Here is a 72089-nt window from a genome sequence, read left to right as displayed (position 1 = left end):
GTGATACACCATTTCTTTGGTATATTATGTCAGTGTTTCAATCCTATACAATACTTTGACACAGTCCTCCTCAGGATAGGTAGTATTCAGTAAATGACGATTACCATTCTATTACAAAACCACACAAAGAGAGTTAAATTACAGACCTCAGCTATGAAGAAATAACCTAAAAAGCACAATAAGAAATGTGTACAATATGCTCTAATAGTGGTGGATTAACTTCAGTGGTATATAGAGGATATACAAGTATACTGGTCACCAATGTTACCCACATTTCAAAGCATTTAAACTTTGGCCAAGAATGATGAGTAGTAATATTAATATAGCATAAGAGAGGTATATCCTTGCAAAAAGGCACCACTATTGAAGTGCTTTGTGCACACTGCATTCATTATACAAATCTGATAAACCATTAGGAATAAAAAGTGAAATGAAACTTTGCTAACTATTTCGGACTGGAAAGAAGAACCGAGTCCTATAAATAACCACATGACACAATTGTGTCATGTCAAATTATCAATGTAAGAGTTGGAGGGAATATCAACTGTTGTGGGCTATACACACAGCGATGACACATTTACAAGCCCCTATTGCCACCACAAAATCACTTTCAGTGACGTTGTGATGGTAATAGGGGCCTCGTCCCATTTACAAGGCAGCGAGGCTTAACGCTGCCTTGAGGCTCAACGCTGCCTTGTAAATTAGACACCCTTTCACGCTGTTTTTAGCGTGAAAGGGGAGGGTAATGGGTGTTACGGTGGGCGTTCCACAGCAACTCTCATTGATTTTGACAATGCCCCTATTTACCAGGGCACTAACAACCACAGGGGCAACCCACCGACCTGAACCAGGGGTAGTAAATGAATAATCCTAACAGCAGTTCAGGAGACAATTAACAAATAACAAACACTGAATAACTTATTGTAAATGAATTAACATTAGTAGTAAAAAAAGAGGGGAAAAAAGAGAAAAAGCAGATGAGAATAAAAGGGAGGGAGGAAACTAAGGGAGGATACATAAATCAATTCAAATACCACTAATGTGTAAAAAAATATATTTCACATTTATTATAAATATACACGCTCAGGAAAAGAATAGCTGGTTTACATAACAGTATATCACATAAAAGACCAGACAATGGCAAACAACAAGTAGATATGTTGAAACATGGGGGTACAACATATACTGAGATTATGTGTCCTCCTAGAGCTTTAAAAGCCACATCTGCGTTGACGGCATTTCAACCGCTAATCAATTGCGCGGTCATCATTAGGACCAGGTAAGTCACTGAGCATCATAACAGTCTTTCAAGGACTCTTTCCATAAAAACCGGAAATTCGAGGAATTCGGCAGAAGGTATAAAATTCAAACCATATTAAAAGCGGTATCAATTCCGCTCACACAAGGCTGGCTGAAACCATTTAAATAGGTGCCAGAAATAAAAAATTTGAATCCAATCTTCAATAATGGATTGTAGTGGCTTGGCAGGGGGATATGATACACCCTGCAATAGGCTATCAGTGTCCTGGTGTACTACCGAGTTGAAGCAGTGTCGGTAGTACACCAGGACACTGAAAGCCTATTGCAGGGTGTATCATATAAGACACTGCATTGATACATCATATAAGACACTGCATTGATATGCGCCTTCCCAACCAGGCCATTCAGCGTGAACGTCACCTAACGCCGACCATGGACAACATACTAGCCGATTTAAACGGATCCATTGGTTTTTGAAGTTTCATTTGAATGTGTGGTACCATCAGCTCGTGCTTGCAAAGGAGGGCCGATATATCACCACCTTCAGCACCCACCTCGGACTCAGGAGGTACGAGCGCCTAAATTTTCGCATATCATCTGCCGCCGAAATCTTTCGAAACACAATCAAAGAGATCTTGGTCGGATTACCAGGGGTGTTTAATGTGAGTGACAACATTCTCATTCACTCACAAACAGTGGAAGATCACTACAGACATTTGAAATGACTCCAGGACCACGGTGTCACCCTACACAAGGAGAAATGCTAGCTATTCCAACAGCAGGTAGAGTTCTTTGGGTACACGTTCACGCAGGTTAGAATACATGTCGACCCAAGGAAGTCGCAAGCCATCAAGAATGTGCCAGCACCCTTCACAGTAGCCGAAGTCCATAGTTTTCTAGGAATGGCTACATATTGTGGACGTTTCATTCCAGACCTCGCCACCCTTGCAGAGTCACTTCGCAACCTCATGAGGGCAGACGCCCGGTGGCAATGGGGCCCTGACGAGGAGTCAGCATTCATAGCAGTCAAGAGTGCCCTCCTCGATCTCACCATGCTGGTATACTTTAATCCCGCCAGATGGACTGAAATAAATGTGGATGCCAGCCCGGTAGGGCTAGGAGCTGTCCTCGCCCAAGAGCAAGAGCCCGGAAGATGGGCTGTCCTGGCATATGCCAGCAATGCCCTCACACTGACGGAAAAGCGGTATGCCCAAATCGAGAGGGAGGCCCTAGCCATCCGATGGGCGTGCCGGCATTTTCACTTGTATATATGTGGACACCCATTCAAAGTAGTCAAACATCCCCAACCCCTGGTACCACTATTCAAAGGATCTGCACCACACCCTCCACCCCGTATTGAGAGATGTGCCATCGGACTCCAACAGTACGAGATGGACATCACATATTGGCCAGGCACCAAGAACCCGGCTGACTTCCTGTCAAGACACCCTACCACACCAACAGACAGAGAGGAAGGTAAAGAAGAAGAACTCGCTGAACCCCATCTAGACATAATATCTGCGCTCACATGCCCGCAAGCCCTCACCCATGAGGAAGTAGTGGAGGCCGCCGAAACAGATGCCGTGATTGCCAAAGTCTGAACTGCTGTCCAAGGGGGCCATTGGCGCCAGTTCCTACAGTCAGACAATGCCTGGTTAGGCCCTGAGAGGGAAAGTCTAATACAAATGTGGAGAGTAAGAAACGAACTTAGTGTCACCCAGGGAGCCATCCTGCTTCGAGGGTCCCGCATCGTTATGCCGGCATCGCTCCAATCACGAGCGACACAGCTAGCCCACAGAGGACACCAAGGGATGGAAAAGAGGAAGACCTGCATGAGGGAGAAGGTCTGGTTTTCAGGGATGGATGCCCGAGTTGAAAAGACCGTCCAAAAGTGCCCATATTGCCAGGTAACGAGCTGCCCTGAGAGGCCTGCACTGATCCTCACCGAAGAATTCGGAGAAAGCCCCTGGGAGAAACTAAGCGCCGACTTCAGGAGCTTCCCCGACGGCTGTGTGACACTAACCCTTATCGACAGCTACTCAAAATAATCTCTGGTGGAAGATGTTAGCTCACCGGCTTTCTCACATGTGGGCCCTGCCCTGGACAAGATCTTTGCAATGTTCGGATGTCCCAATGAACTCAGAACTGACAATGGGCCCCCATTCCAAGGGCACGAGTTCCAGGAGTTCATGCAACATCATGGCATCCGACACAGACGCATCACACCGCAATGGCCCTCAGGCAAACGGCAAGGTAGAGCACTTTATGAGAACCATCAATAAGGCACTCCGCATCGCCATAGCTGAACAAAGGGATCCCGAACAACACCTCCAGAAATTCTTGAAGGAATACTGAAGCACCACCAAAGCTCCACATGCCACGCGCCCTGGGCGTTAATGTTTAATAGCAACCACCGGGATGGCCTCCCCACTGCCCCAGGATGGACACCACCTCCATTTGACAAGGATGACGCCCGCAGGAGACAGGCGAGATGCAATGACACCGTCAGCCAAGCCAGGAGAGCTGTGTCTCACCGACTGCATCGGGGGGACACCGTCATCATCAGAGACCGGCGGTTAGGAGGGAAGTTTCGAACTCGCTACGAACAGGGATATTGGACAGTGATTGACATAAAAGGAACCATAGTGACCATCTGCAAAGACGGGGAGACTGTGACCCACAATGTCTCATGGTTCAAGCAAGTGACCAACCCCGACCCCCCCCACCGAAACTGCCATCAACCCCGAAGAATCAAGCAGTAGCCCAGCTGAGCCCCCGGAGCCCGAAGGTCTGCATCAGGAGCCCTGCCACCACCGAGGGCTCTAGAAGCAGCTCAAGGACCTCCTGAGGTGGTCACCCACCCCAGGGTACCGACTCCTTAATCCAGCTCCAGCATGGCCAACCCAGGTATGCGCTGAATGGCAACCCCCAGCAGAGCACTCATCTGTTAGATACAGCACATTTCTGTCCTTCTCCCCAGTGCCGGTGCACAATAGGCTGCCGTGCGCCAATAAAGGCACCTTTGCACCATGGTGAGAGGTACCTGTGTTGCGGGGATGATCATTTTGTGCAGGAAGGGAAACCTTCCTGCACAAAAACCATCACAAGAGGATTTTTCCTCTTTCTATGTGTACAGTAGCACACAAAGATAGAGGAAAAACGAGGAGAAATAAAGATATTTCTCCTCGTTGTGCCTCCCTCAAGCCTCCCCTGGGAGGCGTACATTTTTGGCAGTGCCTCAGACTTCCAATTTCTCATAAATCTGGGGCAGTGTCATAAAGCCATGAATGTTGCTGGGAACTCTCCCAGCAACACCCATGGAACCGCCCGTTCATGCAGTTTTCTGTGTGAAAGGGGCACATATTAATAAGGCCATGAAAAGCCACGTCATGTGGCTTTACGTGGCCTTATAAATATGCCAGTTGCACAGTGTGCCAAAAAAGTGACATTTCTTTGGCGCAATAGTACTAGTAGAGCCTCATAAATGAAGCCCTTAATGCCTGCCACTCGATTGTTTCCAATGCCCTCTTCTTTCTTGCTCTTTCATAATCATGCTCATTCAGTGGTCATTTTACTTATAGGTCGTGAAGGTGGCAGTCAGTCACTCCTGTTTGTATCAGTCAACAAATCTATGCATGCTTAGACTTAAAGTTTCAATGTATGTACTCTAAATAGTTCTGCATCCTCAAATCTATGAATTGGATAAGCCTCCCTTGCGACAAGAGGCATTTTGACAGTTGTAAGCAATAAACAGTTAGTAAGAACCAAAGGGAATTTTTAAGACCAAGCTCCAATATGTTCCCTATACACTTATAACAACATGTATATCAGAGGGTCTATAGGAAGGTTTAACGCACAATATATCCTAAAAGGGTCCTCTAAGACAACCTCAACCTATGTGTGTCTGGCAAGGTTCATCCCCAAAGATGGTCAAAGACGGATGCCCATCAGTCACCACACGGAACCGCCCTTCATCATTTGGGATTCCGTCAAGACCACCACTGGTATAGCCAGTCAACTATCACGGTCGGGGGTCCAGATGTTGGAAAACAACTCCACCGCCGGTCAGTAAGGTCTAACAGTGGTCTTGCTACTCAAGTTCTGAGGATTTAAGTATCAAAATGGAGGGACTGATGTTGCAGTGCTCAAAAAAGTTATAAATTAAACAAATTAAGTGATCATAAAATAAGATGGGGGGGTTACTCATAACTTTATTCAGGTGTTACCCACCCTCCCAGAGTTAAAAAGTAGTCAGTGGCAGTCGCACAAATATATAGACTGTCTGAATGTTCTATGTGGTCGACATGTTTCAGCAATTTTCTGCCATGAAAACCGTGGCTGAGCGGAAACTCGTACTAGGCTTGGCAGGACCGCAGAAGTCTGCGAAACATATTGCGGCATCAGGACTGCTATGTTACAGCCAGGGAACAGCGGTTCCCTGGCAGTTTTGGCGGTCCCAGGTTTTCCCGACTGCCACCTTACTCATAATAAGTCCCTAAGGCACTCCTATCAGCCTTTAAAATGCAGCTCCGCGGGCCAGCCGCCGCAGGACTGCCCCCCTGATTATAACTTGTAATCTAGTGGGCGGTCCACGGTAGAGTTTGGTGGTGTGGGAGCGGGCGGTGGGGGCCCCCCTCTCCCACACCACCAAACTCATAATCAGGCCTGAGTCTAAAGTACATGTTCATTGTAGGAGCACACCCGGTCCGTACCCAGAGCCAGAGGACTTCAATGGTTGATTCTCTGTGAGCATGGGATCCTTCTCCTGCCAGCTGTTAGCACAGTGCACTCACACTCCAGGAAGCGAGAGATCAGTGAGTGCAGTGTATTCTTCCAACCGGGGCATTATTAATTTTATCAGCATGGCTTTATATTGCGTCCTAACACCTGGACAAACACTGACATGGTAAACACTGAAACTAGTTATTGGTTTATCATTTACAATGCATGTCTGTCCTTTTATTTTAAATTGTTGTGCATGTCTCAACAATGAAGGATGTTCCTGGAATGTTACAATTAAAGTTCTGTGTAACTTACTTTGAAAAACGTCATCATTAAGCAAAAGTGTTCTCGTGTGAGCAAAGCAGAATGGGTCCGAGAGAAACCACAGATAGTATTGATTTCACCTTATCAGGCCTTTAATATATATTAATGACACTTTTAAACGCACCTCTTCTATTATTGTTTACAATGTGTGCACATCCCCTTTAAGAGTGCCAGCGATTTATCTAGGGAAAGCAGCAAAATCCCTGTGTATACGATGGCTATCTGTGTGTGCCTCAGAAATGATTGCAACAGTATGTACAGCCTCATGTGCTGCAGCAGTTGCATTCTCACGACATCACTATTTTATACCTTATCACCAAAACCTTAACAGAAAGTCAGAGGGCACAATGTAAAGATTTGTGAAATACAGGGAATTTTACAGCTCATCCAAACAATGGTTAATGCAGAACAATAGAATGAAAGCAATCAAGGGACAGACAAAAACCCACTCTCTACTCCTCTTTTTGTAGTTTTTGAACAATTGATAACATGAACTCTGCCAAAAGCCACAGCTCTAAGTGGCCAGATATAAAAAAAAAGCTAGGGGGCTTACTTACAAGCCCCTTGCCCCACCATGCACCGCAAATGTGTCACTTTTTTGATGCAATGGTGCTTCATTTGCTCCATATTTACATGGATGCAGATACACCACTTCTGTTAACGCTCTGTTGGTTTTTACCTGCGTAGGAATAGGCTGCACCAAGTTAGATGTTAAATTATGCAAGGTTTGCGTTTTATCGGAAACGGCTACTGCAAAACTGCCGCAGTGGTATTCCACTTTCTATTTTTCCTGATTCGGGCCGCTGTGCTGCCAATGTGTCTCAATCCCTATGCCTGCTAAACCCAGGCATAGGGATGACGCATTGGCTGTGCCCAAGGCACCAGACCAGCTGTAGTGACTTGATTGCAATATACAATCAAGTCACGAGGTAAGTGGGCCACACAAGGTAGGTATGTGCACGTAATGTCACAATTTGTGACATTAGCTGCTGATGTCACACATACAAGGGGGCACTATGCCCACTTGTATGTATCACATCCAGAACCAATATGTTTGAGCGCAGGGTGACTTTGTCACCTTTGCACAATCCAACACATTGGTCTCCATTTAATAGGTGAAGTATCAGTGAAAACTGATGCATCACCTCTGTATTGCTGGAGTTCCATTAATTTTCCCACCAACCCTAGAAATGTGCCTAAAAACCATGTGCCATGGTGCGCCGTTGTGTAAATACTGCATATATATGGTGGCGCAAGGGTTTCTGCTGCAGGTGCAAGTAAACAGGTGCATTGCTGCTTTAACCCCACCATGCATCAGTTACTTGTAAATGAGACCCTAGGGGTATATGTATTTAAAATGTATGTGTGTTGTTCCAGTTTGAACCAGATTCGTCATTTCGAGGCAATTACTTCTTACAAAGTCCTTGCTACTGTCCATAGAGTTGAGAGAGCGCCATTTATAGTGAAATTTGTAGGGGTGCAGCATATGTACAAGTGGTCAGCACCCGCATATATATAGAGGCCTGTTAATCATAGTTAGATGCAAGATGTGAAAAGTGCTAAAGTGAATTGGTATCAGAATATGTGCAGAGCCAACGTTACAAAGTGCAATCCATGCCTGCTGACATATATAGATGCTTTAAAATGAAACCTTCTCCTAATGCAACGTGTGTTTAACAATGCAATAGAACTTGAGATCTGCTTTATCTGAAGCGTAACGAATTACATACATATATATATATATATATGTTTTGCTTAAAGTAGAAGATGCATTTATTGTTTAAGGTTGATGTCTAGTGAACTAAGAGAACAAGTTAATGTAAAACGTTGGGCCTATAACACAAGCAGAGGCCTAGTTAATGGAAGCAGTGCAGGCCTGTTGAGAAATGTCTTGTTTAAACATTGAGCTGTAGACAGGAGGGATAGATGTGACATTTAAGAAATGTTGCAATAATCATAGACTGCGAGTTATTTGCGTGTATTCCTTTGCAGGCGCCTCATCAAGCAGATAGTAGAGTAGAAGGGCCCATTGTGTGAGTATGTTAGGATTCTAGACTCAGACATGGAGGAGTAGACCAGGAATTTACAGAAGCAACTTGAAAGGATGAAGAGCCTGAGACCCAAGGACGGCTGAACGGACAAAGATGGATCCTCGCCATGTGGAATTTTACAGAACTTAACACCTTCTAGAGGGCGTACCTATAGGCGTGTCAACAACATTGTGGGGTTTTGTATTAGGGACAGTGCCCCGAGGGTGGAGGCAGAGCAGATGGCTGAGGGACTAGAGAGAGCGGTCGCATGGGCAAGGAGCTTAACAGCAGTGATGGAAATTTTAGTCTAAGAGAGAAGGTGGTGAACTTCTTAGGAAGTCTCCACGACTGACACCTTTGGTTAGGTTGGGCTATTGTTTGAGTAGGGATGTCATCTAGTCTAGAGTAGGGACAGATTAATCTGAATTGATGTCTTTTATCCTGATGAGCACCAGAACACAAGTTATAGCTATCCTGTTTAGTTTAATGGTTCTGGAATTGATTCTCGTTCTTTTCATTAGTCGATTGAGACTTTTCCGTAGGATTATGTTTGTACTAGTACCTGTTTATCTTCTGAACCTCTTGTTGAGGTGCCTGTATTTTCAGTTATTTTTGGTTATGTAGTAAACCCTTTAAATTCAGTCTTTAGTCAGTGGTTCTTTGGGGAAAGCAATTGGGTATTCTGAAATTGATTTATTTAGTTGTGACTAGATTGCCGAAAATTACTCTATGACAGGTAAAAAGGTTCAGTCGACCTGTGACGGGATTCTGGAGAATGGTAAGCCGACTCTAGAAGTTAAATCCCGCCTTTTCAGTTGGTAGCAGTGTAGGATGGTTACCTTCTAGAGAAAGGGTAATCTAGAAGTAGGTTGAGATTTCCCCGAGGCCCATAGAGAAGAACATGAAGAGTGTCCAGAGAGCCACGGACGGAGGATGGCGTTCCATGGAATCTGACGGAGAGTAACAGTGCGGCGGAAAGCAGCAGGTCGGAGGAGAGTGAGTATGAAAAGGGTCATGCGTTGCTAGATTGCGGTGTTATGTTGTGTCATTGTGTTGTAATGTCTTGCGGAGTTGAATGCCTGTAGTGTGAAAGGAGATCAGGTTGTGAGCGCGCGCAACCGGTGAAAATCTTAAGCTCAAGGAGAGTTTAAGTGGTTGGGGTGTATCGAACATCCAAAGTAATTGTCGACTGTTGTGAGAGGGGGTCATGAGGTACCATTGATCGCCCGAAGGACTGTGTGGGTAACGGACGCTGGTCGGAAGTTACCGGAGGTTAAAGAGGTGATTGTCCGTTCGCTCGCGGACAGGCATTCGCCGGGAAAGGTGACAATTACAGTTAGACTGTGGCCGTACAGTCAGGGAGGTGGTTGCTTGATCGGAGGTAATCATTTCTAGTGTATGATTGGGACGCATGCATGACCGACGAGACATCGGAGAAAGGAGGGGAACTGCTGCGAAACGGAGGCGAGTGACGTCAGAAGGAGCCGCGCTGTGATAGGGCGGTTGGTGTGAAGCCGCGCTGTGATAGGGCGGTTGGTGTGAAGCCGCGCTGTGATAGGGCGGTTAGTGTGAAGCAGCGCTGAGGTTGGTGGATTGTCATCAGGAAGTAAACAAGGGTTGTAAACAAGGAAACGTTGTGGGTTTCATCATGAAATGTTTTAAAGTATTGCGGAAATGTTTCAAAGGAGAAAACAAGATAGAACCTCGGGGCGGGGAGGAGGCTCCACCCGAGGATACTCCAGCTTATTACATGGCAACGAATGTTGGGTTGCATACCATATTGTGGCTTGATAATTGGTGTAAGATGACAGATGGAAATGAGGAATTGACCTTTCCTAAATATGGAACGTTTAGACTAGAAGTGTTATACCAGTTGAAAGCAATTATGGCTGCATTGCGACCTTTGCCCAGACCAACACAGTTTGACGCGCTCAATGCATGGATCAGGGCAGCCCACGACAGGAACAGAGACAGGAGACAGGAAAGAGTGAAGCGATCGCTAAGGGCGGTTCAGGAAGCGAGATGGGATGCCATGGAAAAGAGATGGAGGGTACAGACCATTACAGTAGATAAGTTGTATCCGTTACTGGAAAGTACAGGGGATGGGAAGAAAAAGAGTACAGAAGATGAAGACAGCGAGACAGATGACAGCCTGATAGAGAGGCTGTTGTCAGAAAGGCCACCCCCATACAATCCAGAGCTAGAGGGAACACAACAATCGAGAAAGCACTGGGAAGCCCCAACAGGGGAAGGCGGAGTTCCAATGGGGAACGGATGGGACACCTCAGGGGACAAGTTTACCCCAGATAAGGGAGAAAAGGCACCTCCACCCTCACCGGTAAATAGAGTAGTGAGAAGATTTACATTACAGAAGGTACGGGTGGAAGAGGGTGTCCATTCTCAGAAACTTCCAGACGCACTTACAGTACCGGTTACTATAGGTCCTATAGTATCAGTGTACAATCCAGAACAGACACATCATGAGAATTTACCCCAGATGGGGAGTGAGAGAAGTGCAAGTGATGGTAGAACTCATGTGGCAGATGGGTGGAAGACATTACCTCGACCTGTAGAACGGAGCACCCCATTGGTAACGTCGGCAGACCCTTCAGAAGACAGAGGGGGTTGGAGGGGATCGATGGATCTGAGAGGACCAAGGCCGAAGTCGATGAGGGAGTTGAGGCCAGATTTGAGAACCTGGGAAACAGTTGTGGATACCCAGAGCGATAGGTCGAGGAATGTGTTTGGGTCGGAGAACGAGGAGAATAGAATGGTCTCTCACTGTGCAGCTAGCGAAAGCAGACAAGAATGGGAACGAGAAGGTGTGGGAAGTAGGGGGACGTCCCACCACACCTCTGGAAACAGCAGACAGGAGTGGGACTGCGAGACCTGTGAGGGTAGAAGGATTCCCCCTAACACACCTGAAGAGAACAGGGGAGGGAGTCAGAACGGCAGCGGGAGGGACTCTAAGGAAACTTCTAGCCAAGGCACGTTGAGAGCGGCAATAAAGGCAAGAAGGTTACATGTGCTGAGACTAAAGTCAGAAGTAGAGGAGATTGTGGAAGGTACACTGCCACTAGAAAGGATTGAATTATACGAACCAGATGAGCTATTGTTTGTGGCAAAGGATGTCACTCGGAAGGCTAGGACTGCTCATGAGAAACTCTCAGAATTAGCGAACAAGTATGAGGTGGATTTGACAAAAACGAAAGCCCTACAAGGGGGCCATAGGTTACAGTACTCAGATCAAGACCTGGAAGAAAAGAGGGTGATCGGGTTAAAGACCCATATCAGGGAACTGATCATGGGAATCCGAACATGGTCCAACTTGGAGAGATGGGAGGAAAGGTGGTCAAAGAAAGTTAGGCGGAGTGTTATTGGGACACCCCCGGGAGGAGGGTTGATGCATGCTGAAGCGTACCCCTTGAGGGAGGTGGCCCATGGGGGATATGTACATGTACCCTGGAGCAGGGGAGACCTGGCTGCCTTTACTAACACTTTCCCAAAGTTGCGAGAGAGCCCAGTGGAATGGTACAAGCAGGTAGAGAGGTTCGTTAAAATCTCAAACGTGCTGTGGATTGATTTAAACACACTGTTTGACATTGTGGTTCCAAGTGATTTGTGGATAGCGTGCAAAGTCAGTGTCGAATGGCCCACAGCGGAGCCAGAGCGAGATAAAGCCACAAACGGGCCGTCACCTAGGGTAATGGCAAAGTACGAGCAGGCGGTCACGTGGCTGAAGACTAAAGTACCGCCACAGGACATAGACTGGGTAAAAATTGATCGGACTAGGGAGGAACCAAAAGAGACGGTGCATGAGTACTATGAGAGGCTATTGCTGATTTTTAAACAGTACAGTGGATTATTTGTGATGGATCCGAAGGATATGGGACAGTTTGTATCCAAGTTTGTGCTGGGATTGAGGCCTGATATCTGCCTCATAATACAGCAACATTTGATCTGTTGGCAAAACAAGCCTTTAGGCGAGATTTTGAGGTATGCAAGGTACTGCAGTGATGAGATAGATTCGAAAACGAAGAAGCTTAAGGACAAACTGATGCTAGTTCAGATGCAAGCAGGAGGACAGGGCCAATCAGGAAATGGCACCTTGGGAAGGAAGTCAGGGGGACAGAAAAGAGACAATGAGGAAGGTCCGAGACCTAGGATAGATATAGCGACCCTGAAAAAGACGACCAAGTGCCATCAGTGTCACGAGGTCGGGCATTGGAAACGCGAGTGCCCCCATAATCCGGACAACCAGGTGCAGGAGGAGGAGGAGGAGGAAGTCGAGGAAGTCGAAGCCCCTCCGAGGCGGAAGGTGACAGTGACTAAGCCCCAAATGACAAAAGGGGGGACATCGGCCCCTAGGGCTCCGGTTCCTCAACCACCTAAGATTTCAGTAGGGAACAAGGTTTACAAGCAGATGCCCTTCATAGTCGAGGGAGATGAGCATTATTACTTTGATCCAGTGTCAGGACGGTGCGTGAATGGGGAGGAAGACTGTACCCTTGGAGCGGTACTAGAGGTAGATCAGAGGGGACCCTTTGTAGAGGCTGACGTAGACGGACACCCCACCACCTTCCTGGTAGATACTGGAGCTTCCAGGTCTACTGTGCGGTCCGCAGTGGTCCCCAATTTGCCCCTTTCAGGACAGACTATTCAAGTGGTGGGGGTTGCAAACAGAAGAATGACAAATCCCCTGACAGAGCCAGTTCCGGTAAAGATCGGAAGTTTCAGAGATAGACATCAGTTTGTGGTGCGTGATTCTAGCCCCGTATGTCTGCTAGGAAGAGACCTTCTGTGTAAGCTGAATTGCACCATCTATTGTACCCCCAAGGGAGTAGAGTTGCAGACTAATGATGATGATGCCGATTTCAAGGTTGCAAATTCGCATGTGTTAATTGAACTGTACCCTGCCATAACTGTGGAAGAACTTCCCTGGGATTTGAGAGACTCAGTCGCACCGGAAGTGTGGGACTTTACGGGGGAAGAGATCGGACTGATTAAAGGAGTAGAGCCTGTTAGAATACAGATAAAGCAGAATGCTGACTTCCCTAGAACGCCACAGTACAAGCTGACCCCAGAGACACTTGAAGGTATAAAACCTGTGATTGAGTCCATGATTAGACAAGGGATCCTGAAGGAGGTTATGGGCAGCCCTTGTAACTCTCCGATAATGGGCTTGCAGAAGCCAAGAGGGAAGTATAGGATAGTACAGGATCTATGAAAAATTAACAACATAGTTGTCCCATGTTGTCCAGTGGTACCGAATCCAGCAGTAATACTGTTTCAGATACCGTTCCAAGCTGAGTGGTTTTCTGTGATTGATTTGTGTCAAGCTTTCTTTTCCATCTCACTGCATGAGGAAAGCCAATTTCTTTTTGCGTTCAAAATAGAGAGTCGCGTGTTAACATGGTGCCGTATCCCACAAGGGTATACAGAGAGCCCATCGATCTTTAATCAGTTGCTGAAAAGGAATTTGGAGAGTCTAGTACTGCCACAGAACTCAGTTCTCGTACAGTACATAGACGACCTCCTTGTTGCGTCAGACTCCGAAGACGCTTGCAGGATTGACACCATAGCCTTGTTGAACCATTTGGGAGAGAATGGGCACAAGGTATCACCTAGCAAGTTACAGTACTGCCTGCAAGAAGTGCAGTATCTGGGTCACAGAATAGAGCAGGGAAAGCGGAAAGTGTCACCAGACAGAATAGAAACGATCATGAGAATGACTGTGCCCTCGACCCAAAGAGAGGTTAGAATGTTCTTGGGCATGGTTGGCTACTGCCGACAATGGATTGCAAACTTTTCTCTGAAAGCAAAACCCTTGCAGAAACTGACGCACAAGGACGTAATAGATCCGGTACCATGGGACACAGACTGTATGATGGCTTTTCTCGAGCTGCGAGAGGACTTGTGTCGAGCTCCGGCTCTGGGAATGCCAGATTACCACAAATCATTTGCATTATTCTGCTGCGAAAGGGAAGGATGTGCTTTAGACGTTTTAGTGCAGGATCATGGAGGAGTCCGTAGACCAGTTGCCTACTTTTCGGCTACCTTAGACCCAGTAGCCGCAGCGTTGCCCGGATGTCTCAAATCCGTTGCTGCAACAGGTGTCAGCATTGAAAGATGTGAAAGCATTGTAATGGGATATCCACTGACAGTGCATGTACCTCATTCTGTGGAATTGTTGATGACCAGGACCAGGACGCAGCACTTAACCAACAACAGGCTCACACGCTACGAGCAGGTCATACTTGCTGCAGAGAATGTGACTCTCAGGAGGTGCTCTGTCTTGAATCCTGCTACCTTGTTGCCATTACCAAACGATATAGAAGATGATTGGGAAGACCATGATTGTCTTGATGTAACTGAACTGTGCACAAAGCCTAGGCCGGATATTGTTGATGTGCCATTGACCGACCCAGATGAAATTTACTTTGTCGACGGCTCATGCATAAGAGACAATACTGGTCAGTTGAGAGCAGCGTTTGCTGTTTGTACTATTTCTGGAATAATTGAAGCAGCCTGCCTGGAAGGAGTACACTCTGCACAGGTGGCTGAGATCATTGCGTTGACGCGTGCCTGTTTGGCAGCCAACGGAATTCGGATTACCATCTACACCGACAGCCAATATGGGTTTGGGGTGGTTCATGACTTCGGTCAGTTGTGGTCTCAGCGGGGTTACATGACGTCATCTGGCTCCCCAATCAGGAATGGCGAATTTGTCAGGTTATTGCTGGAGGCCTTGCAGGGTCCTGCAGCGATAGCAGTGGTTAAATGTACAGCAGACACCAAAGGCACAGACTTCGTGACTATGGGGAATCGCTATGCTTATGAAGTTGCACGTTACTGTGCAGAGCAGGGATATTCATATACTGAACAGACGATCGAGGGGCCAAAGGAGAGAACTGAGCTAAGCATGATGCTTGAAGTGGCAGATACCTGGGAAGAATTGAGAGACATGCAAGGACAGACGTCAGACTATGAGAAAAGGGTGTGGGAATCGGCTGGTTGTGTCAAGGGAGATCTGGACATGTGGATTTCAGCGTATGGAAGAGCTGTGTTGCCGAATGAGTTGGTGAGTGCGATGGCACGACAGATACATGGTCCTGTGCATCTGGGAAGGGATGCGATGTTGCGTGTGTTCAGACAGACATGGTACAATCCCAAATTTAGACAGGCTGCGGAAGCAGTATGTCAGAGATGCGTGACATGTCAACAGATAAATGTTGGGAAAAGAACACCAGTTACACTGAGTCACATTGGAAGGTCTGGCGGACCTTTTTACAGGATGCAAATAGATTTCATTGAAATGCCGAGGTGTAATAGCCTTAGGTATGTCTTGGTGATTGTGTGTGTGTTCTCTAGGTGGGTTGAGGCATACCCTACACGCAGGTGCGATACACTCACTGTGGCTAAACTATTGTTGAGGGAATTGGTGCCACGATTCGGGGTTCCGACCTCTCTGGAATCGGACCGAGGAAAACATTTTAATAGCGAAGTTGTGAAGATGCTTTGCTCGGCTCTGAACATTGATCAAAGACTGCATTGTAGCTACCGTCCAGAGGCTTCTGGCATAGTAGAGCAGATTAATGGGACCCTGAAGGCCCGAATGGCAAAAGTGTGCTCATCCACGTCCCTGAAATGGCCCGATGCACTGCCGTTGGTATTAATGAGTATGCGTAGTACCCCGGATAGGAGGACAGGGCTCTCACCTCACGAAATCCTGATGGGGAGGGCTATGAGACTGCCATCTATTCCTACAACTGCCTTGCTGAATATCACAGATGACCTGATTCTTGATTATTGCAGGGGACTATCTGATGTCATCCGTTCTGTGTCTCTTCAGGTGCAGGCTGCTGAAGTTCCGGCTACTAGCGACCTCTGTCACGACCTGTGTCCAGGAGATTGGGTTTACGTGAGAAAGCACGTGAGGAAGAGCTGCTTGGATGTACGCTGGAGAGGACCTTTCCAGGTGATACTCGTGACCACTACTGCTGTGAAGTGTGGCGGATTGCCGAATTGGGTCCATGCTTCTCACACCCGACGAGCTCCAGCACCTGAAGAAGGAACAGCTCCTCCCCTGGATGAGAACAATAGCGACGAAGAAGATCCAGAAGAGGGGACAAGTCAAGCTGTGGCGGTGCCGGTAGAAGTTGGGCACTCCCCTGATCAAGCTGTGTATGATCACGACGACAGTGACACTGAATCCGCCCCAGAAGAAGGAAGTGGCGGAGAAGGTGATCTGAGTGCAGAAGAGGCTGACCAGGAGGACGAACAGGGTGTGCAAACGAGAGGCCGGCGAGCAAGAAGTGCAGAAGCTCATTGGCCCGAAAGGCGGAGGCGAATGAATGTGAGATTGGCTTCCGAAAGAGAACTCGCCCCTGTGTCCGAAGAGTCCGATCTGGAAGGAGAAAACGAAGGAGCGGCGCAGAGTGGACCGAGAAGGTCAAGGAGGGTGCGAGTGCTGTGCCAAAGATATGCCACTCCAGAGTGGACCTATCCTTTCACAAATGTTAGGATTACCAATGCCAGGGGTACTGAGGTCCGGGATGGTGAGGTCAGTGGAAGTGACCAGCACAATCCCCAATGTTAAGCTGCAAGTGGTGCTGTTGATACCTGGACTTGAAATTGAAGGTATCCTGACACTCGCCATTCCTAATCCCCCTCTCCTAAGCAAGATACGTGATTTACTCCTGGAAAGACTGATTTTTCCTACCTTCGTTCTGGACATGCCAGCCTATGATGTAGTTGTGCTTCGCATGGAACTTTTGGATTATGTGTTGCAGGCAATCGGATCAAGCATAATCATAGACTATTAAGAGCTGTAAAATTGAACTTTGAACTTTTGAAAAGAACTTTGAGTTTTAAAATGTGCGTTGAAAGACTCTGAAAAGACTGTTGTGAATAACTGTTAAAAACTAACCTAGAGCTGAGTGGAAGAAGAACAAAGTTAGGGACTTTCCACAGTTGAAGGAGAAGGGTTAGGGCTGTCTGTTGATTGAAGAAAAAGAAGAACTGAAACAGAATATTCAAGTTGCCAGGTGTGGTTCAAGAGACTCAAATAGCAAAGAAAGAGACTTGGGTGCTTTCCGAGCACGAACTGCTTGAGCCGAAACCATGGCACCTGGAAACCCGAATCATAGAGCCAAGTGCATAGTAGGCACCCTTTTAGCAGGAGTGATTCTCCTTATAGTTATAGTAGTTTCAGTTTCCTATTTTGCACCACACGAACCAGTAGAGAAGGCTCAGGGGACACAGGCACCTGACACCCCTAGCCAGAAGGAAGAAAGAGAAAGAAGAGATAAGGCCTTACTGGCTGCAGAAAGTCGTAGGTTGCATACTGACCTGTCTAAAGGAAATTTTGGACAGAATGCTTATGCAAAACTGTTGTATGAATACATTGATGCGATGGATGCGAAAGACTGTTATGTGTGTATGCAATTGCCAGCCTCAGTAGATGAGGGTATTAGATATCATCACCTTCCGTTGACATATGGAATTTCCTGTAGTTTGTTGATTAGCATATTGTATGGTAGAAATCATTTCGAATATTATTTTTCAAATTATGATGCTGTGTTACCAGAAGTCCCAAATTACAAGCATTTGAATAAGTGGGACTATTATAAATCGGAAGACAGACTGGGATATATTTTCATTCCCACACGAGAACTAGACACACCGTATGCACACCGACACAATTTGACTTGCTCATTGTCAGAGGTGGAAAAGAAGTTCATTGAGCAGGTGGAAGATAGGTACACGAAGCAAAAACAGTTGCGAGATTCAGGACAAGGAAAGGTAGATTGGACTGAAGAAGAGAAGAAGCACAAGTCAAAAGGGAGTTACGGTCCAATAGCTTTAGATGAAGTACAGAAAGGGAAGTTATGTCTCCACAGATCACAGACGTATTATGAAAATGTGTATGTGGGTCAGACCACGTGCGAACATACCTTTACATTAGAGTACTACACGAAGGACTTCTTGAAGAGCGTGGTGCAAGTGATCCCTACTGTATACTTTGTCTGTGGAAAGAATGCGTACATGAGATTGCCAGAGAAGTGGTATGGAACATGTTATCTAGCAATTATCTTTCCCAAGATTTACCATACTGAGGATTTTGCTCTCTTGGAGGGAGGGTCTAAGAAGAGGGTAAAGCGGGGGGAGAGTGCTGGAGCAGTGATTGGAGATGTGTTTGGAGCAGCGATACCTATGTTAGGAGTCATTTTGAATGACATCAAGATAAGACGGTTAGCAACTGTATTGGATGAACTGTCAATGAATACAGCCAAGTCTCTAGTGCTGGTTGAGGGTGAGATGTTGTCGATAAGGACAATGGTTTTACAGAACCGTCTTGCCCTAGACGTCCTTCTAGCAAAAGAGGGCGGAGTCTGTAAACGTTTGAAGATTCAGGAATGCTGCACTTATATACCAGACAACTCTAAGGATCTGGAGACATACATAAGCAACATTACTGCGATCCATTATGAGATCGAGGACTTGACCCAAGAGAATACATGGGAGACTGTTGGCAAGGGATTCGGGAAGGTTGGAAACTGGTTTGCCAACCTAGGAAAGGGTTTCCTTGGTTTTGTACTGAAACCCCTTATCATAGCAGTGGCATGTGTGATCGCTTTGTGAGGTTTAGTGAGGTTGTGCAAGTGGTATAAAGCGAATAGATTGGCGAGATCAATGAGGGTGCAAGAGATGCGAATGGAAAGACTGCAAGATAATCAATACCGCAGTTTGAGAGCATTGGAGATGCTCAAGAGGGGAAAAATGGCAACAAGCTCTGTTTAGTTCAGTTCTTATCCTGAGGATGATGTGAGGGTGGTGATGACACGGGTCATCAAAGGGGGGAACTGAGAGAGCGCCATTTATAGTGAAATTTGTAGGGGTGCAGCATATGTACAAGTAGTCAGCACCCGCATATATATAGAGGCCTGTTAATCATAGTTAGATGCAAGATGTGAAAAGTGCTAAAGTGAATTGGTATCAGAATATGTGCAGAGCCAACGTTACAAAGTGAAATCCATGCTTGCTGACATATATAGATACTTTAAAATGAAACCTTCTCCTAATGCAACGTGTGTTTAAGGTTGATGTCTAGTGAACTAAGAGAACAAGTTAATGTAAAACGTTGGGCCTATAACACAAGCAGAGGCCTAGTTAATGGAAACAGTGCAGGCCTGTTGAGAAATGTCTTGTTTAAACATTGAGCTGTAGACAGGAGGGATAGATGTGACCTTTAAGAAATGTTGCAATAATCATAGACTGCGAGTTATATGCGTGTATTCCTTTGCAGGCGCCTCATCAAGCAGATAGTAGAGTAGAAGGGCCCATTGTGTGAGTATGTTAGGATTCTAGACTCAGACATGGAGGAGTAGACCAGGAATTTACAGAAGCAACTTGAAAGGATGAAGAGCCTGAGACCCAAGGACGGCTGAACGGACAAAGATGGATCCTCGCCATGTGGAATTTTACAGAACTTAACACCTTCTAGAGGGCGTACCTATAGGCAACACATTGGTCTCCATTTAATAGGTGATGTATCAGTTAAAACTGATGCATCACCTCTGTATTGCTGGAGTTCCATTAATTTTCCCACCAACCCTAGAAATGTGCCTAAAAACCATGTGCCATGGTGCGCCGTTGTGTAAATACTGCATATATATGGTGGCGCAAGGGTTTCTGCTGCAGGTGCAAGTAAACAGGTGCATTGCTGCTTTAACCCCACTATGCATCAGTTACTTGTAAATGAGACCCTAGGGGTATATGTATTTAAAATGTATGTGTGTTGTTCCAGTTTGAACCAGATTCGTCATTTCGAGGCAATTACTTCTTACAAAGTCCTTGCTACTGTCCATAGAGTTGAGAGAGCGCCATTTATAGTGAAATTTGTAGGGGTGCAGCATATGTACAAGTAGTCAGCACCCGCATATATATAGAGGCCTGTTAATCATAGTTAGATGCAAGATGTGAAAAGTGCTAAAGTGAATTGGTATCAGAATATGTGCAGAGCCAACGTTACAAAGTGCAATCCATGCTTGCTGACATATATAGATGCTTTAAAATGAAACCTTCTCCTAATGCAACGTGTGTTTAACAATGCAATAGAACTTGAGATCTACTTTATCTTAAGCGTAATGAATTACATACATATATATATATATATGTTTTGCTTAAAGTAGAAGATGCATTTATTGTTTAAGGTTGATGTCTAGTGAACTAAGAGAACAAGTTAATGTAAAACGTTGGGCCTATAACACAAGCAGAGGCCTAGTTAATGGAAACAGTGCAGGCCTGTTGAGAAATGTCTTGTTTAAACATTGAGCTGTAGACAGGAGGGATAGATGTGACCTTTAAGAAATGTTGCAATAATCATAGACTGCGAGTTATTTGCGTGTATTCCTTTGCAGGCGCCTCATCAAGCAGATAGTAGAGTAGAAGGGACCATTGTGTGAGTATGTTAGGATTCTAGACTCAGACATGGAGGAGTAGGCCAGGAATTTACAGAAGCAACTTGAAAGGATGAAGAGCCTGAGACCCAAGGACGGCTGAACGGACAAAGATGGATCCTCGCCATGTGGAATTTTACAGAACTTAACACCTTCTAGAGGGCGTACCTATAGGCAACACATTGGTCTCCATTTAATAGGTGATGTATCAGTGAAAACTGATGCATCACCTCTGTATTGCTGGAGTTCCATTAATTTTCCCACCAACCCTAGAAATGTGCCTAAAAACCATGTGCCATGGTGCGCCGTTGTGTAAATACTGCATATATATGGTGGCGCAAGGGTTTCTGCTGCAGGTGCAAGTAAACAGGTGCATTGCTGCTTTAACCCCACCATGCATCAGTTACTTGTAAATGAGACCCTAGGGGTATATGTATTTAAAATGTATGTGTGTTGTTCCAGTTTGAACCAGATTCGTCATTTCGAGGCAATTACTTCTTACAAAGTCCTTGCTACTGTCCATAGAGTGATGCGTGGTTCTTTTGAATCATTATGAGGGTCACTCTGTTTCATGTCACGTTCCATCTCAGAATCATAATGGTTCTGTAAGCCTGGGGCTGACCTTCAGAGGGAGCATTTGGTTAAGCTTTTAACAAAGCCTTTGTTTCTGCCCAGGAAGCGTCTCTTGCTATTCTGATTTTTCCTCGTAGACGCAGATTGTGTAAGTTGCACAAGTGGCGGCCTATTTCACTCTAGGTCGTGGCGAACGACCTCTTCATAATAAACTGTTCCTACCAGGAGTTCGGTCTCAGTAGTAGGTCAAGGGGGCATATTATCAAGGACAGGCGATACATTATCGCCGCTTTTATCGGCAGGAAACTGCCGATAAAGCGGCGATAATAGCCTTGATAATATGCTCTATGAATTCCAATCGAAGCCCATGTTAGATGTCTTCACATCTAACATGGGCTTCGATTGGAATTCATAGAGCATATTATCAAGGCCATTATCGCCGCGATAATGGCCTTGATAATATGCTCTATGAATTCCAATCGAAGCCCATGTTAGATGTCTTCACATCGAACATGGGCTTCGATTGGAATTCATAGAGCATATTATCAAGGCCATTATCGCCGCTTTATCTGCAGTTTCCTTTTATCGGCAGGAAACTGCCGATAAAGCGGCGATAATGGACTTGATAATATGCTCTACGAATTCCAATCGAAGCCCATGTTAGATGTCTTCATATCTAACATGGGCTTCGATTGGAATTCATAGAGCATATTATCAAGGCCATTATCGCCGCTTTATCGGCAGTTTCCTGCCGATAAAAGCGGCGATAATGTATCGCCTGTCCTTGATAATATGCCCCTAGATTTGTACAAAATATCCCTGTCTCAGGGCACAGCTCTCCAACACAGAAGCAATTTATGGGATCTCGCCCATTGGCTATGTTTGTGAAACAATGTTTTGGTGGCCCCCCTGCTTTAAGATTGGCGATTGGACATTGTAACTCTGGTTATTCCTTTGATTAACAGGGACAGATTGCTGTGCCTGAGACACGCACTATGAAAGATACCAATGAGATCCCGGTTGTGCCATTTGGTCCGAACATTTAAACAGGGGCAGCTCCTCCATTGGAATGGAGGAGTGGCGCCCCACTTATATGCCCCCCAAAGACCCAGAGATAAAAAATAAAATGGAAACTCATTATCACTTTATTTTGTATCGTCTGGTCCTGAACCGAGCATCAGGACGCGGTGAGGCCTGCTCAGTGAGCAGGGTGGAGTGGTGAGCAGAAGGCTGCCTTGCAGTTGTTTAAAGTGCACATGTGTCTTTGGCAGGCCATCTTGAGACGACCAGCCACACATGCGCATTTTAAACATCTCAACCCAGCTGCCTTAACACAGGTAGGTTGAGAGCAAGTGCAGTCATCCTGTACCCTCAGGAGCGGCAACAGAGGTTGCTCCCACCAATCAGGGCACTGCTCAGATGCTGGCTGGATTTGTTGAGTGAGTTTGCTTGGGCCTGCACTGCAGTCCCAGTAGCAGACAAGGTCGGTTGAGGCGAACATTGTCACCGTCGTCAGGATCGGTAAGTGCATTTCTTTTTTCTTTTGTTTGCCAGCCGCCCACCCTCAGTAGATGCCAGCCGCCACTGCTGAAGAACTGTGCAGAGTTCCAAGCAACGTACAGTTGTGGTGTGTATACTTCATTTAAATGTCAATTTTGGGAAACGCTGCGAGCAAATCTAGATAATCAAATACATTAGTCGGGTTTCACCTTTGAATGCTCAACATGAGGCATGTAAATGGAGAAATTAGCTTGCTCTGCCTGAATATTATGCACAATGTTTTGGTACATTAATGCCAGTATAGTTAAAAGTAAGGCGATTGTGATATGATTATTTTTAATCTGTAAATATTAATAACAATTTCCTTTAGAAACCCAATGTGAATATCCAAATAGGACATATTCCTGAGCATCGATTCACCAACATACCAGGGGTAGCAGAAGTGACATTACATGCCCTTTGACTTAATGATATCACAGGAAATTACACCATATGACCCTTGACCCTGATTTTTCCAGGAAGGCATGTCACATGATCTTAACATCACACTCATACTGTTGAACCCTATTACTTTCATTCTTATTCATGCTTTCTTTGAGAGGCCACAGGTCAACAATAGACCTATGGATGGATGATATTTACACTGACACCACACGTTTGGTTGTGACTCATCCACCTTTCGTCTTGCTTACCAGTAGGCACTCGTGATTTAGACACCGCGATCCGGGTGCAGCCACTATGAGCACGAACTTGAACGCTCTTCATGTTATATGTACAACAATTGTTTGTCTATATGTCTTTGTGATCCCAACCCCCTTCTTTCCTTACAGGTTTTTTTCTTCCCAGACACGGGAGAAGATTACTTCAATATTTTAAATTGGTCCACAATTTTGTGGTTCCAGATTATTCACAGATCGAGGGCAGGGCACGCCTTGGCGTGTGTGCACCACCCAGGTCTTTTTGGTCCTGACGAAAACCGACAATTGCAATATGGTTGAAACATATAGACCTGTATTTTAACCACATAACACACGTCTCTATTTTAATACACTACACTTCTCTTAACACCGAAGCCTACATAATCAGGCATAGGTGTTACACTTGCTTTTACAGGGAGTTCAACCACTCAGGAATAAAGTCCATGAGTGAGTAGTGTTGACTCCTTTTTAATATCACTCACTGTATTTTTAGCACTGCACATATAAAAAAAAGCAATATCCCGCTCCACTGTAGTCAGGTGTCGTAGCACACCCTGTTGGCACTCGGCCTTCGGGGTAGGACCCCGATGATGAAGCATGTCACCAACTAGGGCAGGTGAGTGAGGGGTCTTCTAAAAGGGTTACCATTATCCTTTAATTGGTTGGGCTCACCATTTCCTACTGCAGAAGAATCTCTTGCAGAAGAATCTAAGGGGACACTCCTCCATTTTGTTGTTTAAAATACTCATACTTACTGACATTCAGACCCAGATTTAATAGCACTTGCATTGTGTTTACGTCACTATAGAGCCAGCAGTTGCAAAAGTGTTCAATCCTGATTTGTATTCAATAGCATCTCAAAGTAATGCAAAATTGTGCTATGCACTGCTTTACGTTATTTTGGTGTTCTTTCGGTGGTGCATGGGCATTCCCAAAAAACAAGCCATCGGTAGACAGAAATTTGCACCAAAATTGTATGACTCCTCGAGGCTGGCACAATGAGATTAAATGTTTTAATTTCTCCTTATTTTCCCAACTTTGCATGTGTGCCGCATTGTGCAAGACACATATAAAGCGTGAAAAGCCTTAAGAATAGTCTTTATACTGTAAGGAACCCATTCCACTATAAAACCTATTCTTTAGAGAATGCAGACACCCTTGCACTATTATGTACGGAGGGTGTGTGTGTGTTAGCTTGTGGCCACCAAAAGTGCACTAATGCACGGGGAGAGAAACAATGCACCTTATCTTTTCTCTATCATTTTGATGAAAGGCAGCACACCATCTTTGCTGCAACAGTGCCTTCCATCAAAGAATAGTAAATCTGGGCCTTAATCTCACACAATATCACTCACTATTCCATCACTTACTCTCACTCACTTTTACTCACACATACAGACACATGTTCACACATGCACACATTCTCTCTCATACAATACACTCTCACCAGCAAGCACACACACAAAATATATTTAAAAACATTTTACTTACCACAGCTGCCACCAGAGGTCCTGTTCCAGATAAGTGTGCGCTATTCTTCACCATGAACGCAACCAATGCCAAAGAACTCTTTAACGTCATAAAGCAATTCACCAAACCCCCCAGTGAGGCCACGGACGTCACACAATCTCAGGAACTCTGCAACAAGCTCAGCTCTACTTTCATCTGAAAATCAAGGCCCTATACGACTTCTTCAGCAACCAGACACCGTTCACCTCCCCCTCCCCTTTCACTGACGACAAGCCGAACATCACCACCTGGACTCCTGCCACAGTGGAACTCATCACCAGGACCATGATGAAAACCTGATCAGGAGCACCCACGGACCCCTGCTCACCACACATCTACCACAGGGCCGCCACCACCATTGACCCCGAACTCAGACGGACCATCAACGCCTCTCTCCAATCTGGCATCTTCCCTGAGGACTGGAAGTGGGCAGAAGTCAAGTCCCTACTTAAGACGCCCACGGCCGACCCTACAGACCTGAAGAACTACCGGCCCATCTCTCTGCTCCCTTTCACTGCCAAAGTCACTGAAAGACTCGTAAATGCCCAGCTGACCGCGTTAATCGAAGAGAACTCCACCCTAGACACCTCCCAGTCCGGTCTCCACAGTAACCACAGCACAGAGACTGCCCTCCTCGCCACCACTGACGACATCTGCATGCTACTCAACCAGGGACACACCACAGCCCTCATCCTACTAGACCTCTCCACGGCTTTCAACACAATCTCACACCACACCCTCGCAGCTGGACTGCACAATGCCGGATACAATGAACCGCCCTCAACTGAATCCTCTCTTTTCTCTCCGGCAGAACCCAGAGTATCCCACCTTCCTCTCCGAACCCACAAAGATCAACTGCAGAGTACCACAGAGATCATCGCTCAGCCCCATGCTCTTCAAAATCTACATGGCGCTCCTCACCACCATCATCAGACAGCATGGGCTTAGCATTGTATCATAAGCCAATGACATCCAGCTCATCCTCTCCCTCACGAAGGACCCAGAAGGCACCAGACTCAACTTCCAGGAATGAATGAGGAACATTGGGGCCTGAATGAAGGATAGCTGCCTGGAGCTCAACTCAGAGAAAACTGAAGTCCTCATCCTGGGACCCTTGACCTCCGCCTGGGACGACATTTGGTGGCCCTCTACCCTTGGGAGTCCTACCACCCCGACAGACCACGCTCAAAACCTCAGCATTATCCTTGACTCCTCCCTCACAACGACCCGCCAGATCAATGCCGTCGCCTCCAAAAGTTTCAACTGCCTCTGCATCCTCCGAAAGACCTTCAAATTGATACCCACCGAGCACAGAAAAACCATCACCCATGCACTCATAACCAGCAGACTGGACTAAGAAAATGCCATCTACGCCGGCATCAACAGGACGCTTCTACACAAGCTCCAAACCATCCATAATGCCACAGCCAGACTCGTTCTCGGGACTCCATGGCACGAGCACATTACTCAACACCTTTGAGACCTACACTGGCTCCCCGTTGAGAAAACAATATCTTTTAAGCTCCTCACCAACACCTACAAGTCCCTCCACAACATCGGATCCAAATATTTCAATGAGAGAGTCTGCTTCCACGCACCCAAAAGGAACCTCCGATCTGCCGACCTTGCCCTGGCAGATACCCCCCACATCTGCCGAAGCAGAGCTGGCGGAAGGGCCTTCTCCTACTTCGCAGCCAAGACCTGGAACGAGCTCCCATCCAACATCAGACGCTCCCCGAACCTGCACACTTTTAGGAAGGACCTGAAGTCCTTGCTCTTTGAATGAGCCAGAGCTGACCTCCCCCTCCCAGCGCCATGAGACCCTTATGGGTGAGTAACACGCTTTATAAACCCCCTGATTGATTGATTGATTGATTCTTAGTACAGTAACTGTAAATGATAGAATAATATTCACTATTAATATTAAAAAGAAAGGTTAAAGAAGGAAAGCAGAGCAGCCCCTGTGTTCCTGGGTCTGATGTTGCCACCTCTGAGGCCATGGGTCGTAAAGGCAGTGCCAGGGGTCATAAGGGGCAAGCCAGGGGTTGCAGCTGTGACCACTGGTGACCTCTAGGATATATTGGTATTCCATGTAACATTATTCACTAAGTAAGTTGACCTGATAATGAGTGACACCGAAACGTCAACAATCTACCATTTTGGGTGTCAGAATGGATATGTGATTAAATGTGTAGTTGCTTTCCTACAAAGGAAATAGCTGGTATAAAGGTCCTCAAATGACCCTATTATTGATAAACCTGTGGCACATGAGATGGTAAATAATGTAGCAAACAGGCAACCCCCGCACCCCCCGGACTACCACAGAGGCAGCGCAGACAAAGACAGCGGACCTTCAGAAAATGGACCAGCCTCACAGACCTAACACCAGAGGATGTCATTGCCCACTACAGGCTCAAAAGGATAACCATCCTCCACATCCTGAACATCATAGCCCACAGGTTGACAGTATCAATACAGTGGACAACCAACATTCCTCTGCCGACAAAGCTGATGGCTGTGCTGCGTCTGCTGGCCTCTGGTACCTTCCAACCAATTACTGCCAGAGTCGGAGGAGTCTCACAGCCAGCCCTATCAAAGTTCCTCACCACTGTCTTGTACGACCATCATCAGTTTGGTACCCCAGCACCTTCACTTCCCCCACACTCTGCAGGAACAGTGGAAACCACGCAAGGCTTCTATGTCATATCTGGCTTCATGGGGGCAATTGACTGCATACATGTCCTATTTGTGCCCCCTGCTGATACTGCAAACAATTACGGCAACAGAAAGCACAGGCATTCCATCAATGTGCAGGCAATAGTGAACCACCGGGGACTCTCCACCAATGTCGTCGCCAACTACCCAGGCAGTGTGCATGATTCCTACATCTTCTGACAGTCCATCATCAACCGGTGCTTCCAGGATGGCACATACGGAAATGCTCTGCTTGTTGATAAGTACCAAATGAACACACCACACACCCCATCTCCACAATCATGCAACTCACAACTCTGGGAATGCACATGTTACAAACTCACATACAACATGCCAAACAACATGCCCACCCACCATACACGACATCACAACTTACTGTGATAACATAGGCTAGCCATGTACATGGCTATCAAAGGCATGGCACCTCAGCCACACAATAGCAGATTGTGGGGAGAGGTAGGAACCAGGCATGTGCGAAGGAGGCAAGTGACCCATGAATGAGAATGTACACAATGCCAAGTGTGGCGTGGATGTGCTGGCCAGACTGCAGTATGCAGACAACAAACATATCCATATCGACATACACTGCTAGTGTTTGTAGTGCAGGTGACAGTGGAAGCAACCATGTTACCTCAGCCAGCGGGATAGACCTGGGCCATGTAGCTGTATCATACCCTGCTGTGAGCGTAAGCAGAGTGGACTTGCATACGGCAGTCCAGTGTAGAGGTGTGGTTAATCAACCCGGGGCTCTGGGTGTGGTTAAGTGTTGGCCTTGCCAAGGAGGTAACTAATGCGTGTGTCTCTGTTGTTGTGTAGGCGCCACCAGTCCCGCAATGGATAATGTTGCAATGTAGCATGCCCCCGGAGTGCGGGCTCGGTCGAAGGGGTGAATGAGGGAGCGCAAGCCTGCTCGGGGTCCAGGATCATACATGCCAACTGTTGTGTTTGTGTTACCGTAGCATAAGCCAAAGGTCTACCCTCAAACACATGACGAGTGCAGCCAGCCATGAGCTTCACATCTGTGTCCTCCCTATCCTTACCATAGACCTACACACATGTGGCCCTCTACCTTCAGCACACAACATCACTGTGTCATTGTCAGGCTTATGGAAATGCACAGACAGGCATGGCAATGGTGTGCCGTAGGGGTGCAAGTGATGGACCACGCTACGCACACTAGTAAATAGGCCCCGGGGGATGGAGGAGCAGCAATGCGGCTACGTAATACACATTGATGCCACTTATTTGCTACAAGCAGTTTATGTCAAACAGGAATCACTAAGTCACACATATCACATACCAATGAACCAGTGAGCCTGCCAACACATCATGCATACCCAACTATTGACTCATGTCTCTCTGCACTGTCACAGGTGATCAAGGATATGCACTCTGTGCTTGGATGATGACACCCGCTGAGCCCCAAACACATGGGCCCAGAGGAAGTACAATGCGGCCCACAAAGGCACCAGGGGCATCGTGGAACGCACATTTGGCTTGTTGAATTCACGTTTCAGGTGCCTGGACATCACAGGTGGAAGGCTCCTGTACAGCTCAGACATCGTGTGCAAGATAATTGTTGCATGTTGTGTGTTGCACAACATATGTGTACGCACCAATGCCCCATGGATACAAGTGCCAGATGCATCGGACTATGATGAGGAAGATGAGGCAGGTGGAACACACCCCACTGCAGCTGCAGCAGGAATAGCCAGTAGGAACATCATCATTGACAACTTCTTCACATGAGAATGTCACATTGTGATAGTCCTTAGCAATAATTGGACAGTACAAAATGACCACAGGCACAGCATGTGCCCATATATGCATTCCAAGACACATTCCCTGGGACCATGTTACTCATCTGTACAAGCACATTACTCAGACAAGTGTAAGTGCAACATGTAGTGCTACCAATTTCATGATTTGATAAAAGAGGGTGACTGTGCCACCTCTGTATGGAGAGGCTGTTTAGGGTGTCGCGTATTCGAAAAGCCAGTTCTGTGTGTACGGAATCCCACTCTTTGGCGTTTCACATGTGCCCCACATCATTATATATAGGCTGTCATTTGTGACCTACAAGTGACAACAAAGCTTCTTTTGGGGTCACACTTGTACCACCATGATGCAGGGATGCTCCCTGTGACTCAAGTCTCACAACATGAGCAACATGTACATAAGAGGGAATCACTGCCCCTACATTCTTCCATGCTTTCATACTTGATTGATCATTGACATGTCACGTCTGTGTGCAGGATGTGTTGATTGTCCCTCTGCAATGAGAATGGGAGATGCGGTTTCACAGTGTGTTCCATGTATGTTTACGCATTGGCGCAGTTTACATACAGACTGCATGTCGATCGTACATTGTGACTGTTTGTGAGGAGATGCCTATTTGATGCGGGACAATGTACATTTGTTCTACATCATGGATGTGAGGTTGTACTCGTACATTGTCATCTCACTGTTTTTTCTCTGCTTTTATGGTGCATTTTCCTGCAGGGCGTGTGGGAATTGCAGGCCTGTCACTGGTTATCGCTGATTTTTGTATCATAGTTTAGGACATCACCTCTTTTTCCGTGTTCGTTTTTTGCATTTTTGCGGCGTCGCCTTGATTGTAATGCGGTCATTTGACGCGTTATTGTGAGACTAACGCATGGTACCGCCGTGTTGAGAATTCAACATTAACACGCCGTTATTTTCACATGATAGACTGCAATGTGAAGAGTTGAGTTAAGCTAATTTGGCGATAATTATCACACGTTCTTGAGTATATCCCCCATGTGTGCTGCAATGCATGCAGGTCCAACAGAACAAAAATTGTGATACCCTGGATAAAATCACCTTGGGAGGAAGGCACAGACAAACTCTTTCCTGTTGATTTTCTGGTCAAACTAATAGAAAAGAAAATTATGTATTTTAAAGTACGTTAACTAATAAAAGTTTAGCTTCCGTAATTTTCTATTCTGTGCTGACCACCCCATCAGTGGCAGCTTAGCGGGGGAGTGTCGCCCCACTGAACAAAAGCAATAACTTGATAATAACATTATTATCATGTTATTTTTCCTATAGCTGTCAGTGGTTCTTGGGCTGGGCGGGGTGGGTCTGGCCAGAGCAGGGAAGGAGTGCCGTGCCCTTCCAAAATGCGCTTGAACTGATTGACTGGTCCTTTTCGGCCGACTAAACAGTTAATTCGCACTTTGAATGTTCCTACCAGGCTGCATTACACAGCCTGGTCAGGAATATACACAGGATCGCTGTTCCAGTCTGAGCGCTGATCCACGGTGCTCAGACCAATCACAACGCTGCATTGCAGCATTGTGTTTGGCTCAGGAGAGCCTGCCTGCTGGATGCTTCCTGCTGCGAATCTGCAGGAAGATGACGGAGGACACAGGAGAGGCAGCAGCTGGCTGCACCCCATTGTTTTAAATCCGGCCCGCTCACCACCCACATCCGGTAGCAGCCGCTACTGCACCTCACTGTTTTTAAATCTGGTTTGTTTGGGATTGTAAAACTACTGGATTTAATGCCTGTAGGACTGTAACTAATGAGAGTGCAGTATAAAGTCTGCTTGCAATGTAGTGCAAACAGTGAATGCTTTATGAATGGACCCGATAAAAACAATAGTAGAATGCTTGTGTCAGAAAACGTCCCAACAGTTTTGCTTGTTGGTAAACATTTTTTTATAGTATATTTTTATAGAGCAGAATCTCAGATCAATTACAAGTCAAAATCATACCATACAAATATTATGCAATATACCATTTGATATTACCATGATCATGTGAAAATGAAGGAGCATTTAGCTTAGGACAATCAATTTATAAAAAAACAGTAATACTGCGATATATTGTAGCAATCAATAAAGTGCCCATGTTGCAATGTGTGTCTCCTCCCCCAAATTGCTTTGAACAAACAATGGTGTAAACATTCATACAGTACAGTTATATCAGCAGCCATCAATAACGTGCCAATGTGCCCCTTTGAATCCCCACTGCTCTCTTTAAGAATTACCTGGAAAGGGGTTATTCTAATAATGTTAACGGTAATCGGGCAAATTGCTCAGACCAACTAGGACCTACATAGCCCTTTAGCGTGTACAAAAGCATCAATGCCCCTTAGAGTGCAGCTTTAACCCGATCACAAAAAGCCAAAGAACCGATCTTGCATCAGCACGAACATTTAGAAACCCCAAGTGTCTCCCTTAATCTTCTAGTGTGTTCATAAACCGGCATGAGGCAGTGAATCTTATTAAACCCCAAACACGTCTCGCATACGCCTCCTCAAATGTTTCCATCCCGTCCATTTATTAAACTACTCTTGGAAGATGGAACCCCGGATGATTTCCATTTCTGTAAAATCAAGGAAAGAGCAATTATAGAGGTAATTGATATAAACACCTGTCCCCACTTACCAATACCACATCCCCAATTCCTGCGAACTAACCCAAAATGTGCCGCACCCGCCTCCATTCTAAATGCTTCTGGAGGCCAAGACACAGGGGGATATTCACAAGGAAGTGGCGGAGAGAGGCGTTAGCCTTCTTGGCTTAACACCTCTCTCCGCCACATCGGAAATGCAAGGCTGCACCATATTCACAAGGATAGGGTGCAGCCTTGCATTTCCCCTTGCAATGGCGCTAAGTTTCACAACTTAGCGCCAATGCAGGCACCCTTGCACCAGAGGGCAAGGGTGTCTGCAAGCAGGGAGGTTTATTTATGTACAGGAAGGTGTCCCTTCCTGCACACACCTAAAATGTCAGTTTGTAACTTACATGTGTGCTGGTTCATGCAGCACACATGTAAGTTACAAAACAGCATTTAAAAAAAATGTGTTTATGTACAGGAAGGGACACCTTCCTGTACATTAACAAACAATAGCATTTTGTATTTTCCATGTATGCTGCCCAAGGCAGCACAAATGGAAAAAGCAAAAGCGAGGAGAAATTAAGCATTTCGCTTCATTTCGCCAACTTAAGACAAGGGTTTTTCTGGTCTTAATTTTGGCGCTACCCCCTATTTACACTGCTCTTATGCATAGGGGCCAGCGTCAAAATCAATGGGTGTTGTGGTGGAACGCCCACCACAACAACCACGTATTCACAAGGCAGCGTTAAGCTTGTGAATAAGGCGAGGTCCCTACTGCCACCACAACGTCACTGCAAGTGAGGTGGTGGTGACTGGAGCTTGTGAATATGACCCTAAGTGCTGCAAAGACTTTTTGCCAAAACTGTTCCAACAACTGACTAGTAAAATAAGTATGTAATGAACCTCCCATCCCCTTCATGGGGATAACAATATTATGGATTATGTTGCTGTTTTATATTTTGACATTTAGGGGTATATTCACAAGAACGCATGATAACTACCGCAAGAGTAGCGTAACGCAACTTTCAACATCGCAGCCTATAGCGGGAAAACAACTCTGTGACAACTTGGAATTCACAATTCGGCGGTAGCATGTGACACCAGATAACGCGTCAAATGTCTGCGTGAAAATCAACTCCACGCTGCACTAATGCCATATGCGAACGCAAAAACAATGCGATGAGGCCAACCGCGGTACAAAAAGTAGCAAAAAACAGCCACAGGCCTGCAAATCCCACGTATCTGGCGGGACAATGCACCATAAAAACCACAGAAAAAATACACCAGAAACAAGCCAAAGCATGGAGCAACATGGATGCACCCTGACCCAGCGCAGAGGCCAACTCGAACCCCACAGACTACTAGCAAGGAACAGGAGAGTCGGGGAAGGCCAAGGAGAAGAGGGAGAGGAAGACGGGGTGCAGACCGAAGGAAAAGAAGGCTAGCGTAACGGAGGTGACAGAACACTACCAGCAACTGACCGACTAGCAGACCACCTGGATTGCAGTCGGAGTGCCGAGGAGGCCAATTTAGGAGGCCAATAGGCGCTGGCATGACGTGACAACCTAAACCAGGCAACAAGCTGCTGCCAACAGGAAGGCAGCAACGGCGACAGGAGGTGGCAGCCCAGCGCCACTGGAGGAGACGGAGGAAACCCAGGCCACAGTCATCAGTGTGGAGACGGTGCAAGGAGTAGGGAGTACATACACAGCTCAAGAGGACCTGACACAACCTCAACAGGGAGTGCAACGAACAGGGACTGGGGGGAGGGGGGAGATGGGAACAATGGCATACATGCACAATGAGGTGTAGCACAAAGCACACCCACAATCACCCAGGATCACGTCCCAGATCCCCTTGACACACTGCAGCACACACACAGAGCACAAACAGCACACCCACATAAACGACAACGTGGAACAACACGCCTAGCCGACACTGCAGAACAGAAGACACAACTAGCTTCACACATGCACAGAAACATGCCTACTACATATGACAGAGTCGGAAACTGTGAAATGGAAATGTACGTGTACGACCTCACACCCGTCATGTAGTCCAAATGTACACTGTCCAGCAGAAGATTTCAGCACCCCCCAAACAGTCACAATGTACATTGCCAGGTAGTCTGAATATAAACCAGCACAATGTGCCAACATATATGTCAACACAAAGTCAACATGCACCTCCTCTTCACATGGCAGAGGGACACACAACACCTTCGGCAGAGCACAGAATACAACACATCAGTGATGCCGGAGAGGACCACCACACCGTCGACACCGACGCCCTACAACAGCTCATGGATATCCCACGCAACCCCCCACCAGGACCCGGCCAACCAAGCTACTCAGAGGAGAACACCAAGCCTGCAACACACCACACAGCAGGAAGCACCCACAAGCACAGCTGGCTCATGACACTTCACCCACCCAGACATGGCACCCCAATGCCATGTGTCAGCACGTCGCAAGGAGGTGGCCCAACAGGTGTTGGTGGGGGCCGAACCCATGGAATGCAAACCAGGACACATACGTAGATGTCCTTCACCATTCAGGGCCCACCCACATCCCACTATAGAGACCAACACAACCATAGATGCACATGCAGATGCACATTTACAGTACAGAACCATGCCCAGAGGCGCTCAAATAGCTGTCTCATACCCATGTTGGCTCAACGTACGACAGCCCTGGCCACTCCCCTAACTAATTGTGTGGGTGACGACAAATCTACTTGTCCAAGCCCCAACCCACTGCCTGCAGTGACATGTCTACATCCAATGTACACAGCACAATTTAATCTTGTAGGGCCCAGAGCCCTCATGCTTACAACAAGACCGCAGGGATACACGCAGATATCATGTTAAACTGGCTACGGGCACATGCGCTCAGCCCCTTTATTGGCAGGGCCACATGTACAGTGACACTTGTGCTGGATGTGTGTGGAGTGAGTGTAAGCCATTCCGTACGGAATGTCTGGTGCTGGTAACCACTTGAACATTGGACACCAGTGCAACCAAAACAGAAAACACATGCATAACAGAGTCAACTGCTGAGCAACATGGAGTGAGCCGGAGAAAGTCCAGAGGACAGTCAGCATGCAAACAGAAGTGTCCATGAGTTGTAGTGCTCTGGGGTTGGGACATTAGATATGAGCGGGCTTGTGTGAAGAAAAAGTCTCGGATTGTGTCCCTTCCATATAACCCTGATGCAGATGCAGTGGGGTGTGTTAGACCTGCATCATCTTCCCCATCAATGTCTCAGGGCCCCCACACTGTTTGAGGTGCCATACTGTTGATTGGTCATGTTCACGGCTTGCCCAGGTTACCATTGTGAGTTCTTCTGTCGTGTCTGGAGGGTGGGCATGTTGTTGTGCATGTTGGTTGTGATTTTGTGACGCGTGCATTGCCAGAGTTGTGGATCGCATGGTTGTGGGTTGACGGGATTGGGGTGTTAATTTGGCACTTGCCAAGGGGCTGTGTATTTCCCTTGGTGCCATCCTGGGAATGCTGGTTGCTGATGGACTGTCGGAGGGTGAAGGGATCATGCACACTGGCTGTGTATTTTCAGGCGACATTGGTGAGGGTCCCACGGTGTTCTGATGTTGCCAGCAGATTGATGTGTGACATGTGCTTCCTGTTGGGATGATTGTGTGCTGTGTCACCAGGGGCACAGGTGGGACATGTGTGCAGTGGATTGCCCCCAACACGTGCGTGCATCCGGCTATGGCGTATGGTCCTTGCTTGGTCTCCAGCGGTTCCTCCGCTTTGTGTTGGATGTATGGGTAATGAGGTGCCAGGGTGATGGTGATGTCCACGACAGGTGTGGGATGTGGCTGGCTGTGACACTCAGCTGACTCTGGCGGGTGTTGGTTGGGGTGTGCTAGGGGCCAACAGGTGCAGCACAGCCAGCAGTTGGGTGTGGGGTGGGATGTTGGTTGGCTGCTGTGTTGGTGCCGTAGGCCTGTTAGACGATTATGGCCAGGATACGTAGGATGATTTTCTCTTTCAGCCTGTAGAGGACAGTGACATTGTCAGATGTCATGCCTGTGAGGCAGGTGCGTTTCCTGGGGGGCTGCTGTCTTTGTCTGCCCTGTCTCTGTGGTGGTCGGGGGGTGGGGGGTGTGCTGGGTGGGTCTTGTGGCCCTCTTGGGTGTCCGGGCTGCATGATGAGTGGCTCCATGGCATCTGTTGCCATTCCGATGACTCCCTGGACTGGGCTCCCTTTTGTGGTGCAGGCTGCCGTCCGACTTTACACCTGGTCAGAGCAGGTGTTAATTTCCTGCTGCTAACGCGCCTTATCACGTGTTTTGTGTTCTTACCACAGATCTGGCTAGTCGTTGTGAATGTTGAGGTGTCGTGTTTTTCGAGCTTTTTGCACTGGAACGCCTACACTTCATCTCATTAGCGATAGTTGCGGAGGTCCTCTGTGGCGATGTTTTTGGCGGCTGCTATCATGGGTAAACTGGTGCTGTGGGCTGTTAGCACCAGCTTGTGAATGGGGTGGTAAATTTATCAAGACTTTGGCTGTGATAAAGTGGTGTTAATTCCGCTATAGCTCCTTGTGAATATGCCCCTTAGAGTGCTGTCGAATAGCATTTAGATTCCCGTGTTTAGCTAACAATTTAGAAGAAAAACAATCTAATGTCATAAAATTACAGAGATGAAAAATAACGTATTTTAAGACAATATTTCAAGATTACCGACTATTACTAAAACAGTAGCTTTTAAATGATTCTGTGTTGTTTGTGGTAACCTCAGTCAACACAGGATTTTAGACAGTAGCATTTTGTGCTCTGGGATGAGCAGGTTTATTTTACCATTATAGCTGTGCAGTTAAGTATCCCAGTGTGCAAAGTGCTGTTGATTTAACACAAGGATAAACTCTTTACAGCTATGCAAAACAGTAACAGCTGGTAACCTGTATCAACAGAGGTTCCCGAACACTTCATGCCTCAGTGGTGACATGCAACATGTTAGGGGACTGTAAACACACAAGCCTTGTTTTCAAATAGCAGGTGATGATATGTAGGCATGAGTCACTCAGTTCCCATTAAGAAGTATCACGAGTTATAAAGCTGTCCAGATCAAAGATAAAGTAGTCCATAAAAACATCCTTCAGGGCTTATTTCCAAGCCTCTTGATCCGCCGGTGCATCACTTTTAATATCAGAAAAAGTGATGTACCGGTGGCGGAAGGGGCTTCTAAATGGTCCCTAAATGACTTCACTAAACCACGGAAACGACAAAGGTGCACAGGCTACTGTGGATACTATAAATGACACAAGATGAGAAACAAAGACCATTTCGGATATAGCCCACATGATCGGACCAGGCATATTTAACGTTTACAGCAGAAGGCATGCCAAGAAACAATACCCTTGCTTCCTCCACTATAAATGAAGCAGGCAGCATCGGTCCTTAATATGGAAATACAATCTGTGCAGTGCCAACAACCACCATGTTTCTTTCTGGACCTCTGGTTTAGCAGCAGCCTACCTGGTAAATTCTAGGGTGGAGCCTGAGGTGGACAAGTCAGGCTTCATCACTTCAGTCACACAGTGCTACCACCAGTGCTTTCAATGGGCCAGTACTCACCGGTACTGAGTACGGGCACTTTTTCATTTTCTCCCCTTGAGTACCGGCACTTTTCCTAGAACGAAGAGAGCACCGGTACTGATGGGACCTGACTTCAACCCAGGCTGCACTTCCTTCATGCTTCCACTGATACCTCTGCAGCACCTTTAACAAGCACTGCTAATCACAGGAGCTCTTGTCACCAGGAACCATCATGAGCTGCTTTGGAAGTTTCGAAGTCATCAGAGCGAGGGTGGGAGGGGGGGTCTGCAGAGTGGGTATCTTATCCATTGTTCTTTCACAGAGGGTCTGAGAGGGGGCTGTACAATCAAATGGGTGGCGGTGGGACTCACTGTTCAGGATTGAATATTCCGTGGACAGAATAAAAGAACGTTTGCTAATGCTTCCCCATTGGCACACATCTGAATTGCCTACCACACATGTGAATTGCCTACTTGCCTGCTGCTGCTTTCTGTGTTTTGTACCGCTTTTGGCCGCCATAAGTGTGGCAGGGTATGCTCAGACGTGAGTCCCTTGCTCACTTTGCCACTGGATTAAGGCAACCCGGGCTGAAGACGGCTGGAATGCCAGAAACCGGTCCTCGGAAGCTTGTTTCCGGTCCAGGGAAGACATGGCTTGGCAGTTCGGGCTGGACTGTTCCCATGAGGCACAGGGTCAGACTGATCTGCATATAGCCATGTCTGAACTGGGGTGGCAGAGTGGGCTAAAGAACGGTGATGGATTAAACCCAGATCTTTTGACTGGGTGTGAGTGTTTGATTGATTCAGATGCTCCGTCCATCACCACCCCCTTTTGTACCGCTTTTGGCCGCCATAAGTGTGGCAAGGTATTCTCAGACGTGAGTCCCTTGCTCACTTTGCCACTGGATTCAGGCAAGCCGGGCTGAATACGGCTGGAATGCCAGAAACCGGTCCTCGGAAGCTCGTTTCCGGTCCAGGGAAGACATGGCTTGGCAGTTCGGGCTGGACTGTTCCCATGAGGCACAGGGTCAGACTGATTTGCATATAGCCATGTCTGAACTGGGGTGGCAGAGTGGGCTAAAGAACGGTGATGGATTAAACCCAGATCTTTTGACTGGGTGTGAGTGTTTGATTGATTCAGATGCTCCGTCCATCACCACCCCCTTTTGTACCGCTTTTGGCCGCCATAAGTGTGGCAAGGTATTCTCAGACGTGAGTCCCTTGCTCACTTTGCCACTGTATTCAGGCAAGCCGGGCTGAATACGGCTGGAATGCCAGAAACCGGTCCTCGGAAGCTCGTTTCCGGTCCAGGGAAGACATGGCTTGGCAGTTCGGGCTGGACTGTTCCCATGAGGCACAGGGTCAGACTGATTTGCATATAGCCATGTCTGAACTGGGGTGGCAGAGTGGGCTAAAGAACGGTGATGGATTAAACCCAGATCTTTTGACTGGGTGTGAGTGTTTGATTGATTCAGATGCTCCGTCCATCACCACCCCCTTTTGTACCGCTTTTGGCCGCCATAAGTGTGGCAGGGTATGCTCAGACGTGAGTCCCTTGCTCACTTTGCCACTGGATTCAGGCAAGCCGGGCTGAAGACGGCTGCATTGCCAGAAACCTGTCCTCGGAAGCTTGTTTCCGGTCCAGGGAAGACATGGCTTGGCAGTTCGGGCTGGACTGTTCCCATGAGGCACAGGGTCAGACTGATTTGCATATAGCCATGTCTGAACTGGGGTGGCAGAGTGGGCTAAAGAACGGTGATGGATTAAACACAGATCTTTTGACTGGGTGTGAGTGTTTGATTGATTCAGATGCTCCGTCCATCACCACCCCCTTTTGTACCGCTTTTGGTCGCCATAAGTGTGGCAGGGTATGCTCAGACGTGAGTCCCTTGCTCACTTTGCCACTGGATTCAGGCAAGCCGGGCTGAAGACGGCTGGATTGCCAGAAACCGGTCCTCGGAAGCTTGTTTCCGGTCCAGGGAAGACATGGCTTGGCAGTTCGGGCTGGACTGTTCCCATGAGGCACAGGGTCAGACTGATTTGCATATAGCTATGTCTGAACTGGGGTGGCAGAGTGGGCTAAAGAACGGTGATGGATTAAACCCAGATCTTTTGACTGGGTGTGAGTGTTTGATTGATTCAGATGCTCCGTCCATCATCACCCCCTTTTGTACCACTTTTGGCCGCCATAAGTGTGGCAGGGTATGCTCAGACGTGAGTCCCTTGCTCACTTTGCCACTGGATTTAGGCAAGCCGGGCTGAAGACGGCTGGAATGCCAGAAACCGGTCCTCGGAAGCTTGTTTCCGGTCCAAGGAAGACATGGCTTGGCAGTTCGGGCTGGACTGTTCCCATGAGGCACAGGGTCAGACTGATTTGCATATAGCCATGTCTGAACTGGGGTGGCAGAGTGGGCTAAAGAACGGTGATGGATTAAACCTAGATCTTTTGACTGGGTGTGAGTGTTTGATTGATTCAGATGCTCCGTCCATCACCAACCCCTTTTGTACCGCTTTTGGCCGCCATAAGTGTGGCAGGGTATGCTCAGACGTGAGTCCCTTGCTCACTTTGCCACTGGATTCAGGCAAGCCGGGCTGAAGACGGCTGGAATGCCTGAAACCGGTCCTCGGGAGCTTGTTTCCGGTCCAGGGAAGACATGGCTTGGCAGTTCGGGCTGGACTGTTCCCATGAGGCACAGGGTCAGACTGATTTGCATATAGCCATGTCTGAACTGGGGTGGCAGAGTGGGCTAAAGAACGGTGATGGATTAAACCCAGATCTTTTGACTGGGTGTGAGTGTTTGATTGATTCAGATGCTCAGTCCATCACCACCCCCTTTTGTACCGCTTTTGGCCGCCATAAGTGTGGCAGGGTATGCTCAGACGTGAGTCCCTTGCTCACTTTGCCACTGGATTCAGGCAAGCCGGGCTGAAGACGGCTGGATTGCCAGAAACCGGTCCTCGGAAGCTTGTTTCCGGTCCAGGGAAGACATGGCTTGGCAGTTCGGGCTGGACTGTTCCCACGAGGCACAGGGTCAGACTGGTTTGCATATAGCCATGTCTGAACTGGGGTAGCAGAGTGGGCTAAAGAACGGTGATGGATTAAACCCAGATCTTTTGACTGGGTGTGAGTGTTTGATTGATTCAGATGCTCCGTCCATCACCACCCCCTTTTGTACAGCTTTTTGCCACCCCCTTTTGTACCGCTTTTGGCCGCTATAAGTGTGGCAGGGTATGCTCAGACGTGAGTCCCTTGCTCACTTTGCCACTGGATTCAGGCAAGCCGGGCTGAAGACGGCTGGAATATCAGAAACCGGTCCTCGGAAGCTTGTTTCCGGTCCAGGGAAGACATGGCTTGGCAGTTCGGGCTGGACTGTTCCCATGAGGCACAGGGTCAGACTGATTTGCATATAGCCATGTCTGAACTGGGGTGGCAGAGTGGATTAAACCCAGATCTTTTGACTGGGTGTGAGTGTTTGATTGATTCAGATGCTCCGTCCATCACCACCCCTTTTTAAACCGCTTGTGGCCGCCATAAGTGTGGCAGGGTATGCTCAGACGTGAGTCCCTTGCTTACTTTGCCACTGGATTCAGGCAAGCCGCGCTGAAGACGGCTGGAATGCCAGAAACCGGTCCTCGGAAGCTTGTTTCCGGTCCAGGGAAGACATGGCTTGGCAGTTGGGGCTGGACTGTTCCCATGAGGCACAGGGTCAGACTGATTTGCATATAGCCATGTCTGAACTGGGGTGGCAGAGTGGGCTAAAGAACGGTGATGGATTAAACCCAGATCTTTTGACTGGGTGTGAGTGTTTGATTGATTCAGATGCTCCGTCCATCACCACCCCCTTTTGTACTGCTTTTGGCCGCCATAAGTGTGGCAGGGTATGCTCAGACATGAGTCCCTTGCTCACTTTGCCACTGGATTCAGGCAAGCCGGGCTGAAGACGGCTGGAATGCAGGAAACCGGTCCTCGGAAGCTTGTTTCCGGTCCAGGGAAGACATGGCTTGGCAGTTCGGGCTGGACTGTTCCCATGAGGCACAGGGTCAGACTGATTTGCATATAGCCATGTCTGAACTGGGGTGGCAGAGTGGGCTAAAGAACGGTGATGGATTAAACCCAGATCTTTTGACTGGGTGTGAGTGTTTGATTGATTCAGATGCTCCGTCCATCACCACCCCCTTTTGTACCGCTTTTGTCCGCCATAAGTGTGGCAGGGTATGCTCAGACGTGAGTCCCTTGCTCACTTTGCCAGTGGATTCAGGCAAGCCGGGCTGAAGACGGCTGGATTGCCAGAAACCGGTCCTCGGAAGCTTGTTTCCGGTCCAAGGAAGACATGGCTTGGCAGTTCGGGCTGAACTGTTCCCATGAGGCACAGGGTCAGACTGATTTGCATATAGCTATGTCTGAACTTGGGTGGCAGAGTGGGCTAAAGAATGGTGATGGATTAAACCCAGATCTTTTGACTGGGTGTGAGTTTTTGATTGATTCAGATGCTCCGTCCATCATCACCCCCTTTTGTACCACTTTTGGCCGCCATAAGTGTGGCAGGGTATGCTCAGACGTGAGTCCCTTGCTCACTTTGCCACTGGATTTAGGCAAGCCGGGCTGAAGACGGCTGGAATGCCAGAAACCGGTCCTCGGAAGCTTGTTTCCGGTCCAAGGAAGACATGGGTTGGCAGTTCGGGCTGGACTGTTCCCATGAGGCACAGGGTCAGACTGATTTGCATATAGCCATGTCTGAACTGGGGTGGCAGAGTGGGCTAAAGAACGGTGATGGATTAAACCTAGATCTTTTGACTGGGTGTGAGTGTTTGATTGATTCAGATGCTCCGTCCATCACCAACCCCTTTTGTACCGCTTTTGGCCGCCATAAGTGTGGCAGGGTATGCTCAGACGTGAGTCCCTTGTTCACTTTGCCACTGCATTCAGGCAAGCCGGGCTGAAGACGGCTGGAATGCTAGAAACCGGTCCTCGGGAGCTTGTTTCCGGTCCAGGGAAGACATGGCTTGGCAGTTCGGGCTGGACTGTTCCCATGAGGCACAGGGTCAGACTGATTTGCATATAGCCATGTCTGAACTGGGGTGGCAGAGTGGGCTAAAGAACGGTGATGGATTAAACCCAGATCTTTGGACTGGGTGTGAGTGTTTGATTGATTCAGATGCTCAGTCCATCACCACCCCCTTTTGTACCGCTTTTGGCCGCCATAAGTGTGGCAGGGTATGCTCAGACGTGAGTCCCTTGCTCACTTTGCCACTGGATTCAGGCAAGCCGGGCTGAAGACGGCTGGATTGCCAGAAACCGGTCCTCGGAAGCTTGTTTCCGGTCCAGGGAAGACATGGCTTGGCAGTTCGGGCTGGACTGTTCCCACGAGGCACAGGGTCAGACTGGTTTGCATATAGCCATGTCTGAACTGGGGTGGCAGAGTGGGCTAAAGAACGGTGATGGATTAAACCCAGATCTTTTGACTGGGTGTGAGTGTTTGATTGATTCAGATGCTCCGTCCATCACCACCCCCTTTTGTACCGCTTTTTGCCGCCATAAGTGTGGCAGGGTATGCTCAGACGTGAGTCCCTTGCTCACTTTGCCACTGGATTCAGGCAAGCCGGGCTGAAGACGGCTGGAATGCCAGAAACCGGTCCTCTGAAGCTTGTTTCCGGTCCAGGGAAGACATGGCTTGGCAGTTCGGGCTGGACTGTTCCCACGAGGCACAGGGTCAGACTGATTTGCATATAGCCATGTCTGAACTGCGGTGGCAGAGTGGGCTAAAGAACGGTGATGGATTAAACCCAGATCTTTTGACTGGGTGTGAGTGTTTGATTGATTCAGATGCTCCGTCCATCACCACCCCCTTTTGTACCGCTTTTGTCCGCCATAAGTGTGGCAGGGTATGCTCAGACGTGAGTCCCTTGCTTACTTTGCCACTGGATTCAGGCAAGCCGGGCTGAAGACGGCTGGATTGCCAGAAACCGGTCCTCGGAAGCTTGTTTCCGGTCCAAGGAAGACATGGCTTGGCAGTTCGGGCTGAACTGTTCCCATGAGGCACAGGGTCAGACTGATTTGCATATAGCTATGTCTGAACTTGGGTGGCAGAGTGGGCTAAAGAACGGTGATGGATTAAACCCAGATCTTTTGACTGGGTGTGAGTGTTTGATTGATACAGATGCTCCGTCCATCACCACCCCCTTTTGTACCGCTTTTGGCCGCCATAAGTGTGGCAGGGTATGCTTAGACGTGAGTCCCTTGCTCACTTTGCCACTGGATTCAGGCAAGCCGGGCTGAAGATGGCTGGAATGCCAGAAACCGGTCCTTGGAAGCTTGTTTCCGATCCAGGGAAGACATGGCTTGGCAGTTCGGGATGGACTGTTCCCATGAGGCACAGGGTCAGACTTATTTGCATATAGCTATGTCTGAACTGGGGTGGCAGAGTGGGCTAAAGAACGGTGATGGATTAAACCTAGATCTTTTGACTGGGTGTGAGTGTTTGATTGATTCAGATGCTCCGTCCATCACCAACCCCTTTTGTACCGCTTTTGGCCGCCAAAAGTGTGGCAGGGTATGCTCAGACGTGAGTCCCTTGCTCACTTTGCCACTGTATTCAGGCAAGCCGGGCTGAAGACGGCTGGAATGCCAGAAACCGGTCCTCGGAAGGTTGTTTCTGGTCCAGGGAAGACATGGCTTGGCAGTTCGGGCTGGACTGTTCCCATGAGGCACAGGGTCAGACTGATTTGCATATAGCCATGTCTGAACTGGGGTGGCAGAGTGGGCTAAAGAACGGTGATGGATTAAACCCAGATCTTTTGACTGGGTGTGAGTGTTTGATTGATTCAGATGCTCAGTCCATCACCACCCCCTTTTGTACCGCTTTTGGCCGCCATAAGTGTGGCAGGGTATGCTCAGACGTGAGTCCCTTGCTCACTTTGCCACTGGATTCAGGCAAGCCGGGCTGAAGACGGCTGGATTGCCAGAAACCGGTCCTCGGAAGCTTGTTTCCGGTCCAGGGAAGACATGGCTTGGCAGTTCGGGCTGGACTGTTCCCACGAGGCACAGGGTCAGACTGATTTGCATATAGCCATGTCTGAACTGGGGTGGCAGAGTGGGCTAAAGAACGGTGATGGATTAAACCCAGATCTTTTGACTGGTTGTGAGTGTTTGATTGATTCAGATGCTCCGTCCATCACCACCCCCTTTTGTACCGCTTTTTGCCGCCATAAGTGTGGCAGGGTATGCTCAGACGTGAGTCCCTTGCTCACTTTGCCACTGGATTCAGGCAAGCCGGGCTGAAGACGGCTGGAATGCCAGAAACCGGTCCTCTGAAGCTTGTTTCCGGTCCAGGGAAGACATGGCTTGGCAGTTCGGGCTGGACTGTTCCCACGAGGCACAGGGTCAGACTGATTTGCATATAGCCATGTCTGAACTGGGGTGGCAGAGTGGGCTAAAGAACGGTGATGGATTAAACCCAGATCTTTTGACTGGGTGTGAGTGTTTGATTGATTCAGATGCTCCGTCCATCACCACCCCCTTTTGTACCGCTTTTGTCCGCCATATGTGTGGCAGGGTATGCTCAGACGTGAGTCCCTTGCTTACTTTGCCACTGGATTCAGGCAAGCCGGGCTGAAGACGGCTGGATTGCCAGAAACCGGTCCTCGGAAGCTTGTTTCCGGTCCAAGGAAGACATGGCTTGGCAGTTCAGACTGAACTGTTCCCATGAGGCACAGGGTCAGACTGATTTGCATATAGCTATGTCTGAACTTGGGTGGCAGAGTGGGCTAAAGAACGGTGATGGATTAAACCCAGATCTTTTGACTGGGTGTGAGTGTTTGATTGATACAGATGCTCCGTCCATCACCACCCCCTTTTGTACCGCTTTTGGCCGCCATAAGTGTGGCAGGGTATGCTTAGACGTGAGTCCCTTGCTCACTTTGCCACTGGATTCAGGCAAGCCGGGCTGAAGATGGCTGGAATGCCAGAAACCGGTCCTTGGAAGCTTGTTTCCGGTCCAGGGAAGACATGGCTTGGCAGTTCGGGCTGGACTGTTCCCATGAGGCACAGGGTCAGACTTATTTGCATATAGCTATGTCGGAACTGGGGTGGCAGAGTGGGCTAAAGAACGGTGATGGATTAAACCCAGATCTTTTGACTGGGTGTGAGTGTTTGATTGATTCAGATGCTCCGTCCATCACCAACCCCTTTTGTACCGCTGTTGGCCGCCATAAGTGTGGCAGGGTATGCTCAGACGTGAGTCCCTTGCTCACTTTGCCACTGGATTCAGGCAAGCCGGGCTGAAGACGGCTGGAATGCCAGAAACCGGTCCTCGGAAGCTTGTTTCCGGTCCAGGGAAGACATGGCTTGGCAGTTCGGGCTGGACTGTTCCCATGAGGCACAGGGTCAGACTGATTTGCATATAGCCATGTCTGAACTGGGGTGGCAGAGTGGGCTAAAAAACGGTGATGGATTAAACCCAGATCTTTTGACTGGGTGTGAGTGTTTGATTGATTCAGATGCTCAGTCCATCACCACCCCCTTTTGTACCGCTTTTGGCCGCCATAAGTGTGGCAGGGTATGCTCAGACGTGAGTCCCTTGCTCACTTTGCCACTGGATTCAGGCAAGCCGGGCTGAAGACGGCTGGAATGCTAGAAACCGGTCCTCGGAAGCTTGTTTCCGGTCCAGGGAAGACATGGCTTGGCAGTTCGGGCTGGACTGTTCCCATGAGGCACAGGGTCAGACTGATCTGCATATAGCCATGTCTGAACTGGGGTGGCAGAGTGGGCTAAAGAACGGTGATGGATTAAACCCAGATCTTTTGACTGGGTGTGAGTGTTTGATTGATTCAGATGCTCCGTCCATAACCACCCCCTTTTATACCGCTTTTGGCCGCCATAAGTGTGTCAGGGTATGCTCAGACGTGAGTCCCTTGCTCACTTTGCCACTGGATTCAGGCAAGCCGGGCTGAAGACGGCTGGATTGCCAGAAACCGGTCCTCGGAAGCTTGTTTCCGGTCCAGGGAAGACATGGCTTGGCAGTTCGGGCTGGACTGTTCCCATGAGGCACAGGGTCAGACTGATTTGCATATAGCCATGTCTGAACTGGGGTGGCAGAGTGGGCTAAAGAACGGTGATGGATTAAACCCAGATCCTTTGACTGGGTGTGAGTGTTTGATTGATTCAGATGCTCCGTCCATCACCACCCCCTTTTGTACTGCTTTTGGCCGCCATAAGTGTGGCAGGGTATGCTCAGACGTGAGTCCCTTGCTCACTTTGCCACTGGATTCAGGCAAGCCGGGCTGAAGACGGCTGGATTGCCAGAAACCGGTCCTCGGAAGCTTGTTTCCGGTCCAGGGAAGACATGGCTTGGCAGTTCGGGCTGGACTGTTCCCATGAGGCACAGGGTCAGACTGATTTGCATATAGCTATGTCTGAACTGGGGTGGCAGAGTGGGCTAAAGAACGGTGATGGATTAAACCCAGATCTTTTGACTGGGTGTGAGTGTTTGATTGATTCAGATGCTCCGTCCATCACCACCCCCTTTTGTACCGCTTTTGACCACCATAAGTGTGGCAGGGTATGCTCAGACGTGAGTCCCTTGCTCACTTTGCACACTGGATTCAGGCAAGCCGGGCTGAAGACGGCTGGAATGCCAGAAACCGGTCCTCGGAAGCTTGTTTCCGGTCCAGGGAAGACATGGCTTGGCAGTTCGGGCTGGACTGTTCCCATGAGGCACAGGGTCAGACTGATTTGCATATAGCCATGTCTGAACTGGGGTGGCCGAGTGGGCTAAAGAACGGTGATGGATTAAACCCAGATCTTTTGACTGGGTGTGAGTGTTTGATTGATTCAGATGCTCCATCCATCACCACCCCCTTTTGTACCGCTTTTGGCCGCCATAAGTGTGGCAGGGTATGCTCAGACGTGAGTCCCTTGCTCACTTTGCCACTGGATTCAGGCAAGCCGGGCTGAAGACGGCTGGAATGCTAGAAACCGGTCCTCGGAAGCTTGTTTCCGGTCCAGGGAAGAGATGGCTTGGCAGTTCGGGCTGGACTGTTCCCATGAGACACAGGGTCAGACTGATTTGCATATACCCATGTCTGAACTGGGGTGGCAGAGTGGGCTAAAGAACGGTGATGGATTAAACCCAGATCTTTTGACTGGGTGTGAGTGTTTGATTGATTCAGATGCTCCATCCATCACCACCCCCTTTTGTACCGCTTTTGGCCGCCATAAGTGTGGCAGGGTATGCTCAGACGTGAGTCCCTTGCTCACTTTGCCACTGGATTCAGGCAAGCCGGGCTGAAGACGGCTGGAATGCCAGAAACCGGTCCTCGGAAGCTTGTTTCCGGTCCAGGGAAGACATGGCTTGGCAGTTCGGGCTGGACTGTTCCCATGTGGCACAGGGTCAGACTGATTTGCATATAGCCATGTCTGAACTGGGGTGGCAGAGTGGGCTAAAGAACGGTGATGGATTAAACCCAGATCTTTTGACTGGGTGTGAGTGTTTGATTGATTCAGATGCTCCGTCCATCACCACCCCCTTTTGTACTGCTTTTGGCCGCCATAAGTGTGGCAGGGTATGCTCAGACGTGAGTCCCTTGCTCACTTTGCCACTGGATTCAGGCAAGCCGGGCTGAAGACGGCTGGATTGCCAGAAACCGCTCCTCGGAAGCTTGTTTCCGGTCCAGGGAAGACATGGCTTGGCAGTTCGGGCTGGACTGTTCCCATGAGGCACAGGGTCAGACTGATTTGCATATAGCTATGTCTGAACTGGGGTGGCAGAGTGGGCTAAAGAACGGTGATGGATTAAACCCAGATCTTTTGACTGGGTGTGAGTGTTTGATTGATTCAGATGCTACGTCCATCACCACCCCCTTTTGTACCGCTTTTGGCCGCCATAAGTGTGGCAGGGTATGCTCAGACGTGAGTCCCTTGCTCACTTTGCCACTGGATTCAGGCAAGCCGGGCTGAAGACGGCTGGAATGCCAGAAACCGGTCCTCGGAAGCTTGTTTCTGGTCCAGGGAAGACATGGTTTGGCAGTTCGGGCTGGACTGTTCCCATGAAGCACAGGGTCAGACTGATTTGCATATAGCCATGTCTGAACTGGGGTGGCAGAGTGGGCTAAAGAACGGTGATGGATTAAACCCAGATCTTTTGACTGGGTGTGAGTGTTTGATTGATTCAGATGCTCCGTCCATCACCACCCACTTTTGTACCGCTTTTGGCCACCATAAGTGTGGCAGGGTATGCTCAGACGTGAGTCCCTTGCTCACTTTGCCACTGGATTCAGGAAAGCCGGGCTGAAGACGGCTGGAATGCCAGAAACCGGTCCTCGGAAGCTTGTTTCCGGTCCAGGGAAGACATGGCTTGGCAGTTCGGGCTGGACTGTTCCCATGAGGCACAGGGTCAGACTGATTTGCATATAGCCATTTCTGAACTGGGGTGGCAGAGTGGGCTAAAGAACGGTGATGGATTAAACCCAAGTCTTTTGACTGGGTGTGAGTGTTTGATTGATTCAGATGCTCCGTCCATCACCACCCCCTTTGTACTGCTTTCGGGCGCCATAAGTGTGGCAGGGTATGCTCAGATGTGAGCCCCTTGCTCACTTTGCCACTGGCTTCAGGCAAGCCGGGCTGAAGACGGCTTTAATGCCAGAAACCGGTCCACGGAAGCTTGTTTCCGGTCCAGGGAAGACATGGCTTGGCAGTTCGGGCTGGACTGTTCCCATGAGGCACAGGGTCAGACTGATTTGCATATAGCCAGGTCTGAACTGGGGTGGCAGAGTGGGCTAAAGAACGGTGATGGATTAAACCCAGATCTTTTGACTGGGTGTGAGTGTTTGATTGATTCAGATGCTCCGTCCATCACCACCCCCTTTTGTACCGCTTTTGGCCACCATAAGTGTGGCAGGGTATGCTCAGACGTGAGTCCCTTGCTCACTTTGCCACTGGATTCAGGCAAGCCGGGCTGAAGACGGCTGGAATGCCAGAAACTGGTCCTCGGAAGCTTGTTTCCGGTCCAGGGAAGACATGGCTTGGCAGTTCGGGCTGGACTGTTCCCATGAGGCACAGGGTCAGACTGATTTGCATATAGCCATGTCTGAACTGGGGTGGCAGAGTGGGCTAAAGAACGGTGATGGATTAAACCCAGATCTTTTGACTGGGTATGAGTGTTTGATTGATTCAGATGCTCCGTCCATCACCACCCCCTTTAGTACTGCTTTTGGCCGCCATAAGTGTGGCAGGGTATGCTCAGATGTGAATCCCTTGCTCACTTTGCCACTGGATTCAGGCAAGCCGGGCTGAAGACGGCTGGATTGCCAGAAACCGGTCCTCGGAAGCTTGTTTCCGGTCCAGGGAAGACATGGCTTGGCAGTTCGGGCTGGACTGTTCCCAGGAGGCACAGGGTCAGACTGATTTGCATATAGCTATGTCTGAACTGGGGTGGCAGAGTGGGCTAAAGAACGGTGATGGATTAAACCCAGATCTTTTGACTGGGTGTGAGTGTTTGATTGATTCAGATGCTCCGTCCATCACCACCCCCTTTTGTACCGCTTTTGGCCGCCATAAGTGTGGCAGGGTATGCTCAGACGTGAGTCCCTTGCTCACTTTGCCACTGGATTCAGGCAAGCCGGGCTGAAGACGGCTGGAATGCCAGAAACCGGTCCTCGGAAGCTTGTTTCCGGTCCAGGGAAGACATGGCTTGGCAGTTCGGGCTGGACTGTTCCCATGAGGCACAGGGTCAGACTGATTTGCATATAGCCATGTCTGAACTGGGGTAGCAGAGTGGGCTAAAGAACGGTGATGGATTAAACCCAGATCTTTTGACTGGGTGTGAGTGTTTGATTGATTCAGATGCTCCGTCCATCACCACCCCCTTTTGTACCGCTTTTGGCCGCCATAAGTGTGGCAGGGTATGCTCAGACATGAGTCCCTTGCTCACTTTGCCACTGGATTCTGGCAAGCCGGGCTGAAGACGGCTGGAATGCTAGAAACCGGTCCTCGGAAGCTTGTTTCCGGTCCAGGGAAGACATGGCTTGGCAGTTCGGGCTGGACTGTTCCCATGAGGCTCAGGGTCAGACTGATTTGCAAATACCCATGTCTGAACTGGGGCGGCAGAGTGGGCTAAAGAACGGTGATGGATTAAACCCAGATCTTTTGACTGGGTGTGAGTGTTTGATTGATTCAGATGCTCCTTCCATCACCACCCCCTTTTGTACCGCTTTTGGCCGCCATAAGTGTGGCAGGGTATGCTCAGACGTGAGTCCCTTGCTCACTTTGCCACTGGATTCAGGCAAGCCGGGCTGAAGACGGCTGGAATGCCAGAAACCGGTCCTCGGAAGCTTGTTTCCGGTGCAGGGAAGACATGGCTTGGCAGTTCGGGCTGGACTGTTCCCATGAGGCACAGGGTCAGACTGATTTGCATATAGCTATGTCTGAACTGGGGTGGCAGAGTGGGCTAAAGAACGGTGATGGATTAAACCCAGATCTTTTGACTGGGTGTGAGTGTTTGATTGATTCAGATGCTCCGTCCATCACCACCCCCTTTTGTACTGCTTTTGGCCGCCATAAGTGTGGCAGGGTATGCTCAGATGTGAGTCCCTTGCTCACTTTGCCACTGGATACAGGCAAGCCGGGCTGAAGACGGCTGGATTGCCAGAAACCGGTCCTCGGAAGCTTGTTTCCGGTCCAGGGAAGACATGGCTTGGCAGTTCGGGCTGGACTGTTCCCATGAGGCACAGGGTCAGACTGATTTGCATATAGCCATTTCTGAACTGGGGTGGCAGAGTGGGCTAAAGAACGGTGATGGATTAAACCCAAGTCTTTTGACTGGGTGTGAGTGTTTGATTGATTCAGATGCTCCGTCCATCACCACCCCCTTTGTACTGCTTTCGGGCGCCATAAGTGTGGCAGGGTATGCTCAGATGTGAGCCCCTTGCTCACTTTGCCACTGGCTTCAGGCAAGCCGGGCTGAAGACGGCTTTAATGCCAGAAACCGGTCCACGGAAGCTTGTTTCCGGTCCAGGGAAGACATGGCTTGGCAGTTCGGGCTGGACTGTTCCCATGAGGCACAGGGTCAGACTGATTTGCATATAGCCAGGTCTGAACTGGGGTGGCAGAGTGGGCTAAAGAACGGTGATGGATTAAACCCAGATCTTTTGACTGGGTGTGAGTGTTTGATTGATTCAGATGCTCCGTCCATCACCACCCCCTTTTGTACCGCTTTTGGCCACCATAAGTGTGGCAGGGTATGCTCAGACGTGAGTCCCTTGCTCACTTTGCCACTGGATTCAGGCAAGCCGGGCTGAAGACGGCTGGAATGCCAGAAACTGGTCCTCGGAAGCTTGTTTCTGGTCCAGGGAAGACATGGCTTGGCAGTTCGGGCTGGACTGTTCCCATGAGGCACAGGGTCAGACTGATTTGCATATAGCCATGTCTGAACTGGGGTGGCAGAGTGGGCTAAAGAACAGTGATGGATTAAACCCAGATCTTTTGACTGGGTGTGAGTGTTTGATTGATTCAGATGCTCCGTCCATCACCACCCCCTTTTGTACCGCTTTTGGCCGCCATAAGTGTGGCAGGGTATGCTCAGACGTGAGTCCCTTGCTCACTTTGCCACTGGATTCAGGCAAGCCGGGCTGAAGACGGCTTTAATGCCAGAAACCGGTCCACGGAAGCTTGTTTCCGGTCCAGGGAAGACATGGCTTGGCAGTTCGGGCTGGACTGTTCCCATGAGGCACAGGGTCAGACTGATTTGCATATAGCCAGGTCTGAACTGGGGTGGCAGAGTGGGCTAAAGAACGGTGATGGATTAAACCCAGATCTTTTGACTGGGTGTGAGTGTTTGATTGATTCAGATGCTCTGTCCATCACCACCCCCTTTTGTACCGCTTTTGGCCACCATAAGTGTGGCAGGGTATGCTCAGACGTGAGTCCCTTGCTCACTTTGCCACTGGATTCAGGCAAGCCGGGCTGAAGACGGCTGGAATGCCAGAAACTGGTCCTCGGAAGCTTGTTTCTGGTCCAGGGAAGACATGGCTTGGCAGTTCGGGCTGGACTGTTCCCATGAGGCACAGGGTCAGACTGATTTGCATATAGCCATGTCTGAACTGGGGTGGCAGAGTGGGCTAAAGAACAGTGATGGATTAAACCCAGATCTTTTGACTGGGTGTGAGTGTTTGATTGATTCAGATGCTCCGTCCATCACCACCCCCTTTTGTACCGCTTTTGGCCGCCATAAGTGTGGCAGGGTATGCTCAGACGTGAGTCCCTTGCTCACTTTGCCACTGGATTCAGGCAAGCCGGGCTGAAGACGGCTGGAATGCCAGAAACCGTTCCTCGGAAGCTTGTTTCCGGTCCAGGGAAGACATGGCTTGGCAGTTCGGGCTGGACTGTTCCCATGAGGCACAGGGTCAGACTGATTTGCATATAGCCATGTCTGAACTGGGGTGGCAGAGTGGGCTAAAGAACGGTGATGGATTAAACCCAGATCTTTTGACTGGGTGTGAGTGTTTGATTGATTCAGATGCTCCGTCCATCACCACCCCCTTTTGTACCGCTTTTGGCCGCCATAAGTGTGGCAGGGTATGCTCAGACGTGAGTCCCTTGCTCACTTTGCCACTGGATTCAGGCAAGCCGGGCTGAAGACGGCTGGAATGCTAGAAACCGGTCCTCGGAAGCTTGTTTCCGGTCCAGGGAAGACATGGCTTGGCAGTTCGGGCTGGACTGTTCCCATGAGGCTCAGGATCAGACTGATTTGCAAATACCCATGTCTGAACTGGGGCGGCAGAGTGGGCTAAAGAACGGTGATGGATTAAACCCAGATCTTTTGACTGGGTGTGAGTGTTTGATTGATTCAGATGCTCCTTCCATCACCACCCCCTTTTGTACCGCTTTTGGCCGCCATAAGTGTGGCAGGGTATGCTCAGACGTGAGTCCCTTGCTCACTTTGCCACTGGATTCAGGCAAGCCGGGCTGAAGACGGCTGGAATGCCAGAAACCGTTCCTCGGAAGCTTGTTTCCGGTCCAGGGAAGACATGGCTTGGCAGTTCGGGCTGGACTGTTCCCATGAGGCACAGGGTCAGACTGATTTGCATATAGCCATGTCTGAACTGGGGTGGCAGAGTGGGCTAAAGAACGGTGATGGATTAAACCCAGATCTTTTGACTGGGTGTGAGTGTTTGATTGATTCAGATGCTCCGTCCATCACCACCCCCTTTTGTACTGCTTTTGGCCGCCATAAGTGTGGCAGGGTATGCTCAGATGTGAGTCCCTTGCTCACTTTGCCACTGGATACAGGCAAGCCGGGCTGAAGACGGCTGGATTGCCAGAAACCGGTCCTCGGAAGCTTGTTTCCGGTCCAGGGAAGACATGGCTTGGCAGTTCGGGCTGGACTGTTCCCATGAGGCACAGGGTCAGACTGATTTGCATATAGCCATGTCTGAACTGGGGTGGCAGAGTGGGCTAAAGAACGGTGATGGATTAAACCCAGATCTTTTGACTGGGTGTGAGTGTTTGATTGATTCAGATGCTCCGTCCATCACCACCCCCTTTTGTACTGCTTTTGGCCGCCATAAGTGTGGCAGGGTATGCTCAGATGTGAGTCCCTTGCTCACTTTGCCACTGGATACAGGCAAGCCGGGCTGAAGACGGCTGGATTGCCAGAAACCGGTCCTCGGAAGCTTGTTTCCGGTCCAGGGAAGACATGGCTTGGCAGTTCGGGCTGAACTGTTCCCATGAGGCACAGGGTCAGATTGATTTGCATATAGCTATGTCTGAACTGGGGCGGCAGAGTGGGCTAAAGAACGGTGATGGATTAAACCCAGATCTTTTGACTGGGTGTGAGTGTTTGATTGATTCAGATGCTCCGTCCATCACCACCCCCTTTTGTACCGCTTTTGGCCGCCATAAGTGTGGCAGGGTATGCTCAGACGTGAGTCCCTTGCTCACTTTGCCACTGGATTCAGGCAAGCCGGGCTAAAGACGGCTGGAATGCTAGAAACCGGTCCTCGGAAGCTTGTTTCCGGTCCAGGGAAGACATGGCTTGGCAGTTCGGGCTGGACTGTTCCCATGAGGCTCAGGGTCAGACTGATTTGCAAATACCCATGTCTGAACTGGGGCGGCAGAGTGGGCTAAAGAACGGTGATGGATTAAACCCAGATCTTTTGACTGGGTGTGAGTGTTTGATTGATTCAGATGCTCCTTCCATCACCACCCCCTTTTGTACCGCTTTTGGCCGCCATAAGTGTGGCAGGGTATGCTCAGACGTGAGTCCCTTGCTCACTTTGCCACTGGATTCAGGCAAGCCGGGCTGAAGACGGCTGGAATGCCAGAAACCGTTCCTCGGAAGCTTGTTTCCGGTCCAGGGAAGACATGGCTTGGCAGTTCGGGCTGGACTGTTCCCATGAGGCACAGGGTCAGACTGATTTGCATATAGCCATGTCTGAACTGGGGTGGCAGAGTGGGCTAAAGAACGGTGATGGATTAAACCCAGATCTTTTGACTGGGTGTGAGTGTTTGATTGATTCAGATGCTCCGTCCATCACCACCCCCTTTTGTACTGCTTTTGGCCGCCATAAGTGTGGCAGGGTATGCTCAGATGTGAGTCCCTTGCTCACTTTGCCACTGGATACAGGCAAGCCGGGCTGAAGACGGCTGGATTGCCAGAAACCGGTCCTCGGAAGCTTGTTTCCGGTCCAGGGAAGACATGGCTTGGCAGTTCGGGCTGGACTGTTCCCATGAGGCACAGGGTCAGACTGATTTGCATATAGCCATGTCTGAACTGGGGTGGCAGAGTGGGCTAAAGAACGGTGATGGATTAAACCCAGATCTTTTGACTGGGTGTGAGTGTTTGATTGATTCAGATGCTCCGTCCATCACCACCCCCTTTTGTACTGCTTTTGGCCGCCATAAGTGTGGCAGGGTATGCTCAGATGTGAGTCCCTTGCTCACTTTGCCACTGGATACAGGCAAGCCGGGCTGAAGACGGCTGGATTGCCAGAAACCGGTCCTCGGAAGCTTGTTTCCGGTCCAGGGAAGACATGGCTTGGCAGTTCGGGCTGAACTGTTCCCATGAGGCACAGGGTCAGATTGATTTGCATATAGCTATGTCTGAACTGGGGTGGCAGAGTGGGCTAAAGAACGGTGATGGATTAAACCCAGATCTTTTGACTGGGTGTGAGTGTTTGATTGATTCAGATGCTCCGTCCATCACCACCCCCTTTTGTACCGCTTTTGGCCGCCATAAGTGTGGCAGGGTATGCTCAGACGTGAGTCCCTTGCTCACTTTGCCACTGGATTCAGGCAAGCCGGGCTGAAGACGGCTGGAATGCCAGAAACCGGTCCTCGGAAGCTTGTTTCCGGTCCAGGGAAGACATGGCTTGGCAGTTCGGGCTGGACTGTTCCCATGAGGCACAGGGTCAGACTGATTTGCATATAGCCATGTCTGAACTGGGGTGGCAGAGTGGGCTAAAGAACGGTGATGGATTAAACCCAGATCTTTTTACTGGGTGTGAGTGTTTGATTGATTCAGATGCTCCGTCCATCACCACCCCCTTTTGTACCGCTTTTGGCCGCCATAAGTGTGGCAGGGTATGCTCAGACGTGAGTCCCTTGCTCACTTTGCCACTGGATTCAGGCAAGCCGGGCTGAAGACGGCCGGAATGCTAGAAACCGGTCCTCGGAAGCTTGTTTCCGGTCCAGGGAAGACATGGCTTGGCAGTTCGGGCTGGACTGTTCCCATGAGGCACAGGGTCAGACTGATCTGCATATAGCCATGTCTGAACTGGGGTGGCAGAGTGGGCTAAAGAACGGTGATGGATTAAACCCAGATATTTTGACTGGGTGTGAGTGTTTGATTGATTCAGATGCTCCGTCCATCACCACCCCCTTTTGTACCTCTTTTGGCCGCTATAAGTGTGGCAGGGTATGCTCAGACGTGAGTCCCTTGCTCACTTTGCCACTGGATTCAGGCAAGCCGGGCTGAATACGGCTGGAATATCAGAAACCGGTCCTCGGAAGCTTGTTTCCGGTCCAGGGAAGACATGGCTTGGCAGTTCGGGCTGGACTGTTCCCATGAGGCACAGGGTCAGACTGATTTGCATATAGCCATGTCTGAACTGGGGTGGCAGAGTGGGCTAAAGAACGGTGATGGATTAAACCCAGATCTTTTTTAGGTTTAAAGTATTTTATTAAAGTATTTTATCAGTGAAACACAGCGGTACAGCAGTGAAAAATAGGAAAGAAACCGGGCATTAAAAGGCAGTGTATAGCGTGAGAAATTAAGGCTGTCTCCTGGGCACCCCGCCACCTGCAAAGTTCAACAGTCCCGGCTAGGCGAGAACCTCCGTAGGCGGCTTCCTCGAGCATTGAGTCTGAACGTGGATCAGAAAGCAAATAACTACCCCGCTGTACTTCACATTCAACTTAACAAACTACCCCAACAGCCACCCACGCCCACCCCCCTTCCCACCCCCCACCCCCTGTCCGGTGTTGCGCGAAAAATATCTCAGAAACGCACAGATCCCATCCTGTTCTCTCTACTCCTGATGCGTATAGGGTGCCTCCTTCTTCCTGTTGGACATTCAAGTGATCGGTGGTGTAAGCCTAAGGAGCCTCAGGTATCTGGGGCACGTAAGCTCCCTGAATTCAGTAGCCAGTAATGCATGGAATGGTTGCCACACCTCCGTGAATTGATCGACCTCCCCAGCCAGTGTAAGCGAAATTTTTTCCATACCCAGTACATGCCACAGCCGGTGTAGCCAACCTGTGATTGAGGGAATAATGGAGGTGCGCCAGTGTATTAGAATGTTCTGTACAGCCGAGCCCAAAGCGATGGCGATGTGTCTCCCTCTCCGGGATTTCAACGGGTACATTAAGGCGTTAGGGAGGCCCAGCAGGGTATAGGCAGGGAAGCGGGGCAACTCTATGTCAAAACATTTATCTATTTCATCGATCACCTCCTTCCAGTAACCCTGTATCAATGGGCAGTCCCATAAAATATGTGTCAGTGTCCCAGTGTGCCCGCAAGCGCGCCAACATGCAGTGTCTATGAGTCTATTCATCTCGTGCAGGCGCTCGGGAGTGTGGTACCAGTACGTTGACACCTTGGTGAAGGTTTCAGTCAGCCCCACATGATAAGCAGAATGTCGCGCTCGGTATGAGATTTGCTCCCATTCCTTGTGGCTAAGTGTTCTCCCCAGTTCCCTGTTCCATCTCTCTCTACCAGGATTATAGATGTGTGTGGGCGGCGGCTGAAGCATTTTATACAAATCAGATATGAGTTTGGCGTCCGAGGTACGCGTCGCCATCCATCTTTCAAAAGGGAGCAAGTTCCTGTCCGCAGCCTCCCGCACCTGTGGTTGTAGCGCCCAATGTCTGACTTGCCAGTATCTCATCCTATCCGCCTCGGTCAGCTGGTAGCTCCCTTTAAGGTCGTCAAAGGAGAGGACCCCATCCCCACCGTACACATGAAAAAGTGCCCTGCACCCATTCTCTCGCCAATGCGGAAAGGCTCCCGGTTCTGTCCCAGGTGTGAAGTCTGGGTTGTCCACAATAGGCGTGAACGGAGAGGGGAACGAGGTGAGCTCGAAGCGGACACTAGTGGCATCCCATACCCTCAGCGGAACCCTCGTAACATAGGAAGCGTAGAGATTCGGGGGTCTGTGTTGTCTACGCAGGAACGGTATTTCCTGCAAGGGCCGACCCGCCACTGCCTGGTCCTGGAAGAGCCAATGCTTATCCGACTCCCACCTGCTCCATTCCACCAGGTACCTCAACTGCGACGCCTGGAAATATTTGTGAAGGTCAGGGACACCCAGTCCCCCCGCCTCCGGCGCTAAAGTCGTCAATGCTCTCTTCATTCGGGGTTTACGGCCCTGCCAGACGAATTGGGACAGTGCAGTCTGCATCATCCGGATCCAGCCTTTGGGGGGCTGCAGCGGAAGTGCCCGGAAGAGATACAGGATCTGTGGAAGCACCGTCATCTTCAGCGCCGCTATCCTGCCTAGCCACGATATCGTCCCCTTGCTCCACCTCACCAGTTCCTCCTTCACTTTCTTGCCAAGCATCTCGTAATTAACCGCCACCATCGCCGGCAGCGTGGGAGCCAGCAGGATACCTAAATACGGCACATGGTTCCGCGACCACTTGAGCGGGAACCGCCTCTGCAACTCTCTTCTCGTCCCAGGCGTCAGGGAAACATCCAACGCAGTGGATTTCCCCAAGTTCATCTTAAACCCAGCCGCTCTCGCGAAAGCCTCGAGCTCCGCCATACATGCGGGTAAAGCCCGCTGCGGATCCTCCAGTGTAAAAATAACATTGTCCGCGTATAGGCTGACCGTATGGGTATAACCCCCCATCCGCACACCAAGGGCGTCTGGGTTTTGTCTCACCCTCTGGGCAAAAGGCTCCATATAGAGGGCGAAAAGGAGAGGGGACAGTGGGCATCCCTGTCGCGTGCCGCGCTCAATATAGAAGCGCTTTGATCCACAGCCATTGACACGCACCGTAGCCGACGGGAACTTATAACAATTAAAGACCATGCATCTAAATCTCTCCCCTACGCCCATGCGAGTCATCACCTGCTCAAGATACGGCCAGTGCACCCGGTCAAACGCTTTTTCGGCGTCGACCGAAAGGAGCATCCTTTCCCCGGGGATTCGCGAAGCCTTTTCCAGTATGTGTACCAACCGCTTGGTATTATCCACCGTTTGCCTGCCAGGGACAAAGCCGGACTGGTCCGGTTCAATCAGTCCGGGGAGATACTGCGCCAATCTCGCCGCAAGGATCCCTGTGTAGATTTTAAGATCCACGTTTAGGAGGGAAATCGGTCTATACGAGCCACACTGGGCCCTGTCCTTCCCTGGTTTAGGTATTACTGACACAGTGGCTTGCAGGAGATCCGGTGGGATAGCACCGGGGCAGTCGAAAGAGTTAAACAGCTTGGTCAATATAGGAGCTAAAGTAGTGCAAAAAGTCCTATAGAAAAGGGTGGTGTATCCATCTGGTCCCGGGGCTTTCCCGAGTTTCAGCCTAGCGATCGCTGCAATAACCTCTTCTATCCTAATCTCTCAGTCCAAGTGATCGGTTTGCATTGGAGCTAGGGACGGGAGAGTCACTGAATCAAGATATTCATCAGGGACCCCAGTCGTCGAGCCGTCCTCCGCATAGAGCTCGGAGTAGAACTGTCGAAAGGCCTCAGCTATTTCGACATCTTCTGTAACCGTGCGCCCTCCTGTTACCGTAAGTTCTTTGACTCGGCGGCATTGATGTGCGATTCTGAGCTTATCCGCTAGTAACCGGCCACAACGATCCCCACCCGTATAATATGCGTGCTTCAAACGGAGAGCCGCATATTCAGCTCTGTCCAGGTCCAGAGACGACAAGAGTTTTCTTGCTGCCTTCAGTTGTTTCCAAATTCTAGGAGCCCCCGTTCTCCGATGCACCTGTTCTAATTCCCTGACCTTTTGCGTGAGTTCTTCCCGTTTAACCTTCCTCTCTCTATTTTCGGTCGCCGATATCTTTATGAATTCTCCCCGTAAAACCGCCTTAAGCGCCCCCCATTGAGTCGCCGACGTAGTGTCGGGGTTAGAGTTATGTAGTTGAAAGTCAGCCACCGCCTCGGTGATACGTTGCACCACAACTTTTTTGTGTAAAAGAGTGTCTCGAAGACGCCAGACCCCACGCCGAACTGGGGCCGACGGGGGCAGGAAGGTCCCCGAGACCGGTGCGTGATCTGATAGGGAGATGACCCCTACCTCGGAGGCAGTGGCCATGTCCCGCACCGGGCCAGAGACCAACAGGTAGTCCAGCCGAGCATATGTTTTGTGTGCGTGCGAGAAATAGGAGTAGTCCCTATCTGCAGGGTGCAATCCCCTCCAAAGATCGTGCATATCGAATTCAGCTAGTTGTGTTTTCATAGCGTGTGACAGTTCCCCGGTCTGCGGAAAGCGCTGCGCTGATCTATCTAATGAGGAATCAAACACCAGGTTCAGGTCCCCCCCCAGAATGAGATGCCTGTCAGAAGATGCTGTGACATCTATCAGTGTGGCATGGAGGAAGTGGTCCTGACGTTCATTTGGGCAGTAAACCGACCCCACCGTGAATAACAGAGGTCCCAACTTAAATCTGTATGCCAGCATCCGCCCTTTTTGCTCTGCCAATTTGTGTAGCACTTCACCTTTAAAGGATTTAGAGACCAAGATCGCCACTCCTGCTGTTTTAGTGGTATTGGAGGAGAAGAACTGTGCAGGGAAGGAGCGGGACCGTAACCTATGACAATCACCAGCCAGCAAGTGCGTTTCTTGTAGCAGACAGATGTCCGCCTGTGAGGCCTCCAACAAGGAAAGAATTGCCCTACGTTTTGTGGGATTGTTTAGCCCTTTCACATTCAAAGTTACTACTTTCAAACCCGCCATACCAGGTTAACGTGGCCCACCAGCAGCTGTCGATCAAAAGTAGCAAGTGGCAAGCCTACTCCCGGATCTATCTGCGAGCTCTGGCCAATCTGAGGGAACATGACAGAAACACCGGACAGAGCTTCCCCGAACACCCCCCTCCCGGATCCCAAGAACTCCAACCCCCAACTCCCCAACCCCCTCCCCCCCTCTCCCCTCACCCCAACTCGGATCCCAAACAGACCCTCCCAACCCATTCCTCTCCACCTTTCGTAGTCCAACTAGTCCCAGGCCTGCCCTCACCGGACAAGTCTGTGGTGAAATACCTTCGTGGGCGACTTACCACAAGTACTCCTCCCTCGCCGTCACGCGCCCGCCCCCCCCCCAAAGCCAGCTCCATCAGTAATGCAATGTCATTCTCCCCCCGGAGCCACATTATGCGGTTAAAGCTACGTCTTCCCCAACCACCGAAGTCTCGGTCGCTGTTCGAAGTGCGTCCGCCATCCCAGCTCTGATCGTGGGCGAACTCGGTCTCTGTGAGGCACTCTGTGTCCTGCGTCTCGAGATCCTCCGCCAACCTCCATTAGTTGAGTTCCTTCTCCGCGGCGTGGACGATTCCTCCTCCTCTGCCGTGATCCCTAACACTTCACAGACGTCTTGTAGAGACCGCAGCTGGTGCTGCACTCCATTCCATCGGAATATGAGGCGAAAAGGATGCCCCCATGAGTAGGGGGTGTCGTGTTGTCTCAGGAAGTCTGTCGCAATCTTAAATGCTCTGCGCTTTTGGAGCGTGGTCGCAGCCAGGTCCTGATACAGCGCCACTTGGTGACCTTTGAATGTTATTGACTGTTTCTTCCGTGCTTCAGACATAATCCGCTCCTTCAGCGAAAAATCGGGAAGGAAAGCCAATACATCCGGCGGGGGCCCTGTTGCACGCCGCTGCGGCCCCACTCTATGAGCCCGATCTATCTTAATGGGGAAATCTGTAGGTTCGCTAATGACGGTGCGGAACAGTTCCTGCAGATAAGCCACTATGCCGGAGGTCTCTTCTGTGGACGGCACTCCCCGGACCCTAATGTTGTTCCGTCTGACCTGTTTTCCAGATCCTCATTATGCTGTTGAAGATCTATGTGTTGGTCCCTGAGGCGGAGTACCTCTTGCTGTAAGTGCGTAATCTCTTCGTCCTGTCTTTGCGTGGAGCTCTCAACCGCTTCTACCCTCTCCCCGATGCCATCCACCTCTCGGCGTAGTTCCCGTATTTCACCGGCCACTTCCTTTTTTAACTCTTGAAAGTCTTCCCGCAGTGTCCCGAAAAGTGATTCCAAAAAGGATCTGGTGACCGGGGGCTCTCCGCTGCTTCCCTCGTGAGACCCGCTTGCGCCACCTGACTGTGGTGAGGTCTTGTCTCCTTTACCAGGTGGTTTGTTGAGCATTTCGGGGAGCGTGCGGTTAGTTCCTTTGCCGCCCCTCTGCCCGGCCATCTTTCTTACTGCACCGCAGCTCGTGTGCTATCCACAGCCTGCCCCAGCCAATTTGTCACCCGTCCAGGCCCGGACCTTCGGCGCGAGTCTGCGGGAGTCTCCGGTGTGTGTCCCTGCCCCAGATTGTCACCACGACACAAGGCCAAGCCCACGAAAGGCCCAGCCCGGCCACGTGTCAGGTGGGAGCCGGTCTCAACTGCGCGTTCTTCGTCGGCTGCAGATGCGCGTAGTGGCCAGGCCTGGGCCCACAGTGAGTGTTTCCTCCACCCAGAGTATGCGGGACACCCCTGTCGCAGGCGCCGCAATGCCTCAGCCGCTCAGGACCAGCACACCACAGTCTCAATATGCGTTACACCATTCGAGGGGTCCCCCCCTCACCTCCAATGTCTGCGCACCCAGGGGGAGCTCTGCGCCACTCAGTCACTGCTCCCAATCTGCTTCCCTTCTCGGTCGCGCACAAGGTACCCGGTGCTGTCGCGTTTCTCAATCCACCCCGGTGCAATATGTCGCAGGCCCTCGCTCTGCTCCGGGCAGTCTGTAACCCCTCCGGGGGCTCCCCAGCCAAATACACACACCCAGCCCGCGTCTCACCTCCTCTGCTGAAGTCGTGGGGGAAGGGGAAGGCGCTGTCCGGGGCCCGGCCCAGGCCGTCCGCCTCCAACGTTCCAGCCGACACCACTCCGACCCCCAAGTGCGATCCGTAGGGCGCCAAGGATCCTCACTCGTGCGACTGGCCACTCAAGGGGAGTCTTTCCCGGTCCCTCCCCCGCTCTCCGGGGCAGCGTCCCCCACCTGACCCTGCTTCAAAGGCCCAGTGCCGCCGCGGTGCCAGTCCCTCTCTGGTGTTGTGCTCCGTAAACTCCCACCCTTCACAAGGTCAGTCCGCAATGCCCCTGGGTGCCCCGCTCGCTCTTCGTCACCCCAAGGCGCCCCTCACCGCCTTTGCCGGGTCGTGGGGGGGAGGTGTGCCCAGGGCCTGGCTCCTTCTCACTCCGGTCTTGACCAGTGCCGCTTCAGCTCCCTGGTGCAGGCTGCCGATCGTCGTCTCTCAACCCGGCAGGACTCGCCACCCCTCTGGCGCTGCCTCTCTGGCGCTCTCAGCCTTCGGCACTGTCCAGGTAGGCCGCAGCCGCGGCCTCACGTAGTCCCCAGGCCGGGGCCGAGCCCCTCTCTCCACCGGGAAACCGGCCCGCGGTCCTCCGGGCCAGGCTCACTGTGCCGGCGGGTCCCCAACGCTCCTCCGCACCTCTCCGGACCTTCCGCTAGTGCCCGGAACAGCACCAGGGCAGCCTCGTTAGCGGTCCCGGCCTGCGTCTTCTCCCGGCCCGGCCGCAGCCGCGGCCTCGAGTAGTCTCGGGGGCAGACTCGGGCTCACCGCTTCGTTCACGGACCGATCAGCTCTCTCCGGTCCGCGACCGTCGGCACCACTGGATCAGCTACCGGCGGTTGCAGCTCAGCAGATCTTCTCTCACAACCCCCAGAGGCCGCGCTATCGACAGCCGGGCCTCCGGTCGGCTGAGCTCCACCACCACCGTTCGGGGTTCCCGCCGCCAGGCTCACCACGCCCGACACTGCGATCGACGGGGGAACCGGAGCTCAACTGTGCCGCGTCCCTATGCTCTCCTGACCACACCCGGCCCTCCGGGCCGATTGGGGGGGAGAAAAGCGGAAATTCAGGGCTCAGGGCCTAGGCGGGCGCAGGAGCTCGGGAAGAACACGTCCGTTCACTCCGCCATCTTGGCCACGCCCCAAACCCAGATCTTTTGACTGGGTGTGAGTGTTTGATTGATTCAGATGCTCCGTCCATCACCACCCCCTTTTGTACCGCTTTTGGCCGCCATAAGTGTGGCAGGGTATGCTCAGACGTGAGTCCCTTGCTCACTTTGCCACTGGATTCAGGCAAGCCGGGCTGAAGACGGCTGGAATGCCAGAAAACGGTCCTCGGAAGCTTGTTTCTGGTCCAGGGAAGACATGGTTTGGCAGTTTGGGCTGGACTGTTCCCATGAGGCACAGGGTCAGACTGATTTGCATATAGCCATGTCTGAACTGGGGTGGCAGAGTGGGCTAAAGAACGGTGATGGATTAAACCCAGATCTTTTGACTGGGTGTGATTGTTTGATTGATTCAGATGCTCCGTCCATCACCCCCCCTTTTGTACCGCTTTTGGCCGCCATAAGTGTGGCAGGGTATGCTCAGACGTGAGTCCCTTGCTCACTTTGCCACTGGATTCAGGCAAGCCGGGCTGAAGACGGCTGGAATGCCAGAAACCGGTCCTCGGAAGCTTGTTTCCGGTCCAGGGAAGACATGGCTTGGCAGTTCGGGCTGGACTGTTCCCATGAGGCACAGGGTCAGACTGATTTGCATATAGCCATGTCTGAACTGGGGTGGCAGAGTGGGCTAAAGAACGGTGATGGATTAAAACCAAGTCTTTTGACTGGGTGTGAGTGTTTGATTGATTCAGATGCTCCGTCCATCACCACCCCCTTTTGTACCGCTTTCGGCCGCCATAAGTGTGGCAGGGTATGCTCAGATGTGAGCCCCTTGCTCACTTTGCCACTGGCTTCAGGCAAGCCGGGCTGAAGACGGCTTTAATGCCAGAAACCGGTCCTCGGAAGCTTGTTTCCGGTCCAGGGAAGACATGGCTTGGCAGTTCGGGCTGGACTGTTCCCATGAGGCACAGGGTCAGACTGATTTGCATATAGCCAGGTCTGAACTGGGGTGGCAGAGTGGGCTAAAGAACGGTGATGGATTAAACCCAGATCTTTTGACTGGGTGTGAGTGTTTGATTGATTCAGATGCTCCGTCCATCACCACCCCCTTTTGTACCGCTTTTGGCCACCATAAGTGTGGCAGGGTATGCTCAGACGTGAGTCCCTTGCTCACTTTGCCACTGGATTCAGGCAAGCCGGGCTGAAGACGGCTGGAATGCCATAAACTGGTCCTCGGAAGCTTGTTTCCGGTCCAGGGAAGACATGGCTTGGCAGTTCGGGCTGGACTGTTCCCATGAGGCACAGGGTCAGACTGATTTGCATATAGCCATGTCTGAACTGGGGTGGCAGAGTGGGCTAAAGAACGGTGATGGATTAAACCCAGATCTTTTGACTGGGTGTGAGTGTTTGATTGATTCAGATGCTCCGTCCATCACCACCCCCTTTTGTACCGCTTTTGGCCGCCATAAGTGTGGCAGGGTATGCTCAGACGTGAGTCCCTTGCTCACTTTGCCACTGGATTCAGGCAAGCCGGGCTGAAGACGGCTGGAATGCCAGAAATCGGTCCTCTGAAGCTTGTTTCCGGTCCAGGAAAGACATGGCTTGGCAGTTCGGGCTGGACTGTTCCCATGAGGCACAGGGTCAGACTGATTTACATATAGCCATGTCTGAACTGGGGTGGCAGAGTGGGCTAAAGAACGGTGATGGATTAAACCCAGATCTTTTGACTGGGTGTGAGTGTTTGATTGATTCAGATGCTCCGTCCATCACCACCCTCTTTTGTACCGCTTTCTGTGTTTTTCTGTTGTTGAAAATGTTAGTTATCACTGTCCAGCACCGTTTCATTTAAAAGTGGGTTTATGGCTTTGGGAGTGATGTCCATTGAGTGTTATCTAACAGCGGCACATTAAGCGCACCCGAGGATAGGCACCAGCTGGCTTGCCAGTCTCGGCCTCGGGCCCCACCCAGGTTCAGGCCTCGCTGGCCTGCCTTGGGTGTATGAGCCACCGGGGGGCACCGTTCTTCAACTCTTATTAAGCAAGTTCTTCGCTGGCTACCATTACAACTTGATTTATATTTCCAGAGTCCCTCTTCATTTTAAAACTCTATTGTGTTGTGAAATGTGTACTTTCTGTAAAGTATAATAATGCCTCATACGAGTAGCAGTAACTCCTTCCAGAATTAGTGCACTCACGTAGAGGGACAACGAGGCACGGCTTTCGAAATGACGAAACATGTTTCTTTATATCGGATAAGTGGCAAGTGTTTGTGTACGTGGTTGAGAAAAAAAGTAGGTGCTGGAGGAAGGCACTGAACTCTGGCTGCTGTTTCAGAATGAGTCACAGGAATTAACACAGCTCACTCCGAAGAACACACTCTTCGGATACCCTTCAATTTTACTAAAAGAAATGTGGAAACAAATATTCATGAAATGCTGGATCTCACTGTTGCACAAATAAAACACACACTCCAGAAATAGACACACACTGTAGGCAAATACAGTAGTGACAAACAACACAGTAACGGATACATGCACACAAACCATAATGCACAGACACGGATGAGTACATACTGCACAGATTTACATGGACCAAAGATTCATGCCCAAGCTTGCACACGCAAACACTTGTGAAAACCACAAGCACCTACACACAGCACACACATTCTATCTGTAGACACACACACACAACATGCACAGATACAATTAAACACATACCAAACGACACACACGCACAACATGCACACATACAATTAAACACATACCAAATGCATACAAACTAACAAAAGAACCTATGAAGATTCTACTGGTCACCTTACAGTACCTTGCTGCGGCTTTCTTCACAGCATAACATTTGATGACGTCACATTTCCTTTATGATTATCTTGATAAATAACTACCACGTATAGTGTGTGCTGTACAAACTGAGCAAAAGACACACCATTGATGGATGGAATGCAGAACAAATCAAAACATTACTGTTTTTGTTGTATAGAGCCTTGTGTTACCTGCAGGTCAAAAGGTAAGATCCTTGTAATATAGCTTACTGAGTTATGACCCTGCAGCAAGGACCTGCCAGCAAACAAGAAGGCCTATATTTAGAACCTCACTGTTATTTACTCAATCTTTTCTTATTTTAAGGATACTAAAAAGGCTACTTTGGGTAGTAATAAACACTTATCAGTAAGTGTCATATATATATTTATTAGTGAGATAACTAATGGACAGATACATCCGACATGCTAACAATGCATGCAGATTTTGTGCATACAACCTTGGCAAAGTCAAAAAGCTAACATCGCCCCTTGTCCCACCTCAGCGCCTCCCTAAACTCCTCCCACTGCTCCTTTGGTGAGTACCTGCACTTATTTGTTTCCATTTAAAGCACCGGCTACCACCAGCCAGCCATACACTGCCATCCCACCCAAGACCCAGCCACAGGGCAGGGACTGTGCATAATATGCACATGAGGTTCGTGTGCTGGAAATATTGCCACACCCCACGGGTGCAAATTCCGATTGCCTGCTCCTGCGCAAGGCAGCAAGATCATGGTCTCGGCATAGCTGATGCTCAGCCTGGTCGAAAAGTGATGGAGGGCTGTCACCACTGCCCTGCGCAAGCTTTTGTGTAACACTGAAAATAGAGCTGAAAAACAGAACAGTCCTACTAAATTAGGAATGGCTGCCCACTCTAGAAATAAAGAGGAAAACAAGAGCAAGGTCACAAATAACTACGGAAGCAGGGGAGACGTTGCATCAACAACAGAGCTTAGAATGGGCGAAGCGTGGACCACACCAGTAGGTAGAGAAAACTTCATGGGCTGTTTGGGGCTCAATTCAAAAGAGGCATCAAGCCAAACTGTGGGGCTGGCTTTGGAGAAGAAAGCAAAGAACAAACATAGAGAAAGGACTCGGTAGAAAGGAAGGAAGTGGACACGTGATCAGACAACCCTTACCCACGTGAAACTGCTCAAACCCACACCAGGAAGGTGCAGGGAATATGAGCCGGTGGTGGTATTTTGAGGCAGTGATTGTATGATACACACCAATATACCAAACGCGCGCCCAGGGATTGTGTGCACATGTGCACTGTGCGTGCAGTTGTGACTGTATACAGGTGTAAGGGAATTAATCTGGTTATGAGTGTTAGATGCAGACCGCTTTCTTCCCCTGCCCCACCAGCCGCGCCTTGACGCAAACACTCACCCACCAGTTCCAAATCAGTATTCTGTTAAGAATAGATCATTTTCCATTATGGATCATCCTTTAATAGCTGACATCTTCAGTAATGCTACTGTGACTTCAATATCTGTTCAAGATTGTGCCAGTGACTGGCGGGCTGCTTTTGATTCTGAGCGACATTGTCTTTGCTGTCAGGGTATGTTTTAATATTCAAAACTTTGTTAAAAACCTGAATATTTGACAAGCAGCAGACTGTGCTCAGAGCGGTGGTTTCTTTTTAATGGTGCTTGTCAGTCAGTAATTTGACACAATGTTCAATGGCTTCATTATTTCAACTTACGTGATGCGTGTGGGAGCCCATGTCACCACTCTGTGCCAAGAACAATGCAAAGCCTGTCCATCTGACGTGCACACGTGTGAATTCACTATCATCCTCCAAAAATTACGTGAGGTAAATTTAAGTTCTAATTCCACTCAAAGGAGTGCCCAGCAAATTGTTCTGATGCCTACAAGGTATAACTATCTCAAGCTCACACCGTTTTAATCTATTACACACCCGGTGATGCTTTCTTAGATTTTCTTTTAACACACCGAACTAAAAGAAGAAAGTTTGTGGGGGGTGGGGCGAGGGAGTGTGGGGGAGGTGCAGCAACCAAAGCTGCTGCGCTGCCTTTAGCCAAGAAAGGAGAGCAGAGCAGTGGCATATTAATTAAGCTATGGCTCTGCTGCTCTCTTTCGCCTGGTTTAGGCTGCCTAGTGCAATGCAGACACTGTTGCACCATAGTGCAAAGATGTACGTGTAATAGCTACCTTAGATTTTGTATTAGTAGGGCACCCTTCCGGTACACAATTCTATTCTTAGACATTCTTTCAAACATTCATGAGTGTTGTACATTGCAGTTCACATGAAATGTGTGAAAAGTTAGGAAAAATAAAAACATTTCTCTTGTTTGTGCAATCCTTAGGGATGCCTAATATGTTGGTGTAAATGCATGTCTACCATTGTTAAAAGAAAGGTCTTTGTATCAAAAACCATGGCTGGGGGCGGAGCTGGGATGTGGACCAAGATGGCCACGTCGCACTATAGCTCCGAGGCTGACTAGTCTGGGAAGAGTTGCTGCACCGCATAGCTGTGCAGGTCTTCGCCGAGGACTGCAAGGTATGAACCCTGAGATCTGGGGGCTGTCAGTGGGCTCTTTGTACACCTGAGCCCCACGAGAAAGAAGAAGCAACTAACTACACACCTTTCCCGAACATGGTGGTCCAAGGCCCTGCTCCGGATACTGCAAGCTGTGATGCTGAAATCAAAATGAGAAGCTGACAGGACGGAGGGCGGGTAAGGAGCAGATGTGTGAGGTGGCTGGCCCCTACGCTCAGAGACCAGATCTAACCAGGGGGTAAGGTGAGTGTCCTGAGCTTGGGCCTATTTGCAACAGAATGGAGGCCTAATGGGCTGGCAGGGGTGAGGGAATAAAAGTGGCCCGGGCGCTGATGACTCGGAGAGTGACCCAACACCATCAAAGGAGTTGAGGTGAGGCACGTGATACAGTTTCCCACCCGGTGAATGGTGTTGGGATGCACATGACCCGAGAGCCTGCATTGAGTAACAAGGAGATGAGACCAGGCTCCCAGATGGCAGCCTCGTCCTAAACCCCTATTAAGAGATATCGCAAAATAAAACCACAAGGTGGAAAAGTGTCTGAGAATGATCACATGACTCCTAAAAAACAGGCCTAGAAAAAGGTCACAGGCTTCTTTGGATCCTCTAGAATGGAACATGAAGGAGACTCTCACCAGCATGGCAAATTCAGCACCCAAGCAGATAAAGATAGAATGAAGTTAACAAAAGCCAACTTGCTAGACAGTCTCAAAACCTTCAAAGTACAGCTTAGAGACAATTTGAGAACAGATATTACAAAAGAACTTATGGCCCTCCACTCCGACCTGGGGGAAAGATAGCGATCCAGGGAACCAATGTGGATGCACAGGCTCCAGGGTAATAGAAATGGTGAGTCATATTGAGACATTGAAGGAGATCACTTTCACTCTTTTGGCTCAGTAGGATGCCCTACAGAGAAAGGTGGAAGATCTTGAAAACTGCTTGAGAAGAGAAAATCTCCCATACTAGGCCTGCATGAGGAGGCAGATGGATCAAATATGGAGGCCTATATCAAGGATCTCTTCGCTGAGGTGTAGGGTATGTTACTGTACATGATCCAGTGGGATAAGGTCCACAGAGTAGCCAATGCCACCATAAGGGGTTCAGCAGACTTAGGGCCTAATTAAGAACCTGGCAGTCAGAGCACCAGGCTGTAGTGTTGGCGGTCAGCAGACCACTGTCAAGTCAGTGGCCTCCCGACAGCTGTATTTTGACATGACTGCCGCAGTGGCGGTCTTCCAGCAGCTGTGAAATGGCAGTGGAATGCTAGGCTCATAGGAAGAGCCTATAGCATAACCTGCAGCCATGGCAGTGCCTCCAGCACATCGGTGCACCGTGTGCCATGAACCATGTCGTGCATGGCACACAGTGCATCCAGGACAGTGCAAACTGCATCTGAACTGCTGTTCAAGCCACGGTTCCACCTTTATTCCACCAGCTCCATCGTGTCCTGAAAACACAGGGGTGTCACTCTCCCAACTTCCACGTGGATCCGCTACACCAGGGTTGCGGAAGTGGTGCGGGAGGACACAAGGAGGCACGCCATCACAGTCCGAGGAGCCTCGTGGACCTGCCTTGCCGCGTTACTGTCAGGTGTTGTAGATAGTTGTTGACCATGTGGGGGATGGTGGAGGAGGCGCAGCGTCTTGGGGGTCCGTGATCTTTCGGTGAGCACCATTTTCAACACTCCCAGCTCCGCCCACAGCCAGGAGTGAGTGTCCCGGGCTTCAGGAGAGTCCGGCAGCCACAAAATCAGGTGGTTGGATGTAGGAGGCAGTCGTCGAATGTGTGGGGGATGGTGGAGGAGGCATGGAATCTTGGTGCCCGTGATCTCGCGTGAGCTGCAGTATGGCACTCCCAGCCCCGCGCACAGTAGCCAATGCGGCCATAAGATGTTTAGCAGACTTAGGGCCTAATTACGAACCTGGCAGTCAGGGCACCAGGCTGTAGTGTCGGTAGTCAGGAGACCACTGTCAATCCAGCGGCCACCCGACAGCTGTATTTTGATATGACTGCCTTGGTGGCAGCTTGCAATGGTGGTGCCACAGAGGTGGAATGCTAAGCTCATAGGAAGAGCCTGTAGCATAACCTGCAGCCATGACAGTACTTCCAGGATTTCGGTGCACTGTGTGCCATGAACCATGTTGTGCATGGCACATGGTGCGTCCAGGACAGTGTGAGAAGAAGGGGGCACAACATGCGCCCGGACACACTTTGAAATGGGCAACAATGCACAAGGGCCCTTTTGAGCCATCAGCATGCCTTTCTGACAGCCTATCCATAGCAGGGTTCCCACCATGAACAGACACCACCGCTTCCCAGACCGACGTCAGCGTGGTATCCATGATCCTGTCGGTGGCGATGGTCCGATGGCCCCACTCCTAATCGGTGGTCAAACTAATGGGCATGCTGCGGTCAGACGACCACCAACACTAGCGTGGCAGTCTGACCAGCGAAGTCATAAT

This window comes from Lissotriton helveticus, chromosome 2_1 (genome assembly GCF_964261635.1).
Source record: "Lissotriton helveticus chromosome 2_1, aLisHel1.1, whole genome shotgun sequence".
Taxonomy (NCBI): Eukaryota; Metazoa; Chordata; class Amphibia; order Caudata; family Salamandridae; genus Lissotriton; species Lissotriton helveticus.
This window is presented reverse-complemented; position numbering follows the sequence as displayed.